The sequence below is a fragment of the Boleophthalmus pectinirostris genome, unplaced genomic scaffold, assembly GCF_026225935.1.
Source record: "Boleophthalmus pectinirostris isolate CB_2022bp ecotype Guang Dong unplaced genomic scaffold, ASM2622593v1 HiC_scaffold_9, whole genome shotgun sequence".
NCBI classification, from domain to species: domain Eukaryota; kingdom Metazoa; phylum Chordata; class Actinopteri; order Gobiiformes; family Gobiidae; genus Boleophthalmus; species Boleophthalmus pectinirostris.
Genome location: NW_026571541.1, coordinates 21,364,321 through 21,436,409, shown reverse-complemented (window position 1 = coordinate 21,436,409; position 72,089 = coordinate 21,364,321). Strand labels below are relative to the sequence as shown.

Genomic DNA, 72,089 nt, shown 5'->3' with positions numbered 1-72,089 from the left:
GTAGGACAGATCTCACAGTGACCCCACAGTATTTCTTTATCTTTCAGCAGTAAAGAAATGTTGAATTCTAGAGTACTAGATAAATACGCTTAATGCCATGCCAAAGTGTAGAAACCTCTAGAAAATGGCGTTGGATATCTGTAGTAGAAATGCTCATACATGAAAAAGCTTGAGAGTCCTATGGCTTTATTTACTTTGAGTTATTTACTTTGACTCAGACCCACAGAGATTTGAAAGAATGTTGTACTGGTTACCAACCTGTCACACCCAGCCAATATGTAGATAGTGATTATGTGGGAATTGATGATAATGTGGGTGACACAATGACAATAAATACTTGAACTACTAAAACCTCTATTTCCTTGTGGTGAAACCTGTGAAAACCTTGAAGTGGGATCGATTCTGTACGGCGTGATCTATAGCTGAGTGTGGACATGAGAACTCTTTGCAGGATGAGGCATGTGCTTTAGATTTGCCATGAAAGTAAGTTTTGAGGTAGATCTGGAGTCTCCACTTTCACTGCTGATCCACTACACATTTCCACAGGTGTTGGTAGGCCTGTCACGATAACAAATTTTGAAGTGTGATATATTGCTGAACTAAATAGAAATGGTAAACTTTAATATTGAAACAAAACCAGTAAAGTAGAATTATCCACCAAAATTAGTTTACATGTACAATATTGTTAGCAATTGTTGAGCTGCAATAAATAAACAGCAGATTGGATTTTTTGTTTATATTCAAGCTTCATCATCTCAAATCTTACCACATTGCAGAAAAAAAAATCTAAACTCTCCCACAATAGGGAAAAGAAAAGGTACACACGACAAATAGCCCACAAAAGTATTGTTCCATCTATCATGTTTTGAACAATAAATCGATTTTATATTTATCGTGACAAGAAAAGATGTTGGGTTTGAAGTACAATATATTGCTGAAGTAAATATAAAACTCATTTATGCCAAGAGCAGATTTACTACAAACCACAAAATTGCAAAACTATTCGAAACCTACAATATTGTTAAAAAAACATGAGCTACAATAAATAAATAGTAGAATGAGACACTTTAGTACTTCTGTAATGTATGTGCATCTATAATGAGTCATAGAAGTTCAACCTTTTATGGCTCAAATCTTATCATATAACCAAAAAATAACCTAAAATTCCTCAGTAGTGCAAAGAAAATGAGGACATGATTAATATTGACCCCAAGATATTGTTTCACCTTTCAAATCATTCTTCATAGAATGGTAAGTTAATATAGTAACTATGGTGACAGGCCTAATCACGATTATACAAAATACATTAGGGCTGGGTATCATTAAGAAGTTGCAGATATGATGCATACCTCGATACATAGGCCACGATACGATGCGTTTTTTGATACAGTGCATTTTCAGTTCAATACAATTTGATACTATATATCTCAAATCAATTCGATACTGTTCAGTAAAAAGCAAAGGCTAAATCAAGTTTGTGTAATATGAAAAACGCCCCTTTTACTCATCAAAACAATGATGTCAAAGGTAATTTCCTTTGTCCAAACAAGCAACACAATTGCTCACTCACAAAATCCATCCATCCATGCATCCATTTTCGTCCGCTTATCCGGGGCCGGGTCACGGGGGCAGCAGCCTAAGCAGGGACTCCCAGACTTCCTTCACCCCAGACACCTCCTCCAGCTCCTCCGGGGGGACCCCGAGGCGTTCCCAGGCCAGCCGAGAGACATAGTCCCTCCAGTGTGTCCTGGGTCTTCCCCGGGGCCTCCTCCCGGTGGGACATGCCCGGAACACCTCCCGAGGGAGGCGCCCAGGAGGCATCCGAAACAGATGCCCGAGCCACTTCAACTGGCTCCTCTCGACGTGGAGGAGCAGCGGCTCTACTCCGAGCTCCTGCCGTGTGACTGAGCTCCTCACCCTATCTCTAAGGGAGCGCCCAGCCACCCTGCGGAGGAAACCCATTTCAAGCGCTTGTATCCGCGATCTCGTCCTTTCGGTCACTACCCAGAGTTCATGACCATAGGTGAGAGTAGGAATGAAGACTGACCGGTAAATCGAGAGCTTCGCCTTTCGGCTCAGCTCCCTCTTCATCACAACGGTCCGATACAGCGACCGCATCACTGCCGAAGCTGCACTGATCCGCCTGTCAATCTCACGTTCCGTCCTCCCCTCACTCGTGAACAAGACCCCGAGATACTTGAACTCCTCCACTTGAGGCAAAGACTCCCCACCCACCCGGAGAGGGCAAGCCACCTTTTTTTCCGGTCGAGAACCATGGCCTCAGACTTAGAAGAGCTGATCTCCATCCCAGCCGCTTCACACTCGGCTGCAAACCGCCCCAGTGCACATTGCAGGTCCTGGTTCGATGAAGCCAACAGGACAACATCATCCGCAAACAGCAGAGATGAGATCCTGTGGTCCCCAAACCGGACCCCCTCCGGCCCCTGACTGCGCCTAGAAATTCTGTCCATAAATACAATGAACAGAACCGGTGACAAAGGGCAGCCCTGGCGGAGTCCAACATGCACCGGGAACAGGTTTGACTTACTGCCGGCAATGCAAACACAGCTCCTGCTCCGGTCATACAGGGACCGGACAGCCCTTAGCAAAGGGCCCCGGACCCCATACTCCCAGAGCACCCCCCACAGGACACCACGAGGGACACGGTCAAATGCCTTCTCCAAGTCCACAAAGCACATGTGGACTGGTTGGGCAAACTCCCATGAACCCTCGAGCACCCGATGGAGAGTGTAGAGCTGGTCCAGTGTTCCACTGCTCCTCCTGGATCCGAGGTTCGACTATCGGCCGGATTCTCCTCTCCAGTACCCTGGCATAGACCTTACCGGGAAGGCTGAGGAGTGTGATCCCCCTATAGTTGGAACACACCCTCCGGTCCCCCTTCTTATACAGAGGGACCACCACCCCGGTTTGCCAGTCCAGAGGTACTGTTCCCGACCGCCACGCGATGTTGAAGAGGCGTGTCAGCCAAGACAGCCCCACAACATCCAAAGACTTAAGGTACTCAGGACGGATCTCATCCAACCCCGGAGCCTTGCCACCAAGGAGCTTTCCAACCACCTCAGTGACTTCAGCCAGGGTGATGGGTGATGGATGAGTCCGCCTCTGAGTCCCCAGCCTCGGCCTCCTCCTCGGAAGACGTGACGGTGGGATTGAGGAGATCCTCAAAGTATTCCTTCCACCGCCGGACAACGTCCCCAGTCGAGGTCAGCAGCTCTCCCCCCGCACTGTAAACAGTGTTGGCGAAGAACAGAGCTAGTCTCCATGTCCGGAGATCCGGTCGTCGAGGCCCCCGCCGTCGACTGCCCCCCAGATCTCTCTGCACCGGCCCCATATGGCTCCTCCCGCGGGTGGTGGGCCCATGTGAGGACGGTCCCACGTCGCTCCTTCGGGCTAAGCCCGGCCGGGCCCCGTGGGGGAAGGCCCGGCCATCAGGCGCTCGCTGACGAGCACCCACCCCAGGCCTGGCTCCAGGGTGAGGCCAATCCGGGCGACGTAACTGGCCTCTGTGTGTTGCTCATCATGTGGGGCTTCTGAACCGTTCTTCGTCTGACCCGTCCCCCCGGACCTGTTTGCCTTGGGTGACCCTACCAGGGGCATGAAGCCCCCGACAACATAGCTCCCGGGATCATTCGGGCACTCAAACCCCTCCACCACGATAAGGTGACGGTTCAAGGAGGGGTCGCTCACAAAATAATTTAGAAAAATATACCAAAAAGATACTCTTGGTGATATATCAATACAGCAGTCCACAATATCAATACTGTATCATCAGATTAAACAATATGATATATTGATATTTCAATATTTTTGCACACCCCTAAAATGCACAAATGACTATTGCCTATCTCTTTATAGCCATCAACAATATTGTTTTTTGTCCCATCTCTAAGACCTAGAGTATCCCTAGATATGATGCTGCCTGGAACTGGGTGTAAAGATAATTGATCGGTGACAGTGGCTGCGCAGGAATGCAACAATGAGCTCATCCATTGACTGCCTGTAAGAGTGACTACTGAAGTGGGAAGTCTTTTTCTGAGTCTGTGAATTATGTGCTCCTTCTCCTCCTGTCAAAGGTCAGAGGTCAGGGGGACGCACAGTGCCGTCTCTGTCTGTTCGCTGCATGGTAAAGATGTGAGAAAACACACTCTGTGCTTTGTGGAGGGCCTCTTCAGTCTGCTCCTCGGTGCCAGAGAGTTGACCCGGTGGGCACCCCAAAGACCCTGGTAATTACAGCGCAGGGTGAAAGTCAGTAATAGCCCATCCATCGCCTTTGGGTGACAGTACAAATTGGACTTAACTGCTTTAGGCTGGACATGACTGAGAACATTTAGCTATACCCTGGTAAATTATTAAAAGTCTTACAATTTGCTGGTGATTATTGATTAGCTATATTTTTATGTTGGCATAGAGCTTTAAAGAGCAAGGGGAGGTAATTTGTGTGTGTTATTTGCATGTTATTGTGCATCTTCACAAGTGTAAGTGCTTTGAAATGTGCAGTAGTAACAGTGTGTAATTTAAAGATGACATCAAACTCATGCCATCTTAAAAACACAGACAAAAAATCACTAGCACTGTAGCAATGAAACCAGGAATCAAACTTACCCATGGTGATACATTTGGTTAATACGTCTCACTATCAGTGTAAATGTGTCTACAACTGTTGCTTAATTTAGCTTTAAATGATAACTAATATGTCCTTTAAATACTGCAGTAGTAATGTAACCTTGTAGATACTGTTGGTTAAGGAGGTCTTCCCACCGCAGCCCTGTAATGCAGATAGTAGGTCCTGATGTGACAGAGCAGAGCAGGTACTTGTCAGTGTCTTTGGCTGTACTTCATGCTGTTTAATAATGGATGTTGTTTTCCTCAAATAAAGCTGTGTGCTGATCTAATGCACCACACAAACCTTTTAACCTAATGCAGCCTGTGGACACTGGTCACCGTGCCCCTGACTCCACTTCTGTGTTGTGGCCTAGCACTGTTTCATCTCTCTCTGTAGTTAATCTTAATTGGTTACGCCTTTTGTGCCAAGTCTCATCAAGGTTATGTACACTACCTGACCCCTTAAGCCAATAATATTTTAACGTTATGTTCTTGAGGTCTCTCATCCATCACCATACAAAACAGTTCCTGTTTGTTATAAGCAGTGCTGGGTAAGTTACTTTTAAGTGTTTGCTCATTACTTGTTACTCCATCTAAGACTAAATACTGACATGAGACTGATAGTCAACAAGTACTGTGAGGGAAAGTTGAAAAGAACTTTGAAGAGAGAGTTCAAGAGGATGTGAAACCATTAAGAGGTAAACGGGTGGGGTCCCTGCAGTCTGCCCAGAGGATTCAACTCGGAAGGCAAGGAAGGGCCTCTTGATGCGGGAGGATCCCCACGAGGGACCTCTCCCTAGGTGTTGCTGGCCCCGTCCGAGCACACTTCTTCTGAGGTGATGCACTATGACCAGCTCTGAGTCGACCAGCAAAGGCTCGATATGAAGGTGGCATGACACTCTGCGTGCTTTACAGCTCCTCCCACCCGGACCTCGCCGCTTTCCGGGGCCATGGGATCAGTCGGCTGCACACACAGAAAAGTAATGTTGTGCCAGATTGAAAAAGGAACACTATTTTGTTACCAAATTTTTAATAGTAGCGTGTTTTACCTGAAAAAAGTAGTTATGTTACTGTAACACGCTACACCCAACACTGGTTATAAGGTTTACCTCTATCCTGCAATGAATCATGATCTAAATCATCATAACACCAATGGCAAAAACAATGCTGATGAAACATAGATGATTCAAAATTGTACTCACAGTTAAAATTGCACGGATTTCATTGATTCAACTGCCCGATATCCCTCAACTCTTATATATCTGTAGCCTGTTCCCATTTCCAGTCACATTCACCGAAAATGGACTTCCATAATTTCATTAGGTTCTATTGATCATATTTTACTGAGTTTCTCCCAAACAGAAATAGCTTATACAGCCTAAGGCATTTGTTGTTTCTTTTATCATTTGCTCCCTCGATGCACAACATGTGAGATATTTTAAACTAACTTTTTTGTGCTGCTGAGCTTTTGGCAAGGAAGCCATGTGATGCAACTTGAGATGAGAACATCAGAACACTTTGAAGTTTTATTTAAAGAAGTTACAAATTGTTACAAAATGAAGTTGTCTCATGTAATGCTTATAACTGTGTGCTGACTGAATCAACGTTAGTGTCTATTTGGTCTATATTTAGTCATGATATGCCAGTCATCTCATAGTTACCAGGTCACGTCATGGGATCTCTCTCGGGTACAAATCAGAGCTGTATAAAAATATGGTCCCTGCTGGCCTTTCCCATACTTCCAATTGGCCTGTGTTATTTTATTGGTGGTTCCTTGGTTAGGCTGTTGTAAAGGGGCTGAGTGGCTGTGCAGGGACGTGGGAAAGGGGACAGAGAGGGGGCGAGCAGAGCAGGCATGAGGAAGTGGCCTGCAGTGGTTCACACAGTCACACTGCAGGCTCAAGCAGAAGGAAGTCAAATTTGATTTTTGAAAAAAAAAAAAAAAAGAAAATAATAACAATTTTGTATTATGTCATGAGGTTGAACATGGGAAAAAGTCAAATGTCATTATGTCTAAATTTATATGTGTTTAAAATACATGTGACGTTACAAAGTGTGGAAAGTTTGAGCAAGACTAGCTGCCAAGTTTTTTATCAGGGAGTCTATGGGCTCAATAAAGACCAAAGAGCAGCTTATCAGACAGGGATTAGATGTAGGCCTGTGGATCTGTTAGGACTCAGCAGCAGTTGTCATGCAAGATATGCCCTTTTGATTATTACAGTCTACATCGTTTTTGGGAATATTGTTAAATATTGTCAGAAAGGGCATTTAGCATCACCTTTAGCTTTAAAGCTGCTTATGGCTGCTGCCCTGTCGGACTTTGTCAAAAAAGGCTGATTTTACAATATTGTCAATGGGGGAAAAAGAAAATGTGCAAATTTAAAAGAATAAAGTTGGGTACACTAGCTATAAAAGGCCAGCTAAGAAGCTAATGATGATTACATTATTTTTCTCTGTAGAAGAAAGCAGTGATTTAGGTCTTTTTAATAGTGTAGTAGACGGCTCAGAGGTGTAAAGTACGTGTCTATGGTGACAAATGGAATCAAAACAGACATTTGATATTCATACCATTAATAATAACAATAACAAATACATAGTAGTTCACAGCACTGGACATCTATTTGGATGTTACCTTATCCACGGCTCAACATTTAACCTTTATATAAGGAGCTCTATTAATGGCACCATTAGGGATAAAGATGGGGTCATGTGAGGAGGTATTTCTGTTCATTCTTTTTCTCTATCACAAGAATGTTAATATTACAGTATCTACATTAATTTAACAGTGAAGATATCTAACGTGATTTTGAAATCTATCATTTTAGTACCACAATTCTGTGTACATTGATAAATGGACCATTGTCTACCTCATTAACTATATGCCTTAGATTTGTTGTGAGCTCAGAACATGGGATGTGTCATCAGAGTGAAACACTCAGTAGCTCTGAGGAATAATTTTCAGCATTTATTTCATGAGAGTGCAGTTACCCCCAAGGTCTTTCTTAATAGACCTCTTTGTTGTATCACTCTCACAACCCCTTTTATTCTCTCTTTTATCAATTATGAAATGGGGTCTATGCATCTTTTTTATTGATTAAATGCCTATCCAAACTTTTACCTATCTCTGAAAATCAAATCTTGGCAGACACTTATTCTTCGTATCGACTTGCAAAGTATCCAGATTTCAACAATAAAACTTTTTTGCTTAATCTCTGCCAGCCTCCACCATTAGGTCCTGACACTTTGCCAACATTTTGATTGTCCCTCTGTTTTCCCTGTAGTGAGTCAGCAGCCCCAGTAAAGCCTGGAGGGGAGTGTGGCGTGATGAGAACCAAGCCAGCTCCATCCCAGCCTGATCTCTCCAACAGGTGGTCCGCTGAAAGAGAATCTAGCCTCATATCATGGCCCCTCCCTCTCCTGTCTACTCCCTGTTGTGTGGTCTATTCTCCATTATCCTGTATTTACATTCTTGTTGACTACGGCTGCCTCGTCTGCCTTTTGTAAAACGCTCATTCTTGTGGTATGTTGAGTGGATGATGCTGAAGATCATTGCGTGTTCATGTGTTTGCTTATAGGAAAGTGTGGGACAGTGCTATGTGACAAGTTGACCCTGTTTTTTCCTCAGGCATCATGGGAATGTGCAGTTGACTATGGTGGCTGCAGCTGCCACTGCCTGTCTTATTGTCTCCATAGAGCAATTAAACATCACCAAAGCCCTCATACTGAAAGTGGATCTCCTCTGTGCATTTTATTTATTTAGAAATCTTAGCCTGCTCATAAAAGCTGACCATCATTCAGCTCACATAAAATGAAGTGTCATTTATGAGGCTGTACTCGTTTGTGTTACTCTGTTCACACTATAAACTGAAATTCCTCCGCTTGTACTATTTCTGAATGGTGCTGCAGAGACTGTTCTCTTAACACAGTGGGAGGCAAGCTGCAAGGTCGAGCAAAGAGATACAGAAACCTTTGAACTATAATGAGATTAAATTGTGAAATAAATGAAAGTAGCAGATGTAATTATCCCTTTTTCAATCTCAAAAGCTTTCGGCCAGAAGAGTTCTCTGTGTCTAAGAATGTGTAATATTGATTGTTTCAGTAATCCCAATAGTCTTAGGATTTGAATGCATGTTTGAATTAATCACAGAAACATAACAGGGTATTTTCTCATTCTTTGCTGAGAAAACTTAAAGACTACAATGTTTACAGATGACTGTTGTTCAAATCATACAGGACACTGCACCACTTGACATTTGACCCCTCCTCTGGCCTTTATGATGTAATTTCTCAGGATCAGATATCATTAGAAATTCATTCAATTCAGTAATTTATATTATATGTTGTGCTTTAGGTAGAAATGAGTTAAGTAATTACATACAATTGCAAAACATGATTTTTAAAATTAGGTATTAATATTTGTGTTGGTCAAATCAACACAGCATGAGGCAGATATGGCAGTTTCAGAAGGGAAAACTTACTCCATAATATAGGTTTTTGTAAAGCATGTAATATTATTTCACTGCCCTAATACTGAATTGTGTGATTTTGTCCTTGTAAATGTTTTTCTTCTGTTCTTTCCTGATTTTTCTGTTAATTTTCCAAAACATTTCATAGATAAGCAGAAATTAAATGACAATAGTTGTTTTAGAATGACCGCTGTTATCTAGTGCACGATAACCTCCCGTCTCCTTATGGACCACTGAAGTGTGCCATTGAGGGATTAGTGCGATAAAGGTCAAAGTTCACTACACCTCTTGCTGTGCTAAGTATTTCCTTGTCCATATCTCTCTGTCTGTCTGCTCCTTCCCTTCCACTCCATATTCTCTTAAGTTAACTCCACACTGATGACTCTGCTTAGCACCTATTAAAATTCGCTTCCCATGATCCTCCTTTTCTTCCCTTGAGCGTGCGCCTCGTCAAGTATTACCACTATGTCTGGTGCCAGTTGGGTCAGTGAATTGTAATTGTGTAGTATCATGTAAGCAAACAAGAATGATGAACCAGTGTTATTGTTAGATGTGACAGGCTTGGGAACATGTCAACTCATTTGACCTTTAGCTCATTTAATTTCATTTGTTGCAACATTTTTTAGATCGTTATCAAGACTAATGAGTTAAATTATTAGTTCTAATAATAATTTTAAGTGATTATACTAAATAGACTTTTAGGAGCTTTTAATCCTGTTCCAGTGGAGTTTTCTAGTCAATAGTTGACTCAAAGTTGTATTTTGATATTTTATTACGTGAAAAGACAAAAATAAATTAAGCATTTTAGAAGACGTGGTTATCTTGTATTTTTTACAACTAAGAGAAGAAGTTATCTACCTTTGAACTAACAAAGACCGGATTTCAGTTTATGACTTTCCTATTTCAACATCTTTCTACATTAACCTATTTAACATGAATTGAGGTTTTCTTGAGTGTATTAGATCATGAGCAGTTCAAAGTAGCTTTGTTACCAAAGCCTTACAAGGGGCTATTTCCCATTTATTTATTTAATACACTATACATACTTCTAATAACACATTCAATCGAAGGTGGTCTTGAGATGACAAAGCTGGAGTCCATCAAACAAGTGTTGAAGTAAGCTGGAAAGTCTGTTGGTATGTAAATATTAATAGAGTACTTTAAGATTCAAACTGCTATAGAAGAAACACATTAAGTAAGGAAGTGTTGTATTACAAACAGGAAAATGTCGATTCCAAATGCATTTGTAAAGTCCTTTGCACAAATGTCTATAGGTAAATGAATGATAGCTGGGGAGGATGTCTGTATCACATGCTACTTGTGTTTCTGGACATTTGCAAAGCATGCGATAATCTGTTTAGGGCAGGAGTCAAGTCTCAAGTTCAGGTCAGCCTCCCTGGTATGAGTGAGACAGTGCACTGGTCTGAGCTAGGCTGTGGATCTAGTTGCGTGTCTGATAGTTTCCCAGCCGCTCATCGTCATGTCGACAGGATCCAGGTTTGTGAAAAGTCTGGGTTTGATTTGACCCGAGCGATCATCCGTCACTATCTGCTTTGATCTGACTCCAGTGAGAGAAATGGCGGTGTCTTCCCAGGGTTAGCTTCTGTCTGTGTGTCTTGAGGTGTTTCAACAATCGGCGCCACTTTGGTTAATGTGTAGTAATGCATAGTACGTAATGTATAGTTCTTTTTCATTGTTTTCTTTACTGACATGTATGAATTTGGTAGGTTATGGGTAAACCTTTAAATCATCAAAATTAAGATAAATGCAAGTGAATGTAACTGGGATTTAATACATTTGAAGCTCAAGTAGCCAACTTTTTTTCAGAAATTGTGTTGTAAAAGCAGAACTTTGCTATACACTGTTTTCATCTAATTAGAAAACATTTTATCTCTTCCAAACATAAGAGCCATGTGAGTCACCATTGGGATAAGAGCTGATAAGCTGATAAGAGTGGTCCACCCTTCACTTTTCTGAGTGACAAAGCTGTTCTAAAGCTGCACTAGTGGTTTACCTCAAATACAAAAATCTGTATGATAATTATAATTACATAGCTGCGTGTTACAATCCTTCCCTGCACTCCTTAATACTAATATAATAGGTCTGTTCCAGCTGCACAAACAGACTTCCAGTGACCTCATAAAGTCGTCACCTGAATTTGTGCCACTAATGTCATTGTAGTTGTCTTAATTGAATTGCCTATACATAACCATACAATGGATTTATTGAGAACTGACATCGCTGCACCTGTGCTAAGCATTTTACTAAAACATGCCAGAGTTGTAAATTGTGACAGCACCCATCAGCTTATTTACTCAGGTGTTCCTTTTTTTTTTTTGAAGAAGAAGAAGAAACAATGAATCTCCACCAGCAGAAAGTCATTTTGAACTCCCAATCTTCAGTTTTGTTATCTTTGAGGTTTGTCTGTCTGTACCAAGTGCAATTAGGTCATAGCAACATAGCACAGATAACAGTGGCATTTGAAGGCCCCGTAGCAATCTTGTTGATTTGTACTTTTACTGGCCACACTTGTAAAGCTGATTTTTAAAATCTAGCTCTTAAAGCATTTTTGGGCTAAAAATGTTTAATATTTAATAAATGTAATTCTAGACTGATGCCAAAAGGAAAAATAAACATAAGGAATGGTGTCAATTGAAAATTTTGATTACGACAATATGCTGGCATGAATGGCATTAAAATGTGTTTGTTCATACAGTGATCAATGCACCAGTTGTTTCTGGATAAATATTAGATGGTGTTAGACTATTGTGTCACAGTCCAACAATTATTCAGTAAACATACCCCACCTTCTATTTAACCTGGCTATATGTAGCCCTCTGAATAGAGTTCTACACATCAATCTGGGATGCTCTCACTGAAAGTGTTCGGAACCAAGTTGAAAAATCAAACCTTAGATAAATCCAGTTGAGAGAAAAGCACATGCGTAACTGTTACTCGTCTTCAAATGCACAAAGAGCTTCCCTCTGTAGGTTTTTCAAAAGCAAAATAGTAGTATAATAGTATTATTATTATATATCTCTACTAAATAGGGTGAAGTATGTCTGTCAGGGTCGCCGTGTTTGTTTTGGTTTGTTTCGTGCTGGCTTCCGCAGAGACCACAGTGCTGCCCTGAGCCCCGTGACTGGTCAGTTTTGGACCTCTCGCATGTAAATGATTCAGCCGGAGCTGTTCACATTGGATTCTCAAGTGTTTGTGCACTCATAAAAATTCCAGAGAATTTGTCTTGCTGGCAAGGCTACCTTCTAACAGGATAAGCTCTTGAAAATGAAAACATAAGTGCGATGATCTGCTCTAAATTCAGGAGTCCTTCACAGATAGCCACCTGTGGTCTGGGCCTGCTGCCAAAACATATGGAACGCGCCCTCCCATTTATGTTCATGTCCACAAAGTCCAAACGGATTCCGGCCTTTGAACAGCGGCATGCCACCCCCAATCCGTCTGCACGGCTGTCAGAGAGAAGCCTGCCGTGTGGGGTCAACGTGTGCTGTGGCCGTAAAATAAATAAACACATGATTTAAGATGTAAACCAATGTGGGCTTCTTCTCTGCTAATCATTTCTTTTTGTTTATAAATGGAAATGGGAGATTGTGAGGGTAGCCAAATTACTTATTACTTATACTTAGAAGAAAAATGATTTGGGAAAACAGCTAATCAAGTAAGAGTAACTGCAAGAGTAACTGTTAAAATATAACATCTGATTTGTAATTTGAAGTAGGGCTTGGCAAAATGGCCAAAAAATAATCTCACTGGGAGACAGGGAAAGCTCTTTACTTCTTTTTCCTTTTTTTTAATATGTTGTTTTTTATGTTTTTATTTTTTATTGTTTAAGACATTATGCCTTCAGTTACATTTGTAAAGATATGTTATCTAATTTTAAAAGGTGAATTTAGAAATGGTGTCAATTGTTACATTACACCATAACTGCAAGTAAAAAAGTCAGGAGTAAACTTATTTCATAATAATTGCTGATTTCACGATATTGCAGTTTTTCAAAATCTTGAAAATTACTTACTACTCAAGTAAAAGTACTGTTACAATGTTAAATATATTACTAAATAGGAGTAAAGTTGTCAAAAACAACTACAAGAATTACAGTTTTATTTATTTACCCATTATTAAACCAGATTAAAACTCATTGAGATTCCAGAAACCCAGCAAACTGTTCAAAAGCTACTCAAATAAATAAAGAGCATATTTAGAACTGTTTATTAATACTTACAGGGAGCTTTGTGATATCTATAGTCTTAGTAGGGGATTGTTATGTCTGCTGTGAAATCCAACCCGTTTTTCATAATACACAATGTGTTTGATAGGACTTCCTCTTGTGATAACACTATCTGGGTTGCTTGCCTTTGTTATCTTAAGAGGGCCTCATTTTAGTTGCGCTGTCTGAATACTGTCCGCTCTTATCGTGGGATGAGCCGAGATTTAGAGGGATGGAAATGTTTATTTCTGCCTTTGAGATGAGCTAGTGCTGCTGTCAGAAACTCTTTGAATCTTTATTATCTAATTGAAAAGTGTGTTTGCATGTGACCTACATTCAGATTATGTTCATACATCAGAAGCAAATATTCTTTTTAACTCTCTGATTTATTTTGCTATTAAAGACAATATTAACAGGGATGTTTTGTAGCCTTTTTGGCAGTTATGTTAGTAATCATGCATGCTGTGTGTTACTTGGTATGTTACAATAATAATATGCAGTGAAAAGAAGTTTGTTCAAGGGGCCATATAATCATATTTTCTGATCTATGTTATAATGTTTCCTCATCAGAAACATACTTTGTGTTTTGTTTCATTTACACATGTTTAACACACAAACCCTTTTCTGGGTGTTGGAAACACTCTGTTCCACCTTGTGATGTCACATGGTCATACAGGTAGTGCTCCACTGTGTTTTTAAACTCCATACAAGGTAAAAGGTAGCCGTTAAATTCAAAACTACAGCTTTGTGACATCACAAGGTGGAAGGGTTACGCAAACATGAATGAAACAAAATGCAACTCTGGGTATGTTTTTGAGAAGGTAACACTGTTTTCACATGGCTGAAAGCTCACTACAATCCATTTTGTGTTATATACGACCTTTAAAGGTTATTGAATTTGATGGTCGTTTCTCAACATCACTGTATTAGGTCTATTTGCCAGTAACAGGTACACAAATAGCAGATGCAATATTGAATTGTACTATTTTGGTTAAAGGTGCACTATGTATTTTTCCTGGGTGGAAGGTCCAACACCTGCTCATCTTATGGAGATGTTATTGCCTCGCCTAAAATGTTCCACAGTATGGCATAAATACATCTATCATTATGGGTATTTTATTGCTCAAAACATGCATTCTGACTGTGCCGCTCCACAGATCTGACCTGTTACTTTGCTGGGTTGCTTGCCTCCATGAAGATAGATTAAGTTTAAAGACATACTGTGGGCATTCTAGGCATAGCTATAAAATCTCTAAGGAGAAAACAGGTGGCAGACGCTCTACCAGAAACGTTGCATATTGTGCTTTTCTTTTTGGTCAATGTTCCTTCACAAATACATAATAATTTTGTCATGTTTTGGTGGTGGCATATAATGAGTTGCAACCTTTTATACCTCAATTAGTATTGTCTTTCTATACCATATTTGTCATAACATTTTGATTGAATACAATTTAAATAGAATAATCATTGTCAAAATAGATCCAACACAGTTATTTTTACTTTTGTATTTTTACTTCTCCAATATTGCTTGGTCATTCTATTTCATTTGCTATTTCCTGCACTAACTTTCAGCTCTGTCTTGCATCATTGCCAAGGGGAATGCTCTGTCAACTCTGATTTAGTGCGGTTATCTAATATGCATAGACTATGTGCTGTCTCATAATCAGCTGTGATCGATGTAGGCCTTGTAATAGGAGCTTCTCATATTGATACACTCCACGCACCAATCAGTGTTCAGATTACAAATGCTATCTGACTGTGATCCTCCTGTGGGCCTGTGTGTCCAGTTCAATATAGCTCCAACAAACCCAAACTCATAACTACTTTTTAATTTAGTTGTCCTGTAGGTGAGCTGTCAGGTGGGGGAGGGGTGGGCGAGTCAGCATTGTCCTTCATTGTTGCTAATGGCCCGGAAATGTGAATGTTAGAGAGACTAATTGGATTTCTTTAACAGGAAAGCATCTGTCCTGTTCCATTATGCGGGGGGTAAACAGCAGCAGAAGCCAGGCAAAGTGGAGGAGATGGACCCAGAGTAAAAACAGGAGATTTTGTTGAGATGAGCAAATCCAGTGCCAGGTTCAATGTTAAAATCGGGTTAGATTAAGGGTTGAAAGGACTTTTGAATTATAAGTGGGATACCTTTTGTCTAGATAATAGTTGCTATGCAAAATTCTGTCATCAAATATCATCCATAATGGGAAATAAAACAAAAAGCTGCAAAAAATCTGATAAAAAATATAAGTAAGTCTTTATTTATAACGTTTTTCACAGACATATGTCACAAAGACGCTTTTACAGAGCATTAGTCAGCATTATTCATTCACTCCATACCCGGTGGTGGTAAACTACAATTGTAGCCACAGCTGCCCTGGGCCAGACTGACAGAAGCGCGGCTGCGATGCCAACTGACGCCATCGGTCCCTCCGACCACCACCATCACTCACGCACACACCACTTTCATACTAGGCAATGTGGGTGAAGTGTCTTGGCTGAGGACACAACAACAGTTTCTGAGGACACAACGACTCTTTAAAAAGATGTTGCAATCACCCAAAAACGTTTTTTAGGAATATTTCTGCCCTAATTTGTTTACTTATTTTACAGTCCCCCCAAAAATCAACATGGTCATTTTTTAATCAAGCCTGAGCTCTCCACACTGAATTTGTAGAAGAATATTTAAGAATAGTTAATCCAGCATATTTCAAATTCAGACTTTAAAACAGAGTTCTCTAAGATGGCGGTTGTTTAACTTTTCACACCAAGTAAGCTACTACATAAGATAGAATGTGGCTTTCTGAGTACCACCAGATTGAAACCCGGAGTTTATCAGACCTAAATTAGATTGTAACATAGTCCAAAATATAAACTAAAATTATGCTAAAAAAAGTTCTATATAATAATTAACCGAAAGGTGATTTATTTAATTTGAACGATCAACAACTAAAGTCTGTTGCAGAGCCCTGATGCATATTCATTCGCTGTCATTGAAGAAAAGGTCAGTGCAGGACACGCATCAAATTAGCATTTTGATCTATATTAAGTCTTGGCTCTAATTTCCACAGTAATTTCCCAGAGTAAATTAATCATCTCGAGTGATTCCCTGTGCGGCTAAAGGTCTTAATCAAACATGGCATTCCCACAAAGTCAGGAAACGGTTTGTATTGTCCGTCTACACCACACGGATGTAAAGAGTAACCGGGATTGTCGGAGACTACTTTGAGGATGCGTCATAAATTAGAGCGCTGTGGGGAGAGAGTTAGTGCTCCTCAGACATGCATAGAGCGGAACAGTGGGCTTTCTATACTCCTGTAAATTGAGCCTTTCTTCCTGTGTGAGGGTGCCATAGAGGAATGCATGTGGACATGGGTGGGCTACTCATTCCTGTCATTGCAGATCGTCTTCCCTGTGAAGCTCAATTTATGCTATATTGTTTGTCTTTACCAATATGAGTCATTTGACAATATAACTGACCAAAGTAAGTTTTCACAAATTCAAACACTCTCTGTCTTAAATTGTATCTCATCAAAGAGGGAATAATATATGTATTTCAGATTTGTATTTTTATTTCAAGAAAATACTAGTGTTGTTAGTTTGGTAGCTCATATTTACCTCAACTTAATATAAGGTGAAGCAGACAATTCTGAGTTGTGAAAAGAAATGACTGTTTTTTTGTGTGTGATTTTTTTTTTTTTTTTATTTGTGTTTGTGAGTTTATGAGCAATATTATGAATAGTAAATGAGGAGACAATGTGTATGACTGACTAAATAATAATAATAGTACAACTACATGGAATAAACTGTATGACATGATTATTCTCTTTCTTAACATCGTAGAAGTTGTCACGTAATCTGTATAAAGGATGTAGAGCTGTAATAGTATTCATAGTATAAATATTGTTTTCCATGTTTACTGAATAAATATATTTGTGTGTGTTACAGCATGGGCCATTACAGAAGTCAACATGGAGGACAGGGTGGATGTGAGGCTGGGAGATACTGCACAGATCACCTGCATATTCTTGACAGAGGATGGGCCCGGGGGAAACATTATTCAGTGGTTTTATGTAAGTACCACCACACTATACATCAATGGTGGATGAAGTACTCAATTTTGTTACTTAAATAAAAATACAGATACCAGGACAAAAAATTAAAAGTATCACATGAAAATATCTACTTAAGTAAAAGTATTAAAGTACCTCTTTAAAAATGTACTTAAAGAGTAAAAAGTAAAAGTATTTTGCAGAGAGATTTAGATTTTAGTAATGTTGATAATGAGCTAGCGGATTTTAAGTGATTCAATTGATTTGTAAATTTTTTGCTGTTTTGTGTTTTTGTGTGTTTGGTTTGCTCAAAATTTGGAATCTAACTCAAATTAAATGTGCTAAAAATAAGTCTCAACCATGTCAGCTCAAACCATAAAGAAAAGTACTTTTACTTTTCGGTCAAGATCTAAAATGTAATGAAGAAAGTAAAGATACATGTGCTCAAATGTAATGCAGTAAAAGTAAAAAGTATCCACTGTAATATGTACTTAAGTAAATACCTAAACCACATATGTACTATTTAACTACTTAATTAACAGTAACATGCATTTGTGAAGCTGACCGCTGCTGTCTTGTTGCCAAGGTGACACGAACAGGAGAGAAGCAGCGGATCTACTACCTTGAGAGCGGCATGAGTTACCCAGAGAAAGGAACGCCTTTCTCAGACAGGATCAGTGTGAATGGGACCGGGGCCACTGGAGAGGTGGTGCTAACTATCGACGATGTCCAACTAAAGGACGAAGTAGAATTCATTTGTATCGTCAAAAGTCTCACTGATGGCACCGCGGAGGGGAGGACCAAGCTCAGAGTGTTTCGTAGGTTTCTCTTCAATTTAGATATCGGTTGTATTTCACATTACTGATGATCAAGTATTGATTCTTCACACAGAAGCCCCAGCCCCACCCACCATTGTAGGAGCACAAAAAGGGATCTCCATCAATGAAGACACTCTGTCAAAAGTAAGTATTGTTGCAACCTGCAGTAATGAAAATGTTAAAAACCTTGTTCCTGTCTTTAAAACTGTTGTTATAAATGCGCTGTTATTTTATGTTTTATGTTCATGACCCTACATGATTGGATAAAGGTTTGGGGGGGTCTATAGGACTGTGTTAAAAACTGTGTCAAAGTAAGGCAAGGTAACGGACAAGACAGAAAAATATCGAATTGACATAAAATCTGCTGAATGTTTCATAATTTAAAAATTAACAAATACATGGAATATTTCACATTTGCATCATGTGTGTATGTATATATGTATGAGAACATTGTATTAAATGATGTATACTGAATTATAAATTTTTTTTGTTTTTTTAGATTGGGACCTGCGAAGTCAAAAATGGCTATCCTAAGCCAAATATCACATGGTACAAAGACAAAACACCAATACGCAGCAGTCTTGAGGGTAATGCACTTGAATAAAGCCATTCCTTACAATGCAGATGTTCTCATTCTTAAAAGTGCATTATTTTTTACAGAAGTGCGCGTTTCGCCTAGCATCACAACTGAATCCAGTGGGCTATACTCAGTGAAAAGTGAATTGTCCATGAAAGTTATAAAAGAGGATGCAGATGCTCTCTTCTCTTGTGAGATTACCTACTTTGCTCCTGGGGGGGAGACTCTAATGGTTGAGACAAGTCCTATCAATATCACTGTGTACTGTAAGTTTAATACCAAGTCAGCTGTAATGCCTTGATTCAAACTGTTTGTGTGAAAAAATATTATGTTATGCATCTTTTAGATCCACACACTGCTCTAAAAATGTGGGTAGAGTCACCAAAAGGTCAAATCAAGGAGGGTGACAACGTGGTGATCCACTGCTCTGGTGATGGCAATAATCCATACACTTCCTTCTCTATAAACAGCAAACAGGTAATAAAAGAACAATAAAAATTTAATTTTCAAATATTCTATGTTGATGAAATGATTAATACATATGTGCATGTATGTAGACGTTATCATCAGACAGCAGTGAATTAGTGCTTGAAAATGTCACCCGTCTGAACTCTGGAGAGTACGTCTGTACTGCTTTGGACATGGAAAGCTTTAATGAAATCACTGAAAACATTACAGTATTTGTCAACTGTAAGTCTTTGTGGATGAATAATGTGTAGGGAGTGACTGCATAACAGTAATATTTCCATGTATACTTCCTGTTGTGTGCAGATCTAGAAGATGTTGTGATTAAGCCTGAGAAAATCATTGAAGTGCCTCAAGGAGAAGAAGGGCAGGCAACATGCAATGCCATGTCCTCTCTGCCAACGCAAACATCCTGGTTTAAGGTTTGACTCTCAACAGCTTAGTCTTATTAGTACTTTTAATCATATCATTAGTACAGGACATACTGACAGGGCATACTGTAATATACCAAAGCATAGATAGCATTTTTCTATAATTTGTACATTGGAAAAAAAGTGTTCCAATTAAAAATCTATTTAAACATTTTTCATTATTGTTGAATGTATTTAAGTTGTTACAGTGTTGCAGTACACCAGCATGGAGTGTTCATATGAATAAAACAGAGACTACACTAAAACTAAACAAGAGAGAACTGCATGAATGATGTAGAAAGTGGAATACACATCATCAATTACAACTCATTGTTTATATGATTAGTAATGTGGCTATGAATTATTCTTTTTCTTTTACTGGATTTGTAGAATGGAGAGGAGGTTGCCAAAGGCCATACTTTGATCCTAAATGATGCTACATTCGACACAGCTGGGACTTACGTGTGCGTGGTGACGGCACAGGAAGTGGAAGGACTGGAGAGGATTGGGACACTCCGAGTTTACATTCAGGGTGTGGTATCACTTTATGATGTTGAATTTACTGTAGGGAAACATTTCTAAATGGTCATCTCTGTGTTTAGGCAAACCTGAGATCCTGCCTCCAGTCAGTACTGAGATAGAAGAGAGCATGGACACGACAGTGGACCTCAACTGCTATGTCCGAGGATACCCTTATCCCACTGTCACCTGGTCCACATCTGAGGGAGAGGTATCTTCTGGGGGAGAACGTCATAGTTTAATTTTGTGAAAGTAAATAGTAAAAAGTAAATCTGATTTCAGTAGCTCTGACTTGTCAAGGAAACCAAAATCAATGTTTTTGATATTTGTTTTACTTTATATGCCAAAGTTCCTGAAAATAAGATCATCGTGGCCACCCTTCCTTGTCAGTGGCTGATCAGGTCAGATCTCAGAAGCTAAGCATGACCTTGTTTAGCTTCCACTTGGATGCTTATGTCTGTGAGAGACCTCTGGGAATACCAGGTGCCCACTATGAGGGCAGCAGTGACTCTAATGGAAATGACAATGTGGGGTTACTCAAGACACTTCACCCACATTGCTTAGTGTTTGTGTGTGAGCGATAGGGGTGGTCAGAGGAGCAAATAGATTAGCTGCTACAATACAGTACAATACAATACAATATCTACAATAGTAACTTACCACCCTTACCTAAGTGTGGAATGAATAATGCAGTTTAAATACTTTGGTTGTCTAGAAAGTACTTTTTTCAGATAGTTTTTATGTGATAGTTGTAATTTGTAAACATCTATGCATCTCTTTTTCTATTTTTTCATCATCATTCATTTTTTTTCTGAAATTTAGTATTAGATGGAAGAGGAGCAAGTATGAAATAGAAGAAAAATAGTAGAAAAAACAAACAATAAGCCCTCCATTACTTATTCTCAATAGATTCTGGCCCTACATTGTCCAAACCATTGTGTTCACTCCACAGAGCCTACCTGCAGCTCCAGAAACAGAAACAGACGATGGAGTCCTTAGTACGGTCAGTGTCAAGGTAACGGGCGACGTCATTGTCTTCTGCAACGCCACCAGCTCTTTAGGAGAGGACTCTATGGCCTTCAACATCAAAGCTAGTGAGTTCTTTCCTCCTCCTCTGCTTCAGTCTAGTGTGTGTATTTGTGTGCATTGTGTCAGTTGTGTACAGTGTTTGTCTTGGTCCTTATCTGTCAGTTTTGGTACAGCTCTGTGAAGCCTGTTGTGGCAGACTGTTGTGGCAAAATATGTTTATGTGATCGTAATTTTTGTCAGTGGGCCCACTTTGCCCAGCAGGTTTGACATAGTCCAAATTCATAGCACAACCCATAGATTAATGTTTCTATTATAATTCAAAATGTTACAAAATCACATAACTGAGTAAGAAACATAGTTTTATGAGAATTCTGTATTCAATTCAATAAAAGACTCAAGTATAATAATACACTCCTCTACTATTTAACTGACATTGTCCATACAGACTGATCTTTTGAATTGCATATTTTAAAAGTACTGTAAAATCCTTTGTTTTACTTTCCACAGAATGTATTAGACTGAACCTGCTTCTTGAAATGTGCTCATAATGTTACTGTTGTGTATTGTTATTGTTGTGAGTTTCTTGCTGTACTGTTGTGTGGCTGTCCTCTGTGCTCCCCTGTCCTTCAGTGTTTAACAGTGAGGCTGGTCCCGTCTGTGTCTTTGCCTGTTTTCAGTCACACACACTACACCAGAAACCACTAGCCCCACCATAAGCCCCTCCACCACCGTCACTACTCATTCTCCAGGTAAGATTATCATTAGCCCTAATATCCTTAATGCAGACCACAAAAAAATCTGTAAAATTCTATTTGCAAACTCGGTTACTTGGCTTAAAGGTGCACTATGTAACTTTTCTGCTTGTTTCCATGGAGGCGATAATGCTTTAGGATATATTGGAATTAAACGTATAGATCTTGCATTTAAGCATTACATTCAGTACTTTCTTGGTAAAAATGCCTTGGATAACATGCAGTACGGGCTTACTTTTCCATGGATCTGATCTGTACTTTAGCTTTAGTGGTGTCAATTGCTTGTATGGAGACATAAGTTACTCCAACAAGAAAGTTACATACTGCACCTTTAAGTTAAAAATAATACAGCTAAATGTATTTACACTACAGTAGTAATGTTAAAAGTATTATTTAGTATATTTCACAGATATTACATTTTATGATATTATTTTATAAATGGGACAGCCAGATCAACATAATTAAGTACTTGACAGAACCTTTGATATGTAGCTGCACCAGCTCTACAAAGAGGGGACAGCTTCAATAATGCTTTAAAACACCACCCAGAAATAAGAGAAACACAACTGTATAACTCATGCCATACAGTAACTGCTCTTCGTATGGAAATACATAGGTCAGCCCCCCACATAAATCTTTTAACAATGGTCATTTGTTGTTGGCCGTAATGACTGATACCTGTATGTTTTAAACATAAATTATTTAGTGCCTCTAAGCATCACAGCCCACAGTTACACATAAACACACAGTGTCAGTGTGGAGGCAGCTGATTCTCAGTAATGCACTTGTAGTCGGTCTGCTGACTTCTATTATACAGCTGCCATGTTTGTACACTGTCTGTCTCATGTCTTTTTGTACTTCAGAAACATCTGAAAAAGTCACGTTTTAAGCGTTGCAATGAGTTCCAAACACATAAATATCATTATATATACATTATTACCACAGTTTTTTGACCATTAATACTTAATTAATACTATTAATACTTAATAGTACTCACTGCTCACTGTTGTCATTTGGTTTTTCTCAGTCAAACCTCAAACAGATAACCCTTCAGAGACTCTCAAGAAAGGTTTGTAAGACTGCAGAAATGGCCCTGCTCCTTTCTCTTCACAGTCCCTCCTCTCTCGCCCCTAGTGTCACACATTCACAAGTCCACTTCACCTTTCTGTGCATGTTGGTGTAGAAGCATCTACATCTGCTTCCTCACTTGTGTAGGACGCGCCGGTCACATGAATGCTGCTACCACTGCTCTGTACAAAGCTCTGTTTCTTCACTCCAATGATGAATGCTGCACAGCCTGCTTGATTCTCCCACTTATCTTATCCCTCATCAACTTCTGGTAACAGATTTGTATTTGAATAACGCTGGGGTTCTATGTGTGCTGTTTCTCCACCAGAGGGCAGTGGTGTTATCATTGCAGTCATCATCATATGCATCCTGCTGCTGGCCATTTTGGGCAGTGTACTCTATTTTCTTTACAAAAAGGGCAAGATCTGTGGTCGATCAGGCAAGCAAGATCTGTAAGTACATTTTTAAAATGAAGAACTCCTGCAGAATTCTGTTAATATCAAATCAAAATTATTAATGAGCTGTTTTAACCAGCTCACTGTCACTTGTGTAGTGTACAGCACTTTGGGTCTGCACAAATACTTCCATCTGTTTGGTCAGTTAGCTTTTGGATAGAGAAAGATCTCACTAAGAAGTACAGTACAATACATATGTAGTAACATACTCTCTCACCTTGTCGGTATTATCCTTTCACAAATCTAACTTTTGTCTTTGGTCAAATTGGGAAAGAGAGTGGAGAGAAGAGTACTAACCAGACTGTCATAGCTATTAAATAATATATTTGATATATTTGCTGTTTTAGAAGTAAAGGAAAGGCTGGTAAAGACAACATTGTTGTGGAGATGAAGAGTGACAACACAGAGGAAGCGGTGCTCCTTGGTGTCAATGGAGAGAAGCAACTTCAGGTAAGTTTTCTGTTTTCTGCCAGTGACATTTTAGAGCATCACTGTAATGTCATGTATATCTAATATTGTTCTTTGTTTGTATAGTGAAAATTGTCCTGCATTGTGGGGGGACAGTAGGTGACAGCTGCTACCTCCTCTCCTTCTCCTCTCAGGCTCAGATGAGATAACTCTGCCTTCTGCTTCTACCGGACCTCCTTATACTCTGAGTGAAGTGATCAAAAAAAAGCCTTAGCTGTTCACTGGAGCTCCTTGGACTTGCTGCCCTTTACAGCCTGGCATTTTTGTTCAAATAGCACAATTGTATATGATGCCCTGGACTGCCTGCGGACTGATTGTCTATAGATCTGCTATTATAGCACGGATATTTTTTTCTACCCCTATGGCATCACCTCAGGCAAAGCAATCACCAAAGAGCAGCTAAAAAGCTCTTATTGTGTATATATGAAACCTTTATGTATATATTTCTTTATTTAAACATATAAATAAAAATACAAAAAAGACAAGAACAGTTTAGGATGATTTGGTGCCATTTGTGGAGCCTAAAGAGTTTTCAGTTTGGATCCTTTTTAACTGTTTGTTGTGCCCAAGTCTGAACACTGAAAGCTCAAGAGGATAACCAGCTCCAGCCTTTTCAGCCAACACCAAAGACTTAGGACTGTTAAACTGTAGCTTATGTAGAGTTTGTTTTTCACTGTAGTTTGGTTCATTTGATTTGCATTGTATTGCAAAGGTGAAGCTTAAGGCACATTTTTAACTCTTTTATTTAATGTTGGAGCACTGATGTCTTTTGTGTTAATGTGAATACTTAGTTGATCTTAAATGACTCTTTTGGAATATTGATTCACGGAATGACACCTCCGTCCTCATAGTTTTCATTCTGCTACAACATGGATTTGAATTTAACTTGAATTTGTTTGAGATTCCCCTCAAACTTGATGACTTATAGTGACAGCTCTTCCTCATTTATTATTACTGTTACACTGAGATACAATGGAGAACTACTGAGGAGGGGAATGACTGACTCCATGCAATTCAAGTTAGACGACAATCAAAGACACATCACATGTATTTAAACTAGCGCTGTACATCATTTTTAAATTGACATTTACAGTTTTGATCATGTAAATTGTTAAGTTATGATTTTAAAAAAACAAAGAACCAACAAAAGTATTTGTAATTTACAAAATAAACTATTTGAATGTAATAAGCCTATTCTTATTTGCATGAAATGTCAATAAAAGTAAAAAAAAAAGGACAAAAAAAAAAAGTAAAAACAAAAAACAAACCAACAACAAAAACATAACTCACAACATTTTCTTAACATTTTATTAACAGCACTGTGCATACTTCCAAAGTGATATGGGCTTTAAAAACATCAAAAAGTTAATGAATGCCTTTACTGATGCAAAGCAACGCGACTATGTGGAATAAGCACTCCCTCTAGTGGCAGAGAGGTATATGACCCAGTGCAGGGTCTTGCTACACACAACGTGATGTACTTGAGAACTCACTGATTTGAGTCCGCCTCATCCTCGGGTCAGAGGGAGCAGAAATCTTTCACACACCTTCACTTGTCCTCAAACAGACTGAACATGGTTCATCACTGACAAGACAGGATTTACAAGCAATACTGCACAACCCCCACCCATCAACACTACCTGATGTGATGAGGATCTCCAAAAATATGGCACTGCTCGCAGAGATTTTCACAAGAGTAAACAAAACCTTTGGAACAAATTACCTTTACAGGAATGCAAATGAAATAAAACAGCAATTTTAACCACTAACTGTACAACTGAGCTCCTTTAGAGTGACAGTATCAAAGTACACGGCTGGATTATGTGCGAAATAAGTAAATAATACAAAACATTGGTACAGTATGACGACCACACATATCCCAGCCATTACCCATCATTCATAAAGTTCTCAAGGCAACTCGGACAGAAAAAGATAGCTTTCAGTCATCAGACAAAGCTACTCAAATAAATTAGGTAAATGTTGTGATTTTCCTCCCAAAAACATTCTTCATATGCTGGGAGAAGTCGGCGTACCTCTGCACCTTACTTTACTACACTTTGTGTTCATAGTACCTGAAATGAAAGTTGCGGTCTCTCCTCCTGCAATGTTAAAATATGTGCAAATAAAATACAGGCTACTTGTGTGACTTCATAAGAGGAGCTTTTTGGCTACATGTCCCCTGAATGGGCATGAGTTTTTCTTGGGTTTAAACAGCTGGGGTGAACGCCACTTTGACTACATAAATATTATTCCTGAGATAGGTTCTTACAGTGGGCCCAAATACTGATTTAAATGTAGACCTGGGGGTGGGCCAGCAAAGCCACAAGCCTACTTCTCTCTGAGAAAAAAGAAAAAGCTTGAAATGGTAAAAGAACATAATATTTTCATAGCTGATGTATTAAATTCTTCACTATTCTTCTATACACATTTTATTTTTTAACTTAAAATGGTAAAATACTGAAGAACAGCTTGAGATGCAGACTCATGAGCTGCGTAGACTTTCAAGTATGCTACATCACAGACAAAAAACAAAGAAAAAAAAAAATCATCCATGATACTGTCACTTTAAAGAACATGACGATTAAACTGAATATTCACAAATGTACATTTAAGGCTTAATTGTTTAGCACTAATAATAGTAGCAGCAGTGAAGCACTTCTGAATTATTTTGTAATAACAATATCATATTCAATCATATTACAATAATATATTAAAGTAAATAAATGAACTATTTATTTCATATTAGACCAAGTCTGAGACAAAGTCAAACCAAGTCACCCCTAACACCTCGAATGAACTGTGAGTCCAAGAATCTCACTGTCAGGGCAGTTCTACACTGACCACACTCCACATTCACAGGAGTCCTTTAAGAAGAGGTCAGGGGTCAAACAGACAACCGCCTAGGGACAGTTGAGACTACAACCACCATCATGCTACTTTTAATTTACCATATGACAAAACAATCCAAGAAAACATCGTACCCAAGCGTCATTTTTCAAAGCCAAAACTGACTTCATAAAAACGCCCTGCAGAGAAGAGCCATATGACCTCCAGAGAGGACCTCTTGTGACAGTAACCTGTCAGACAAGTGCCTTCTACAATCGCCTGTACCAACCGCAACAATTTTCACACAATGTTGAAGTACAGACAGAATATATTACATACATTTAATATATACTTACTCATATATTAAATTTTCATATAGACAAACATTTTAGTTTTATTTTGTGAGGTGTTGGTTACATTTTCAGCAAGAAGCTTCATGACATAAGGGTTCCTCTTCTGAGAGTTACTGCATTGTGTCCCAACAGTGTTCCACATTCACTCACTTTGTCCAGGTAGGAGAGAGAGACGGCCTGTCTGAGCCTGTGACAAAGGCCAAATGGTTTCAAAAAGCGCATGGAGTGCAGGGCACATATCCCAGAGATGCTGCAATAGCCAACAAAAAATCCACAGGGAGAAGATGGCCGTCTGTACCGAGGCCAGTGCTGTGGCTGGACTTACCAACCTACACCCAACAAGCCAAATGAGGCTGAGCTAACAAGGCATGAGAGGCACAGCGCTATGTGAGGACATGCGCAGTTGTGGGAATGGACACAAACTCACGGAGGATGTTCTTGGCCATTTCTACATTGTTCTGTGCAATCATCAGTGCTTTCTGGATGTCCTGGTAGGAGTAGCCCTGACTCATGAGCAGCTCAATCTCACTGCTGATCTGAGGGTTGGCCTCTCCACCCGTAGCACTGCTGCTGGATGGGCCAGGGACCAGGGACACAGGGGGCACAGAGGGCACAGGGCTCGGCCGACGCTCTGAGTTGATTCGCCTTGGTAAGGGCTTGGGGGGTCTCTCTGGTGCTTCCACTGCTTCTGTGAAGGCTGAACATAAAAAGGGAACTTTTGAGTTTTATTCTAAAACCATATCAACTATTGTTGTGGTTCAGAAATAAATATAAAATTGCCTCAATGTGTTTAAAGTAAAGTAGACAACAACTCTTATACAGTAAAATGGAGTCTCACATATGATACATTATGTTCAGTAAAGTGGATGACCTTTTCACTGCTTTACAACATTAATGAAGCACTCAGACCTGCTGACAGGCCGAGCAACTAACTGCGCCGACAGACTCTTAATTGGCTCTTATATACACAAGTGTATGTCTTAAAGGCAATACCCAGACACTGGGTAATTATAATAGGTGGAAAATATTCATCCACAGATAGAAAGTCAATGAAAGGTAGAACTCTTCAAGTTGACTGACTGCCAGTTGACTGAATGTGTTTTTCTCTAGTATTGGTAACTGGATACATTTGATAAGACTGTCCACTATATGGTCACAATGTAGGAAGTTTCATTCAATAAAAGTAAAAGTTAAATCTTACATCCAACACCAGCATCTGAGTCCAGAGACAAGCGACTAAAAGCAGTTACAGAAGAGGAGCAAGAAGATGAAGAAGATGATGATGAAGATCCTCCCAACTCTGACAAGGTGCGACGTGTTGGGGGCAGTGGTACTTTGGGTTTGGGATAGTCATAACCATTCTCATCTTCTTCCCTTTCCTCAGATGACAGGTCTCTGGGCCCATTGGTCAACACCAGGGGAGGCAACTCAGAGTAGTCTTGAAAAAGAACAAAGAATTTTATGAGTGAAATTATATGTAGATTGTATGTTAATCCTGAGCTGAGAACAGGGAAGCAACAGTAGACTGAAGAAATTAATGCTGCAAATACCTGAATCTGTAGCTTGCTGAGACTTGGCTTGAATGTTGTACATAGCCTCATACATTTGAGGTCCATCCTCCAAATCTGCCAGTGCAATCCTACAGCAATTGATCAAATACAGTCAACTGGGGTGTGAGAGGACAACACATTTAAAGTCAATAAAGAGGCAGCTTACTGTACCGTGAATTGAGTGTAGCTGCTTGGGTCTGTGGAACAGGTTGTGGAAGTCGTGAGGCAGGTGAAGTTTCTGCAGTAGAGGGGGTAGTGATGGGAGGGAGAACGGGCCGGGATGAGGGGATCATGTACTCGGACTCTTCTCCGTTGTCCCGTGTCTCATCAGCACTTAAAGGCCTGAGCACTGGAGAGGGCCTGAAGAAAAATGATCAAAGCATAAACACACACAAAATCAATATTCTACATACGTACAGCAGCAGTAGAACAGGCCTAAGTACCTGCTGGCCAGAGAGTAAATGGCATTGGCTGAAGCTGAGGGCTTGACTTTGGGGTTGTCGTAATCTTGACCAACAATGGCAGCTAAATTCTGCAAGTGAAGAAATTTCAGTAAAAAAAAAAAAAAAGTACATATTTACAACTGTTCTACAGAAAATTACACCATCACCTGGTTGACACTAGATAAAACTATGTAATTTGTTTATAGTACGTGCTGTGGCTCTCACCAGCTGGTGGTCTAAACAGGGTGAGCTGTTGTTTTTGGGCGAGTCGGAGCGTGTATCCAGAGAGGAGGGCAGTGCCAGTGGTAGGGAGTGTCTGTTAGAGAGCTCCCGGACACCTGCTCGTAAGTCTCCCCCAAGACTAGAGCCTGGAGTGGACGAAGAGGAGGGGGACGCGGAGGAGGTGGGAGCTTTGGGAACCGGCCGTGTGTTCCACTCCGCCAGCGGTCGGTTCGGAGGAGTGGGAGGGAGCTTATCTCGAGGAGCTTCCCCTGGAGTGCAAGGTAAGGGCCGCCTCTGTAAGCGCACATCAGCAGCTGTCCCACTGGTGTGTGGGCGGTCTGGGGGAGGGGGCGGAGGCAGATCTCTGAGGGCTGGAGGCAGTGGGAGGGGTTTGTCTTTGTGGAGAGATGCTGCCTAAAGAATGAAAACAGTTTTTAGGCATATGAGCACAATGTGATACACACGTTAACACAGCAATGGAATTGACCATGAGAGTGTACAGTACCTTGCTGGTCACCCCTGGACTAGAGGTTCCAGAAGAATTGGATGGTCGAGGTGGTAGTAAGTCTAGTCTGGGTGGTACTGGGGGTAGAGATGACTGTGGGGCTACAGACATGGGTGAAGGGGGACGCTCTACCTGAATGATAAAACATCACCATATGCAGTTCAGAATGTATGACAGCACCAGATACTTCTGTGTTAAAACAAAGGCATATGTCAAACTGTGAAAAACAGAATGGTGGGCCTTGATATTACAGTTTGTGTTTAAAGCTGACTAAAAGTGAAAAGAGCTATGAAGTCAATCAAGGTTTATATGTGCATCAAACGTAATTAACTATTTTTTGTCATCAACCTTAGCTGTGTGTTCAAATGTAGTCATCTCCTCACCTTGCTACAAGCGAGTTTACTCATCATGAGATGTGGATCTTCAAGTCTGTCGTCATCGTCATCATCATAACTTGGAGAGGGAGCGCCTTCTGCACCATACGTTCCTCTTCCACAAACCCCGCTGTTGTCTTTGGGGTCGAACGGGTCCACCACAATAGGCTCAGTACCTTTAATCTCACAGCGACAGAATGGACAGCCCGTTCCCTGACCTTCTGATTCCTGCCACACAGACAATCAGGCACAATGATTTCAAATACCAGCAGCATTTCAGTGGATAGGTTTTCCACTTTCAAATGTTCTCAAACAGACTTTGAGCAACCAACCCACACAAGCCCCAGAGTCCTCCCACGTACCTGCCAGGCAGTGAGACATGATGTGCACATGAGATGACCGCAGGGCTCGATCTTCACGTCCTTGTCATTCTCTGCACAAATCTTACACAGCTGAAATGTAGAGCCCATCTCACAGTACAGCTCATACTGCTCCTGAGGGGAAAACATGAGACAACCGTGAGCTTTCTGCAGCAAACACTGGCACAAATTTTGAGATTAATCAGTATTTAAGAAGAATCTGCTCATACCTGAGTGACTTTTATGTGATCTTGAGGAGAAGGTTCACACAGTCCAGTCAGGTCAGGGTTTTGTGTGCGTCCATCAGGATATAAATAACTGTAAATGCAAATTAATGAGTTTAAAAAAAGAGCCTCTCCTGTATTACACAGAGACATCATCATCACAACAACTTCAAACACACAATTCAATCAGTGTAGACAAAGTTTTTGGGGTAAATAAAAAAGGCCTATCTGCACATAATACAGGCTGAACCTGACAAATTATCGCACACATGCAGAATATGGTATCATCAAGTGAGCAACAATGAATCACACTTACAATCCTTCACGAAAGCCATCAATGAGAGCCTGGAAAAGGGGTTTGTTATGGGGTATGGTTTGGAGGATGTTTCCATCTGCAGTCACATAACCAATGGCCCATTGGCCCAACCGTGTACAGCTCAGGCGAAAAATGTAACTGCACAGAAACAACACATGAAATTTAAAAAAATTACACAACTACGATATTGCAGTAGAAGCTCTGCATTTGTACAAACTATATTATTTTGACATCTTAAAAACATTACAATTTATTCTAGCCAACTGCTCTTGAACCATAGGAAGAAAAAAGTGGACCTTAAAAGCATTTCCCTTTAGTGACATAAATTAGGCTGTTTCCAATAGCAACACATGACACATGTTTAACCTATACGCTTAGGTTAGGACTTATCAGACAGAAAAAGAGATGCTTTGTGCATAAGAGCATACTCCTATACATGATGCTCTGATGCAACTAATCTGAAAAGACTCAGGTCTAAAGTTAAGTTATTCCTGAAATCTCACCTGCCAGGTTTGTGAATGAATTTCTGTAAACGTGCTTTGACCTCATCGTACGTAAGAAAGGCCATGTATCCAGGATGAGTAACTGCCAAGCTGTTCCAGTTCCGCAGCAGCGATGACCAGGGCTTCAGAGAAAAAAGAAAAAGTGTGAGTCACTCAGTGATCATCACAGCTCATGTAACAGAACACGGGTACCCACCCCATCTGGACATTCTACAATGTCACTGTTAACTTTCTATTTATTCTGCCCTACTTTGAGAGCACCTGCACTACACGTAAATAATGGCTCATAGCTAATAGGACATTATTAACTGCCTTGTGGTATTGCAAATTGGATCAAACACCACACTCTAGCACCAACTACTAGAAGGCTTTGTATTGACTCCCCTCACTATACACAGTTGCATATTTATAAGCTTAGGGCATTACTTTAGGAGCATTGAAAATTGTTCTATGTGTCCCCTACCTGGAATAGCCTGGTGAAAATATCAAACTCAAACACTGAAATGTAGTCGTTACAGGTGAGGTCTATGGTGGACTTGAGAGCCATGGCTTCCAACCCCGAACTGATGGGATGAAACTCGTGCAGAGATTGACGAAACACCTTCCAAGGCACAATGGTCCTGTACAAACAATAAAATAGGACAACAGAAGAAGCACTCAAAATGAGAACTAATATATATGCCACTTCCACAACTACAGGAAAATACAAATATTGCTGACTTTTAGTGTGTTTTAAGTAGCTTTGCAAAGAAGATGTTACACTTCATTGTGACATTTTTCTTCTGCATTTGCCACTAAGCCAACCTGTCAGGAAGTAGGAATCGCAGATCTTGTTCAGATCTTAAGCTAGACTTGGTCAGGACAACCTTTACTGACTGGACTTTACCTTTATCAGTGGTGCATGTCTTGGAAAGAAATTTGAAGCAAGCATACATTTGTATTTAGTTTCATTCTCTAATGAGAAAAAATTTTACCTGGACGATGTGCGTTAACTTCAACAGCATTCAGCAAGAGGCTGGATATAAATTTGTTTTTTTTATGATCCAATTTTTAATTAAGACTGTATTTGTAATGTGTATGGTCATTGATACACAAGTTATACATAGCAGGTAATATGAAAAGGAAAGTAACAGTAAAATAATCCCTACTTGCAGTTAATATAATAACACCTCTATATTAAAATAACATTAATAATTAAACTCATTCTCCTGCCAGATACTTGGAACGGGTCCCTGTGGATGCCCACTGCAGGAGTCTGGAGCAACAGCACTTACTTGTCCCCAAAGGCACGCCTCCAAAACTCTGCAGCATCGGCCTTGGTGATGCGGAAGTTATCTCCCTGAAACAGGCCGTTGGGGAAGATGGCCTTCAACTCGGCCAGCATATGGCTGAAGATCAGGGACAGCTTCGTCAGGTTACGCCTATAGAGGGGGACAGTTACACTTTAAATGTATATATACACACATACACATATACACACATATATACACACACACACACACACACACACGTCCTGGGAGACAGTAGTTCTAACTGGTGTAAATATGTAAACAGTATCAGGAGACGTGGTGACTAAAATATGTATTGTGCCCGATGGGTGATAGGTGACAGCGGAACAGAGTGGAACGTTGAAGTGACACAGGCTGTCATACTGGTGCCTTTTCATAACAGTAAAATCGTAATGGCTTGGCAAGGCTATGAGGACTGTAAAACATATGAACAGACACAAATGGAAGAGGAAGTAGTTCAATGTGACTGTAATCCTGCCGCCCATCTCTGCAGCATCAGAAGTGAAGTGCTGAGAAAGCCATGATTTATGAGGCAGCACACAGGGAGATTGTGCGGTGCTTTGGGCCCGGGTGAATTGACATGCACAAGAGGGGCTGCTAAGAAAGCGTGGCTCCACTGCAGCTGTCCTGCACGACACTAGCAGCCCTATGAGAGCAATGAAGAGGGGACAGTGACTGAGGAAGAATGAATACCATTAGTGTATGCTGCCAGAATGCCAAAACAAGTGTTTGTTAGGATGACCATTCATTCAGAAAACAAATACATTGCCAAAATATATTAAATTGTGTCATTTTCTTTCCTTTTTGAACTGCTCTGCCAACTTAAAATCAAAACAGTACCACTCACTCACACATACTGAAATCTCCCCAGGCATTTCGTCAAAGAGATCACACAGGTGTAGTCTTGTGACATCTCACAAAAATGCAGGTTTGTGACACTGCATTTTTGCTTTGTTTTTAACAGGTTTTCATCTCAGCAGGGCATCTGTCCTCTGCAGTGGCTTTGCTTCCTGGCCCTTCTGGCCTCTTTAGTCTTAAAGGTACATGAACACTTTGAACAGATTGAGCATTTCCAAAGCATTTTTATCTGTCCCATAATCACATGAAGAACTGCTTATTTCAAAGTATGTGGAGATTAAATTCCTCAGTCAAAAGCTTTAATTTTCACATCTAGGTCCACTTAGCATCTTGTGAATCCACTTATTCACAACAGTCCTCTCTCTGAACTTTAAACATTCATGCCGAGCAGGCAACTTGCCTCCTTTAAAAACACCATTACATTTCAGTTGTGTTCAAGAAGACGCTCACTAACTAAGCAAAGATAACTGATCCATACCACAGTGGCTGCTGGGACCTTTTCAACAAAGAGGTAAAATAAGACCATTAAATAAAGAGTGGTGACCCTATCAGGTCAGGAAATGGTTGATAAATCTACACAAATCATTAAATCATTAAAATGAGCATATATAAGAAGTAGCTGATCTACAGACTCTTTTATAACACCATCAGTGTTTGTGGAAGCCAAGCTGATTTGTGTCTTCTGTTTACCTTCACACACCGCTGGAAAAGGATATAATATATGACCATTAGAGAATGATTCAGAGCATGTTTTAAAAGATGAACATGTTTGACATGTGAAGCTGACACCAAGGTGGTTGTTATAATTATTGAAAAGGCAGACATAGGACAACTACATTAAAGTTGTGTCTTTTTGAGGACTTTTTTTTGTTCAGCCTCCCCCTCATGTTATAGACTGACCTCTGACCCTGCAGCTGGCTGCTCCCTTCCTGTTTCCTGCTAGCTATGATAAGGTAGCACAACTAGCCAGCCAACTTTGCACAGCGCTAATACACCACAGCAGCAGGGCTCACTGTTACACCAAGAGTGTGCCTGAACTGGCACCAGGCAGCACAAGGCACTGGAAAAGCATCACACAGCTGTATTATCTTACGTTAGGACTAAAATGGGAAATGCTGATCAAACATATACAGGCTTCATTTTTATAAGAAATTTAGACCCACTTCCTTGTTTTTCCAAAAGGTCAGTGGTACAGTCCTCTGTGCTTCTACTGAGGGAGAAATACAGACGCCACTTGAATGCTGGGATACCTTTTGGAGATGTGAGCCCAGCCAAATACTTACCTTTATCAGATTTGGCTTTATCAGATATGAGGTTTTAGTGACATGTTTTTCTTGCAAATGCAACATCCGATTAGTAAAGATAAGCAGTAAAAACTTTGTCTAATCTCTTTTTATACAGCTGACGGGCTTCATCATCGCTGCCTCTGTTATCCTAGTGGAAAAACAGCAAGTGCCTGTTGGACCCCACAGGGCAAAGACGCTAACAGCTTGCATCATGCTAATCACCATAACCCAATAGTGTGAGTGTGACTACATGAGGTGCTGGTGGAGGCTGCAGGGACATAAATAACCATGATGATGCGCTGTTATTTGTGTGATGAGCAGAGCAACGCATAGGGCTTCAACAGAAACGCGAGGAGGCAAAGTAACTGCAGCTCAACAACTTGAAGCCTCTGAAGTGTTAGCTAAGCTTTTCATTTCCAACACTGGCAGACGCTTAGCTGCTAGGCTCACCATGAAAGCTTCTCTCCTCTGCTCCATCACAGTTGCCCTGCACCCTGCACTAATATCACTATAAACACTGAGACTCAATTAATGATGTGTCTTCATAAATAAACTATTATTTAAAAATACTAAAATATCCTTTCTCTCAAGTCATTCATCTTTTCTTAAACAAAGAATCACACAGCTACAAACACTGTAGAGCCATTATATGGATAAAAAGCCAGTTCCATCTTATCTCATGGATGCAAACATATGAACCAATGATGTGTCAATAAAATAATATTATAAATAGTTATAGAATGTTGTTTCTTTTTGTGCCATGGTCCAAGAGCAGCATTGCTGCAACTGACCTTATAAGAAGAGGAACTGTCAAAGATGAGCCGTTGTGGTACATGTGAAAAGGAAGTCAAATCTATAAAAATGTGGGTGAAAATGACATGCAAAAAACAAAATTGTATTATACCCAGTGTTGTGCAAGTTCACACTTTTCATGAACTAGTTCAGTTCAGTTCACACTTGTTCAAAGTGAATAGTTCACGTTCATAGTTCACAATTTTAATTTTGAACTAGTTCAAAGTTCAGTTCATTTTATATTTAGATGAGATCTGTAAATGAAAGGCTGCATTTATTTTTCAAACTGACTTCTAGTTTACAACAACTTTACAAGATACACTGTTGGACAAGTGACTTTAAAACTGTAATGTGTTATTTATGACTTGTTACTGTCATTTCAAAGTAATTTGTTACATTACAATATTACTGTATTTAAAATGTAAAACATTATATGACTATTGCCGCACTTTTAATTTACTCTCACCAAAAGAACTGTTAAGATGCTGAACTTTTGCGCCGTATATGGACTGAACCAGGACTAAACCAGGACTAAACCAGGACTAAACCAGGTCTAAACCATAACTGAACCAGGTCCAAACCAGGAATAAACCAGGTCTAAACCAGGACTAAACCAGGTCTATACCAGAACTGAACCAGGACTAAACCAGGTCTAAACCAGGAATAAACCAGGACTAAACCAGAACTGAACCAGGACTGAACCAGGTCTAAACCAGGAATAAACCAAGACTAAACCAGGACTGAACCAGGACTGAACCAGGTCTAAACCAGGAATAAACCAAGACTAAACCAGAATTGAACCAGGTCTAAACCAGAACTGAACCAGGACTAAACCAGGACTAATCCTGGACTAGAACTTGGAATCTAGGACCGCCCCTGAGAGAACCCCGAGTGCGATCGGGCGTCAGCTGCGTTTAGCTCGGTGGAGCGCGGACTTCTGCGTCGGTCCTTTCGCTCAGGATCACGGCGCACCTCCGGCGTTTCACCGCTGCTGATATCGCGGTGATTTTAGCAAATTTGTATGAAGAAAAACGAAAAACCCACAATTTCAATCCAGGTTAAAAAAGCATTGTGACGCGCGTTACTGACATTTGTACCAAGTAAAATAATACGCGCGCGGAGCAGCACGTCCTGTGCGTGTAGATTTCAGAAAATAGGATCCATCCTATTTTTTGACGCTCTACACGAGCGTAGGCGCGTATCTCCGTCAAAATACACAGAGAGCATGTATCTGTTGTTGTATTTGTGCATTTACCATCAGCACATTGTGCTCCCTGGGCAGTTCTGTATCATGTGAAAGAGCCCAGATCCACATACACTTTTAATTAGTGCTTTGAAATTTACTTTTGAAATCCTTGCGTTTGCCGTGGTCAGACTGCACAGAAACGCGCCCAGTCAAGTTTGATTGACTTTCCCATTGAGAGACACAAGAGCCCGTACGTTCCGCTAAAGCTGCCGGTGGAGTCGCCTTCGCGTTGACACGCGGCTGTGGTTTCGCGAGGTGAAGTGCGAGCAGATCGTCACTCGTCAGGTGAAAACAAATTCTGACGTTTAACTGAACCCCAACAGTGACGTACGTCGTTCATCACACATAATTTGAATAAATTCACGTTCAAGTTCTTGATTTACAAAAGTGTTGCGTTCAGTTCAAAGTTCACTGAAAAATGAACGCGTTCATGCACAACACTGATTATACCATATGTAAAATGTAAAAATGTCATTACATATTCACCAGTTTTAGAAATATCCATGTTAATCTGTAAAGATCAGATAGTACATCTGCTGTGAAGGAGGAAGTTGTTTGCACTGACTTTTGTAGTTAATACCAGTGAAGCACGTCTGGAATCTACATTTTCTACTGTGTGTTTTCAGCCAAAAATAATCAAAAGTTTTACATATAATATTAACCATTTTGTGCCATGTGGTGCTTCAAATGTGCAACCTTCACCCTGTTAAAGTGACTGTAATTTTACAGTGATTTGAATAGGCTATTCACACTTGCGTCAAAAAACTGGGAGATGTTTGGAAACATGTGGATGACGACTTCCTTTCCTTTTCTCTGTTGGCAATGGTAACAGATAGAAAACTGAGAAAATGACCCGGTTTTCTTCATCTAGATTGTCTATTAATTTGTGTATTACAATTTGTCTAATTAAAAAAATAAAAATAAATTTAAAAAGATGTCACTGTGGCTTTCCGTTATGTTCGGCAGATCAACAGTTACAACCAACTGGCTATAAGTGAAGATGAGATTAAAGGCATGTCCCCCATGGAAAGTTTTGGCAGGTTGTGAAGAGCGCTGCTGCTGAATCCACAGTTTTATCACATGCCCAGTGTCGGTAACTACACCGGAAGTCATCATCCGCATGTTTCCAAACGTCTTCTGGTAAGCGTGAATAAAGCCTACTGACCTCCCCTCAGTGTTATTCAGTTCAGACAACTAACCCATGTCATAGTGCGACTGTTACATTTGTAATTTTTTTTATGTTTTAGCAGATCGTTTATAGTCACACAATCCGAGCTGAAAAAACAAAAAGTAGAAAAGTAGAAAATAATTGTTTCAAAGACCTGCCAAACAATTCTCTGTCAATGTATGTTCAAATTGCCATTTGACCTTTATCCCTAAGAATAATTGTAAAAAAGAATATACCTGCCATAAACAACTTCTTAAACCAATGCCTCAATGAGGCCTAGATACTAGGACAGGACACTCGCACACAGACTAAAAATCTTTGGGTCTCATTAATGAAGCGTTCTTACAAATTTGTACTTAATACCCTCTTAGGACCATTTTTAGTGTTCACAAAATGTTTTCTTAACTGAAAATGTTCCTCTGAAAGAACAAATCTTATAAACAGTCAAGAGCACTTGTAAGGACCTAAATTCTACAGTTTTAGAATATTATTAATTTGATAATGCAATCAAAAATTCTAATTCCTCTAAGACTGTAAGTTATACATTTTCTTAAATTATTTCCTATAAAAATATTACTATGTGATAATATTTATGAGGAGTTTTATAGAGCATGTAGTCTATTTGGTCTAACAAGCTTTACAGGCTGCAGTGACAGCTGTAAAATAGCGGTAGTCTGTAGACATGCTACATCTGACTTCCTTGTTCACTCTCTCTCACCCTCGCACTTTCACATGTAATAATGCTAAGCCCGTATTAGCCGAATGGATGTTTAAAGGGAGTTTGTTACTAAATACATATTCATTTTGAATGTAAGTGAGTGCCGTGGAGATCATAACTGGTTGTTGGTGAATCAAGTGCAACTGTTATTTAAGAAGAACCTTGTGACAGTTACAAAGTTCAAGTGGAAGTTACAAACATTTTTAAAGAAAAGTATGAGGCCTCTTGTTATTTACATATTATTACATTATTGAGAAAATTATATCTAGGAACTCAAGAATGTAAGAAGTAACATAAATTAGCTCAGTCAATATTGTCGGAACCTCTTAATTGCTCTTTTGATACTGGGCCGGTTAATTCTGCAGTAATACCATTTGCCAGCGGACCCCCTAAATATAAGCAACACTGGCTTCATGCAAGTAGCTTCTGTGTTGGATTTTCAGACAAGACTAGGCTTGTCTGTCTGGAGTTTGCATGTTCTCCCTGTGTCTGCATAGACTTCCTCCTGTACCTCCCACTGGGGTGGGAAGTATAGTCACAGAGGACAAGCCTATGTCTGATCTATAGAATTTCATGTACAGCTTGTATGTTGAGACCAGAGTGCACTTTACATCACGGTGGAGGCACTCAAACCCATGTGAACACAATATATCTCTTAGATCAGAAATTACCCTTTTTCACTTGGACGGCAGGCAAAATGCATTTGTGATACAATAACAATACAACAAAGATGACATGCAGTTTATTCTAAGCACTGAACTTGAATGACAGCAGTTCAGTGACTTCTGGTTGGAGCCACACACAAGGCTGTTTATTGGTGCAACGGCATTGGTCAGAGGTGCAGTATTCTCAAGTGGGCTGATCCCCATTGGTTAGTGTCACTGCTACTGCCTTCTCCACTCTGACAATAGTGGTCTTTGTGCGCAACTCTTAGCTCTCTGTGTGTACAAGCATTTCCTCTGCCTCCAGCAGGAATTTCTTTCTGAACAGCTTCTTGGTGCAATAAAGTTCTGATGAAATTTAATTTCAGAGAGTGGTCAAAATGCTTCACACAGTGTGTTATCAGCAAGCTCACAGGGGTGGTTACATGGTGGCTTCCTCTTCTGTTTTGTCTTAGTAAATCAGCAAGAATACAAACAGCTCAAATAAAAATGCACAGAGGAACTAAGAAGCAAGATGAGGATGTGTACAGTTCTGAGTTATGAACAATGCAAGATATGGGGCATAAATTGTAGAACTACAAAATGCTCCATAATCAAGGTCAGAATTTTAAGACAAAAGATAACATAAAGTTGAGTCTTTATAAATTATAGTTTGTTTTGTCTATCAATCAATAATTTATAACTGTTAAAACAACCATCCATATATTCTACATTCCCTACCAGCCTACTCCAGTGCCAGAAACAATGACCTGAATATGCATAAAAAAGTCAAGATAAAGTGAGACACAGACTGAAAGCTTTAACAGAACAGCCCCAAAGACATTGTCATTCACCCTTGCCCTTGTTAAGCTTGTCATTTTGAACCACTCTATTTACATCGAAGCTGTACTACTTGCACATATTGTCAGATTAGAATTTGTAGATGTGTACTACATCTAGTACATGCGCAAATGTGCTGTCAAACATAACTGAGTCAGAATAAAGCAACCACAATGTCAAGGAGTCATACAGGATGAAGGTGTGCAAAAACAAAGCAACAAGTAGGCAGCTATAAGAGTGGCATCCTGACCACAAACGTTCAAATAGCATACTGCAAAACTTTGCACTTAGGCTTGTAAGTTATAATTACTATATTGACTCAAAGTTCAGCATGGAAGTTAAAACGATATACTTTGGGAGTCAGTATATTTTCTATTGCAGTACATCGCCATGTTACTGTTATAGGAGATGATAGGTGATTCTGAGCAGTATGCACTTACCTGGGCTGGGAATTCTCTTCATACATGCGCTCTTTGCCCTCCTTGAACAGGCTGATGGTCTGTTTGGTCTTCTTGGTGAGGTTCTCCATAAAAACACGGAAGTACTCATTGTCCCCCAAAGTCTCCATTTTGCCCTCATAGCGTGACAAGATGGTGCGCAGGTGCTGGTAGGTATCTGGGAGCAGGTCTAAGATGTAGGGAGGGCTGTTCTTCAGAGCCAGCTTGGGGTTTTGGCAAAGACGTACCACCTGCACAAAGAGAGGTTGTGAGCGTAGATAAGACAGGTGTAGCAACTTCAAAAGTCAGTGCTGAATTGAATAAGAAAAAGGGATTGCAAAAAAAAACCCCCAAAAAAACCTAGGTTATGAAACTGAAATGTGCTGACTTAAAAGTATTAAAATTAATTTTATAGTTTGTCCTCAAATGGGTAAACCAAAAATAACTAGATATTTCTGAGTTAGCACAAGTAGCTGATTTGAACTAATATATGATGAAAGTAATTCTTTGTGTGTGTTAAAGATGTTTCAATGATTACTATTTCATTGTTAAGACTGTGGAAAATTACAATAGTTTCTTAAGAGCTTCTTACATAGTCTTGGGTGAATTGCTTTATCAACTTCCCGCTAGCCTGCTGCTTCCTTAATGTCCTTTGTTTATGATTGTGATAATGTTGAAATGTATAGTTAGGGAGTCTTCTGGTTTACCATTACAAAGATGCTGGACGACAGCCGAGAACATGTAGTCATTACAGTGTGGACATTTTTTAACCACAGCATTCACCCACCAGTCACAATGGGACAAGGCGCAGATCAAGCATTTTTGTATCCTGATCTGAATGTTAGTTAGAGTTATTATATAAGAATTTCAATATTAAAAATCAAATTGATTATGTTTGATGACTGTAAAATATAGGTGGAAAAGGCCATAATTTAAATGAGACAACAGCAGTACAGCAAACTACCTTTTCTGTTCTGGGGTATTAGAGATATTTACATCTCGATTCCAAGGTATATCTACCAACTGTTTAAATGTTTTTCATTTTGTTTAAGTTGTAAAATCTTTAGCCATCTTTCTTAGAGTTACTCCCACCTCTTCTGCAATTTAGAAAACTGTTCAAATGATTCACAATTTCATGATCCACTTAACATCTTGATTACATTTTTGTTGTTGCATAACACAAAAAATTAATTAGTAATGTTTTGAGGAATTGTTGTATCGGCCTAAAACAAAAACTATAATATATATGCTTTGACAACACACCATCAACCAGGAAAAGGAAATTAATTTCAGTAATCAAGCAATTCATTCTGTCAGCAAACTGCAGTCTCTTTTATTGTCCAAGTAATTATTTAACAATATTCCATGGAGCCTCGTGATTCTTTGACAGATACTGTCAATCATCTTCATACAGTACAGGTGTCACTCTGATTTGGGGTAAGCCATTCAGTATTAACTTTCATTACCCAATCTACAGGCCATGGAGCAGAGTGAAACTCTGTCTACAGTTCACCTGGACAAAACAGGAGATTAGTGGGTTTATTTGGTCTGACAGTCTGCCACAGATGCTAACAGACTATATATCCAGTCTGTGTAATGAAACCAATCTACCAGAATGAGAGTTCTTATTAGAGTCTTTTTGTTTTTCTCTTAACTTGAGTGCAGTAAACCATGGCCTCAAAAGAGGAAGAAGATACAAAAGGGTCTCTTGTCTTCCTTATTCACTCCAACATTGAAGGGTAAATCTCACAGGAAACTCTGGGTCAAACTACTTTAGACATTTTCCGTGAAGTAAAGCTGTGAAACCTCCCTTGTGAAAAATGAATAGATAAATGTGCTATATATATATGTAGTGTTACACTTAGGTCTTGTTGGTATTTTTGTTGTCACGGTAGTTTCAGAAAAAGAACAGTTGTAAAAATAATGCAGTCTGTATCAATCTATGGTTTATAATTATGTTTTGCTGTAAATTATAGTGTTAAAACAGTAAATATTTAGAACAACATAAATCATGGATCTACTTACAAATTGAAATTTGAATATAATGTGAACCCAGAGGGGCAAGCTCAAAAGGTGCAATTTGCTATTTTTTCTTTTCTTCTTCTTTTTTTTTTTTTTTTGAGGGTCTGCCACCTGCTTGTTTCCATGGAGATGTTATTACTTCATCTGAACTGTTCCACATTATGGCATAAATCTTATCCATCTCCATGGACACAAAGCAGGTGATGCCAACAGACTGATACAGGTCAGATCTGTGAAGAGATGAGCTTGCTCAGTTAGAATGCATGTAATTCAAGCTATATTTGCTTAATAATGCAAGATAAATGGGTTTAATGCCACACCATTTAACATTTCAGGCAAAGCAATAACATCTCCACAATGAAAAGCAGGTGAATGACCCTCCACCAGAAAAGTTTCTTAGTGCACCTTTAAGAGTTTAGCTTGCAAGGTCCTGGTTAGCAAATTAGCTCAAGTTAGCATTCTTATTGCTAGCTTCACCAAACCTGAAGATTAGCTGCTTATCGCTAGTTAGCTGCAGTTAGCACAATGCACACAGTACCGTGAACGACAGCTAGCAAGATCAAGATATGAAAACATGCTAGAGTTAGTCATCCTCACGAACCTTGTCCATCAGTTTCCAGCATTTTTCCACCGTCTTTTTGTCCACGGCCCCCGGCTGGTGATGGGAGTGGAGATGGTGGTGGTGTGGCTGGAAGGCATCTTTCATCATACCGATGATCCCTCCGCCTTTCTTCAGGTTCCCTGCCATGATCACGTCCAGGGCGACCCGAGGCGAGGCAGAGCGGGGTCAGAGCCGCTTTAGCTGGACCCCCCGGTCAGGACAGCGCCCGAGGGCCAGGGTCCAGCGGGGGGTACAGGGAGGGACGGATGACTATCCACAAAAGGCTCCCATGCGTATCCGTGACATGTGTTCGCTAGATAGCTGTCCCAGATGAAGCTAAACCAGGTCCCTTAGCGTGGCACACACCCTGTAAAGCCACTGCTGGTGGTGCTAGCCGGGCTGCTGCCTGCACGGGCAACACGGAGGCTAATTAGCACAACCCCAAAGGGTTTCTTTGCTTTCCCCAGCTCACCAACGCGGCTGACCGCCTGCAGTCTGGACCGGAGTGAGCCCTCTGCTCTTGTCAAGCCCCGATGTCGTTCCCCTTTTTGTCAGCAGCTCGTTTCTGTGTCTGTGCCTTGACGGGAAGTTCAGGCTGTGACAGTGTCAGTGCTCTACAGGCTGCAGGGCTGGCGGACTACGGAACAGTCGCTTATCGAGAAGAGGAAGTTGCACTCAGAATGCGAATAAGCGTGAAAAAAACTGAAACAAGAGGGAATAAATAGAAGCAGGTATTAAAGATTGGCTAGCATTTTCTGTTTCCCCTGTGACGTGTATGTGTGGCCCTTTCCTGTCCGTCCCCTTCCGTTCGCCCCCCCTCCTATGTGCGCGTGCACATGCATGAGTGTAGCCGGGGACGCGCGTCTTCCTTCACAGACTTCAGAAAACCTCCAAGAGATGCTGCTCAGTGCAGCCTATGCAGCCTGGATTCTTGCAGCGCCGGCCGTGGTCACCCCTAACAACAAAGGACGCTTTGACAAGCCCTAAAAAGTATGGCTACAGGATCCAATGCCTCATGGGTCTGAGTATAATAAGCAGCAGGGCCCTACCCAGGACTTCATTGGCTATTCCAGTAAATGACTTATTAATCAGACCGAGAGGTACCATACTCCCATAGCAACCTGGTCAACAACCAGTGCTCTGAAGAAAAAAAAAACAACAAACTTACCCAGTGCTACACTTTCTGCTCCATTTTGAGGACTTTTTCCCTTTCAGAATTCAGAAGGTATGACATTTTGTTTTAAAAGACTATAGCAAAATCAAAGGCTTAGTCAAACTGGCCCTTGCTGTCATACACATAGACATATGTACCTATGTGTATGACAGCACATTCTAAAATCTGAAAACTGCCAACGCACCACCAAAAGTGAATAACTATTACTATTAGGCCTACTCAAAATGTCAGTACATGTAGGCTATTTAAAATTTCAGTACATCTAGGCTATTTAAGATGTCAGTGCATGTAGGCTCTTTAGTTGCTTTCCAACACTGACCAAACATGCATAAAATATTTCATAGTGTGCTCTGATTTCAGGCATTCCACACTGAAAAAAAAGGTCGCTGGATTTGCGTAAAAAAGTTATGGAAAGCAGTTGCATGCAATAAAATTATGTTTAGGCTTTGAAACTTTTTTCGATCCTCTCTACACATATTTTTCTCAGAACATGAACGTCGCTTTTTCATGTTGATGAAATTTGATCAAATCATGCTGAATATGCATATTTATCTTATGTTACCATATTGTGAAATGTATAAGTATGTATAATGTAATTTAATTGATCTAATTCTATAAAATAATACAAAGACGGTCTTTAGTTTTCCACAGTTCTGTATTGTCTTAACAGATTCAAACACACAGAGAGCACAAGTACAGAGACACACAGTTTGGAGCTGGACAGTGTGAAGATTTATTCCAGTGAAGACGCTCTGGTCTCTGCCTGTGGACACAGGAATAACACAGTTACATTATGATGATCTACTCTGTTGTACATGTTTAAATACATTTAAAGTACCTATAATGGACCAGAACAGAATCACAAGAACATTAGAACTGTATCTGCAGAAACAAAACTCACCATGTGCTGCTTTTCTTCCTCTAAACGCAGTAACAGGAAGGGCAACTGGTATAAAGTCCTCCTAGTGCCACATCACCCTGTAGAAACACGATAACTGTTTCAATAGGAAGTATATTTAGAAAAAAACATTTAAAACCATTTTAGTTGAGTTGCTTACTTTGTTCATCTGTGGTCTGTGTTTTGTTGGTTCTCAAACATCTTCCTTTTTTCTGAAACATCAGCTATAACATTCACGAACTTCCCTACAGCTAACAATGATGACATCCTAGTCCAGAGAAGCACATAAAATCTTTGAAAAGTCTTACCTCCAGATCAGCTCTCATAATCCTGCTCCACACTGCATGTCCTCTGCTCCTGTATCTGTCCTGTGTCCTGCTACATTTGAATTTTCCCTCCAAATGTTTTGGGGAGGAGAATTCCAGAGGGAGGAGCCTCACCAGAGATTATAATAAAGTCATGTTTCCTCAACCTGATTAAAACATGCAGATCTAACATCGGCCACAATCAAGTGACCTTTGTAAGATTTAAGCATGCTGGACAGAGAAATGTAAAAAAAGTCATGTTATTGTTGTCAAATTAGTTTTTGCAATTTGAGCAACCCCTCTCAGACCATTTTTTCAGTGCACAAACATATTATTTATACACAAGTTAGTATGTTTTCCTCAATAAGCTATTTGAATGTATGCACCTTCTAGTCCAAACCATAGACATATAGTAGCCTATATAGACCAGAATGTTCATTAATGCGGCTGTGATATAGTCAACACTGAGGGCACTTAAAATCACAGTTGATTGAGGAAAGGCAGTATTAATTGAGCACTTTCTAAATCTGAATGTCCTCTGCTTTACACCAGGTCTGCAATCTGAGGACTGGTCTTAATGTGTCATTATATCACCTGTTCTCAGGGTGCCAAATGGAATCTAATTATGCCTCTCTCCATTAACCCCCAATTGCTATTCATGATTTAAAAAGACTGTGGCCTGTTTCTTAAAATATGGCAACACACGTCACATTTTTTCATTTGAACAACTTGACTCTGACAGCTTTCTGTTGCTTAGTGTGGATGGACAACAAGGGACAATGTTGCACCAGCAAATACTTGCTTTTGGCTCTGAGTCTGAGAGTACAGCACAAACCTGAATGATGAATAGCACACTCTCTTTGTGGATCTAGTCAGGGTTTATGAATACACATATCTTAGTTGTAATTTGGCCACAATCTTTTTAGAGTTTAATACTCATACTTTAAGTTGAGGCATTGTCATGCAGTAATATTTAAACAGCAATTTTCAATAAAAAGGAAAGGCCTATTCAAAAATCTAAATGCAAAAGGCAGTTCATTTGGCAAAATTATTGATGTAATGTGGTGTTTTTGCCACTAGATGTAGCAATTCACTATTTATGTACTTTTCCCTTTATGCCAGAATGTCAAATAAAATAGATCACTGCATTGTTTTTCTGCATGTATTGTATTTGATTTATTGTGTGCTGTCCATGAATTCTGTCCCTCCTAATAATATAAAAAGGCAGTCTAACAATTGAGATCCAAAAAAGCTTGACCTGAAAGATGCAGACGTTCATGAAGGTAATTTTGTTTGAACTAGTACAGCCTATCCGACAGTTAATGATGCAGGAAATAAGATTTATCCTCCCCAGTCTAAATCCAACCTCATGTTCCATGGAGGTGCCAGATAAGCAGATTTCACTTGAAGGGCTGTCATTTGTGGCTCTTTTGCATGGTCCAGAACATTTTTTAGATACTCATTAGTGAAGTAATGAATCATTTACTGGAGGATTTAGATAATTCTGCGCTCTAACGACCAATTAACAGACGAACTCAAGAGGCTGCTATCTGTAGACCAGTGCTTTCTCCCCAAAGCCCCAGGATTTAATGCCCCCAGAGAGCCAGTGCTTGTGTTTGTTTAGTCTGTTACGGAGTGGATCATACCCACTGCTACAGCAAAACCATTTAGTCAACAATCAATTATGAAAATCTGTGTCCCTGCTTATTTTGAGCATCTAGATATGGTTAATTTTTTAAATAAGTAAATGCTAAACCATATTTAGTTGTGAAACATAATTGTTGGTTTAAGGGATAAGGGATTTACAGACAATTCATTCATTAAAAACACACATTTGTTTGAGGGTTTGTTGTTCAGTAGCATTTTACATACTTGTGTACTCATGTTTTTGTTTTGTATCTTTGTAACTATGCCTTGAGTCTACACACTATTTGAATGGTTAAAGATTTTTCTGCTAATCACTTTCTTCTCATTGACATTTTTTTTATAATGCTCATAAACAATGTCTATTGATTCACAGTACAGCATTCTCGTGTATTAAATGGTTAACTGTGCCGCCCTTGCTCACAGGATTATGGCATATGATTAATGGACTAATTGTTATTTAAAGCATGGAGAGGCTGTTTATGCTGTCAGCTCTGCTCGGAGACAGATGCTGCTGCGTCAAGTGTATGCGTCGAAAGTGATGCATATTTGAGCTAAAATTAGAAATCAATTTCAAGGTCAAAAGAGAAATTTTGTGGCAACATTCAGCACAGTTGAATTATTTTGTTCTCATCTGAAAAGCAGCGAGGTGTATGCGTATGTGGGTGATAAAACCCGTCTCTTATCTGCATCTGATTGATATGCTCCTGCTGCAGAATACCCGAGGAACTGAACATTCACTTGTCTGATTTGTGTCTTAACTGCAACAAGGTGGCCTTCAACAGATGAGTCAGGATGCTTATGCTGTGATTTTCTCCCACAGCCCGATCACATAAAAAATACACCCCCATGCAGACACGAAACTCGCCAATCAATGCCTCCCCATCTGCGAACCATCGACCAAGTCAGTGATGGATAGTAAGGAACAGAACACAAAGTAATGAAGCTCTATTTTATTTCTCTGAAAGACAAACAATGTCAAGATGTTTTGGTCAATATGTTCCAACAGCATCTGTCAACGAACAAAAGGCTCCATAACAGCCTTGACAGAATCTAACCTTAGACAGGATTCTTGTACTCTCACAGCACAGCAAAAAGCCTTTACCTTTAATTGCCAGAAAATCATTGTAAAAATGGACCAGTCAGGCAGTAATTCATGATTTCAGGGATTAAATGTGATGCTTTACGAATGCATCATTGCAAACAGTGTGCTCATTAGAGGAAAGCAAATATACCTGTACACTGCTGTGCAAAGTTTAACGGGTGTGTGGAATATGCTATTAGCATAGAAAGCTTAAATTAAAAGTGTAGCCATTTATTCTTTTAATGAGATGAACACAGCAATCTGTAAATTAGGGTCTCAACTGCAGGCATAAGAGGTGAATAAAGGAGCTGATTAGTATGAGAGGATTAATTACTGTCCTTAGATTTAAGGGTTTTGGAGCTCTTTACCATTGTAAAACAGGACTGTGCCTGTTCTTCCAGCTCACCTACAGTATTTCTGCACAGCTTTAACCCCCTGCAAAAACTTGGCACAGTACTGAAGATACAGAACAAAAACACAGCATAAAACAAAGACAATCAAACAAGAAAATGTCATTTAAAAGTGTATAAAAGCTCCTTTCTTTTTCAGGTGTGGCTGTTTTTTGCAAAACCTAAAGATAACAGAATATTCCCTGGGTGAGCAGTTTAACAATGGATTGTGAATGATAAATTGCAATGTTGAAATAACCATTGACCATCAGTGACATTTTTAAATGCTACAAGTAGTTCCGCTTGGGAAGATGAGTAGACTTTCCCACACTTCTGCAGGCACTCAATGCTCATCATGGGCTCCATAAATCCAGCAGCGAAGTGGAGAGGAGCGGAGTCGAGAGAGGAGCGCTTAATTTATGAACCAGAGCTGCACAGGCAGAAGCAGCAAATAAACCTGACACAGCCATGACATACAGGTGGTCTGTGTGCTATGGGTATGCACAGAGACACACAGGTGGGTGAGCTGATAGCACGCCATGTCTAATGCTGTGGTGGTCTGGGGTATTGTTAGGAGAGCAATGGGAAATCCAGCAGAAAAGCATGAACCATATGCAGGCAATATGAAGTATAGAAAAATCACAGTGATAGATGGAGCACACGAGCAAGAGGTTAAACTCATAAGCCCCACCGCCTACACAAATTCTCCACTGCTCTCGCATGGATTCACAAGTGCACCGATGATTAGCAAGTTACAAGGGAGAAACTGGAGGTAGATGTCTTATCTGCTCAACCATTGTAATGTTTACTCAGCTAGAAAGAAGTACATCCTCAAATGACAGTGTGTCGCAACTAAACAGGTGCAATGTTTCTCCTGTCTGAATATTAAAACAGTACACTGAAAAAGAACACAAGTCTGCAGAACAAGTGGAAAATACAGAAGGACCTCAGCTAATATTTTACAAATTGACTTAAAAAGAACATAACAAAACTAAAAAAAAACAAAAAACATTAATGGACATAAAGACATAAAATAAGACTAACCAGCCTGTGTCTCTGTGAACGGTCCCAGCGAAGGTCACACTTGGTTTCATTGGGATTTGTTTTAATTCTAAGCCGACTGCTCTTCATGCATTCAGGGTAATTGGCAATCTAGTCCCAACTACGCTTGATTTAACACCCCTGTAAATGTTTTTAAGAAGTTGGCTCAGAGTGCAGTGAGAGGTCTCGCTACTCTGAGGATATCGAGTGGCTGGAGATGAACTTTTGTTTTTCTCCCAAAATAATGCAAGTTTGTAAATGTGCATGTGGAATATTAATGGCACACAGTGGAGGCGTGTGCCATTGTAATTTGAGTGCACCTTTTCTGGGACAACAGAAGTTCATTACTGGAATTTAGATGGATTAGATGTACACATATTTCCATATTTCCCATTAGTTTCTTTTTCAGTAGAGATTGAATGCCTTCTCAAATGCACGTTTTTCTTGTGGGAGTTTGAACAATATCCAAACTGTCAAATAAATTCCATGTTGAATTGGAAAAGAAAAGTTGTACAAATCTCGCCCAGGGCATGAGAGATTAACAGAGTGACTTTTTGTAAAGCCTTTGTAAAACATTGTAATTCAGTCCAGTGCAATTGATTCAAGTTACATCAGTGTTGGCATGGAGGCAACAGAAAGTTTCAACTGAATATTTACCTAGTTGGGTGTAAGGTAAAACGAAAAACAGACAGAAAACCTTGAACAACCTGCAGCTGGAAAATGATGATGGAGAAAAAAAAATGAGAAAAAAGAATGAGAGATACAGCACCAGTGCCTCTGAGCTATGCTGCTTTCTGGTGGCCTACTTTCACAGAGTTATTGACAGAACCTGTTGGGCAGACTGAACGTGACTGACGCAGCACAGATAAGAAAATCTGGGTAAATAGGAGGGGAAAACCAGACATTATCGTTAAAGCCATTTTATATGTACTTGTTTTTGTAACTATCCATTTAAAAGGAGAGATACATTTTGAAAGGACAAAGATATATTAGTCACTCTACCTTTAAATAAAAAAAGGGGTATTGTTTTAATCTTTTCTAGCCCTTTACAGAATTCTTCACGCCTTAGATCTTAATTTGAGTTCAAATAAACCCACTGTGAATGTGAAATTGTAAATTAGTGCGTAATAAGAAGTTTTGTACAAAGAAATGAAAGCAGGGGGAAAGAAAATTATAAAAGGAAAAGATAAATAACAGGCATTCTGAGTGCTGATTAAACCCATCAGGAACAACATGGCTGTCTTTCAGAGATTCCACCATAAAACATTTGAATAGAATATCACTACTATAAAAGAAGTCTGTTTGTGAGAGTTCTAGGTTGAGTTGGTGTTGTCACAAGGCTGCGGCACATCTTCAGCCACAAGATGATACTCGTAGGTATTTGGCACTTTCAAAATAAAAACTTTTAAAGGATAACAGAACATTTCTTCATCTCCTCCTCTGAGGATGTAGTTATGTTCACAGAATAAACTGACAAATAAGAAAATACAGTAACAAAACTTCGTACCAATATCCCAACAAATAATTTAAAAAGGAAAGGAAAGAAAGAGCAAAATGATAAATGAGTGAAAATACTGCATAGTACAAATGCCTGGTAGCAGTTTTTGTCCCCCCTCTTTTTCACGGTACAGAGAGCCAACAGGGACAGACCACAATGAGACAGACTCATCAGTTTTTAGGATGACCAAGGAAATTATTCATCCAAGGAGATTCTGAAAAGTGACTGTTGGCTGTAGTCCCAAGGACATTACAGTCCACAGCTCTAGGTCGACCTTTAAGATCAAACTCTGAACAGAGGATGAAATCAAATCCCAAATGATCTCATATCCCTGGAAAGTAACAGAGAGCTGGCCTCTGGGAAAGTCGCGCTGTTATTCAGGTTCACTGCTATTTGTAGTCTTGTCCCACTCTATGCTCTCCTCACTGTGTGTGGGGGAGGGAAGAGTCTCGGCTGCCCCTCCAGGGCGCATCCTTAGCCCCTGGAAACGTCTGCACTCGGGGCATATGCGGATGTGACTGCAGCCTCTGGCCACCAGTGCTGCCTCTGCAGCCAGTCTGTGGGACAGGGGCTCTGGCAGGCCTGTGCCCGCACACAGTTTGCCATTACTGAGGCTGACAGCAGCTGCTCTGGCTCGCCGCTCCTCCAGGGCCAGGGGCCGCGGTCTCAACATGGCCGCTGCCCTCCGTCTCCTCACCTGAAGACTGTCCCGACACAGCACAATCCCCTGGAGCTCTCTCAGCATCTCCTCACACACCGACTGCTGCGGGCATACACACAGAGAGAGACATGGGGAGAGGGGGATAAGAGGAACAGAGACCAGACAGCTGACTGACTCATACAGCGCAATAGCACAGCCCACCAAACAGGTTACACAGGTAACCATGGAAACATGAATATACATATGCATGTACGTCTATCATCACGCACACTATAAACATTATATTACAAAAGAACAATATTTAAACCCAATGTCTGTGTGTGTGTGTGTCAGTACTGGTCTGAGTGACAGACATTAGGTGTGTCTTTTCTTTTGTACTGATTACAATCTGACGAGCCTAGCCTGTGTGGGTGGGGGATTTGTGGCTCATGGGAGAGGGAGACAAAACAGATACACATCACAAAGTCCTCGCTCACCTCGTTTCCTGGAGTCTGCCTCAGCATCCACACAAACTCCAGCACCGCCATGAAGATCGCCACCAACAGGCCACACACCAGCACTACGAATATTCCACCTATGTTCTCCATTCCCAGACCTGGGATCACACAAAGACAGAATGAGGAAAAATGGGGAAAGCAAACAAACTTTAGGTGTGTGTGGATGTAGCGCTCACTGACCTTTGGCGCGGTGGTCTTCCTCTTTGGGACACTTGCCTCCGTCCCACCACTTCCTCTTCAAAATCTCCAGGCGATTGTCCTCCTGCAGCTTAAGGATGGCTAGGTCAAACTCATCGCGGTACACTGACCCTGCACGATGGAGAGGAGAGAAGCTTACAGTTGTCCAGTCTCTATCAGCCCAGTTTCACATATGGGACAGATTAATTCTCAACTGCTTCTTAAGTGCACAATGGCATTCATCTGCTGCAGTTAAAAGAGATTAAGATGCTTTGGATTGTGTTTTACAGGTCACAATATGCTCCAGATTTAATTATTGTTTAACAATCAACAAAATTGAAATTAATTATGTTTTGATTATGTTTTATTTGGTTTGTCACCTGTCTACAGACTACTATAAAGTGAACATTTGGGCTAGTACTTCAGACCAGTGTCACCCTGTGTCAAGTTCCCTTCTCTTGTCCCTGTTTCCCGCATCACAGTTGGCAGTGTTAAGTCTTCCACACTTGACTTACTTTTTGCATCATTTCCTCCCATGGTAGCAGCTAATGGAGGGGCTTTACTTTTCAATTTTATTTTTCAATGTGACATTTGAGGTGTTCCGCTAATACCCCTGCTTCCTATTCCCCCATCTTTACTTCTTTATGAAATATTAAGTGATTTCAGGCTTTTTTCTGCTTTCATTTTACTTTTCAGCCAAACTTTTCTCTTCTTCCATTTTACTGTCTTCTGTGTTTTCCTGAGCCTCTCTTGAATGTTAAGTCCTACTTTTCAAACTTTACTTTTAGTTTGTTCCCAGTCAGTGGAGCTTACCCAATGGCATGCCAATGCCGTAGCCCTTAGTATCCAGCAGGCCTCCGATCTGTGTGAGGTTGCAATTTCTCTGGCGGTAGTATTCATTCATGGTGCTCTCTAGAAGATAAGCGTAGTTGGACTTGAGCACCCTGGCGATGCCCTCCTCAGTGCTCTTCACAAAGACACTGGGCTGTTTAGAGTGCATGAAGTTCCACATGCGCTGGTATGTCTGGTAACGGGAGTTCTGTGAACACAAATGAACCTCATAGATAAATGCATTTACACATCTGTCCTGCAATTGCATTCAAAAGTTCTATCAGAAAGACAAGAAATAGCCTCCTCCTCCTGTGCTATTTTCTTTTAAAAGGACCTGTTAGTTTCAGAGACCATCTTTATTCAACCCCTTATGTCTTTTCTTTTATTTGCCTGTCTGCATTGAATTAGTTCGAGTCCGTATGTAGAGAACAATACACGGGGGCTGACTTCTCTTCTTCCTCAGCTCCATTTTTAATGAGTGTAACACAAATAGACAGTTCCTCTGACAGTTGGTGCTGCCTGTGTGAAGTCAGATCTCCAGAGACTGATGAAGGAGTGTGTGTGAGACGTGAAAAGGCCACCTCTCCCTGAGGAGAGAGATATTGAATGGTTGTGGCAAAGACCGGACAGAAAACGGATAAAACCTGTGGTTAAAGGAAGACTAGAGGAAGGACAGAGAGGTGATGTGCACGATAACATCACTGATGGCCCATTGATCACAGCTCCCTCTGAGGGGAGTGTGTGTGTGTCTGTGCATGTGTGCCTTTAATTTCACAGAATTAACTAGACAATCCATCATATGCAAAAGGCCAGTGGCCTCTGACCTGGAAGAAGGTCATAGTGGATCCTCCATGCATGGTGCCGTACTCAATAGCAGTTTGGTCAGCCAAGTCATCCACGGACTCGATGGGCACCTCCATTCTTTGCACAGTCAGGAATGCTGCCAAGTTGGCCGTATACGATGAGATTATGATTAATGTGAAAGCCCACCTGTGGAGCAAAGGTACATATGTATTCATTGAGAAAATAACATGCAAATGGGACAGTGGACTAATGAAGAATGATGCCACAGGCAAAGGGAGGATGATTTTATGTGTAAGAGGCTGTGCACCTGATCATGAGGATCTCAGTCAAAAGGATGGATGGATGAATGAAGACGATGTGACAATGTCCTGAATGAAACGTAACAAAGGGTCATACTAAGAAAAGTAGCACACATATTTATAATACACATCAAATACAGACCAATAGTCAGTGTTAGATAATGAACTTTGATCCTTAATACAAACAATTAACACTATTCAAAATAAATAAAATAAGAATTTTTATGTCAACTACAGCACTGACTTTTACAAGAAGTCATCACCTTAAACTCATCAGATTTGTATTACTTTTATGTAAATCAAAATTAGAAAAGTTGAATGCATCACAAAATCCTTGGGGTAAAGCACATCTGGCATCTATTTATAGACATGCATAAACAATATACTCGGGTTATTTAAATAGCAAATACTAACCACACTCCACTGACACAGCGTGTGGACAGAGCTCGAGGGGCAATGGTGGACCCCTGCTGCATAAAGCCTCCCACAGGGAACCAGAAGCTGTTGCCCAAAGAGTACTGGTTTATGAGCAAGCTGCAGCGGCCCTTCAGACATGGGTGTGGGTTGTACCATTCATAAGGTGTTAATCTGCAAAGAACACAGATAGATTTACAGACAGGAAGTACGACTGGAAACACAAGCAAAATTCAAGTAGTATTCAGATAGGACCAAACAAAACTCTCCTGGGCTTGTGGTCTAAACCTGCTAAATATAATTTTTTTCTATTTGCAGTTTTGTTTGTCAGCCATAGACACTCTTTATAGAATCAGCTGGCAAGCAGTATATATAGTCTGAATAAGTATACAAGGATTCATATAGTATTTAAAGGTGGACTATGTAACTTTTAGAGGGTCTGTTTCCATGGAGATGTGATTTCTTGACCTAATGTTCCACAGTATGGTATTCAACTTGCAGTCTCCATGAAGACAAGCAGGCCAAGTTACATGTCAGATCTGTGATGAGGCAACCCCGCTTACAGTAAGAATCTGGGTATTTTTGAGGAATAAATACACCTTTAATTTAGTAATTGCAAGATAGGTAAGTCTAATGCCATACTATTGAACATTCTAGGTAAAGAAATAACATCTCAATAGAGTCAAGCAGGTAGTGGACCCCCGAATAGAAAAGTTACACCATAAGCAATTAAGTATATTAATTGACACTGAAAAGAGATTTACATGAACAATATCAAAGTAACTCAACAGCTTCTTCCCATGTCCATTCCGTTACAAAAATAGCAACAGGAGAACACACTGTACACAAGGTAAATGATTATTTTTATATTGTCTGTTGCAATTTCCTATGACGCCAGCAGGTGGCAATGTTATGCTGAGACACACCTCAGGGACTAAACTGTGAAAGGCAAACATGAATGGAGAGTAAGAAGCAACACCTGAATATTCTTTCATGTGGTTTCACTAAAGAACACCATTTTGTTTGTCACTTTTTTGTCCTTTTACCTGAGCACACAAAGCTATGTACCTGGCCACAAGAAAGAGCACGCAGCTGACAGCCAAGTAGGCCAAAAGCATGAAGAGCCAGACACCGGGGGAAAAGGGATCCAAAAAGGAGAAGTATCCTGGCCTTCGCCCCTGGAAAACACAAGAATTGTCAAGATTAAACACTAGATAGGCCACTAGATAGGACCACTTTGATCACATGTTCAAAGCAAAAGAAGAGAACGACTTTTGCCATTGAATTTGAAAGGTGAGGAGGAGTTCATTAGCATTTTTATAACGCTTTATAACATCTGTACAATGAGGATTAATTAAAAAGAAAATGTTGCTGAATCTTTGACTTGATGCCTTTGCCTGCGGCCCTGTTTCAAAAAGTGTTAAGCAACATTTAGTGCTGCCTGTGTAATTTTGGAAAGAGATAAAAAGGTGACTGGGACAGTAAATAAAGGGATTTTGATGTGATTGGAACTGGCTCTGTCCTAAATGATAACACCATAATTATTGGAATCTCATTTGCATGTAAACAGTAAGATCAACATTCTGCTATATGAAAGCCAGTGTTGCGTAAAATGTCAACAGACTGACTACATTTAGATAACCCATCGCAGATAAAAACTATATTTCTCAAAAAATGGCTTCATATTAGGTTTATTATCGCATTATGGCTCTTTGCTTCCACAGCGGGAGGCCAAAACAGTCAGTCCATGCTCTGAGTGAATAGCTCACAACACAAATCATAAGGTCAACTAATCAGCTGAACCATTACTGCAACATTAAACCTAATTTCATTGCTATGACCTATAGTTGACTTACTGTTTCACTAGGAGCACATTGTTTCCTGATCCGGGGGAGAAAAAAGGGGAGAGATTAATAGCTTAGGCTTAGACCAAAAGGCTGGCTGTGGGCTGCTGGTATGTTTGGATCTGTAACCAGTGGTTGGGAAGATAAAGTGGCTGAAATCGAGCGGGCAGCATCACAACCAATGGGAATATAGAGGCTAATTCAGTGTTTCATTATACAGCCACAACAGCTATTGTCCTCCAAATGAAACCAATTACTAGTGAAGCAGTGCCAAATAATAATAATGCAGTGCTTATTGCTATATGTGTTGTATTTATTTTACATATGGACTGAGGCTGCAGCAACAACAGGAGGGCTAGACTAAAGCATGGGAACATCTGGTAATGACCATGAAATAGAAGCGGTTGTCAGGGGCAGAAGGGCACTTAAATTGAAGTGGGGATCAAACAACCAACTTTTTACGTGCAGTAATGAGAGAGTGGATTTCAATAGTGTTGAAATTCTTTATCGCCTATTCTAAGCTCACCTGAACATAGCCAAATCACTTTTATGCAAAACACTCAATTAGAGACTCATAGGGGACTTTGTGCATGCCAAAACACTGTTGTAATACATTTCGGAGGTCCTTGAAATTAAATTTGTTGCGAGAGGGTGAAATTATTTTGGTGGGCAATTGTTATGATAAAGAAGGTCCTTTTACACTCTGAGGTGATGAAATTTCATTAACTTGACACTGGCTTGAAGTGCAGAAGAATAGATTGAGTGTAAGAAATGAATGAGTCCATGTCAATATGTCAATATATATCAAAGTCTATTACCAGTGTATGAAGCTGGTTAGCTGTCTAAATGCCAGTCATCAAGCACTGGTGCACTGAACACCACATGGCCATTATAAAATGCTACATTGTTAAAGTTCCAGGACAAAGCTAAATCTTGTTGCTGTTGGGGTTACTGGGGTAACTGTGATATACGCTGACATATGCCCTATTGTTTGCTTGTCCAGTCTGGTGCATGCTGAACCAGCAATTTGCTAGCAGCTTACCCCAGTTGTCCACATGTTAACTTCCCACAAAGGTGGCATTTTATTAAGATTAAGAGGGCTGCAGCCTTGTGGGACCCCCTTGCTATAGGCGGCGTAAGTGTTAGCACCAATAATGTATAAGAACTAAGACAGAATTAAGTGAAGACATTCAAAGTGGACCCACTGTGAGGTGAGATGCAGTTATACTTTTGCTTTAATATTAAACTTATTTTTGAAGAGTTGGAGCAGAAATTATCTGTGGTGGGTCTGCAGCGAGGAAACTAATGAGCACACTGAGATTCAGAAAGTCTGAATGGAAATGGTGAACACATACGCAAAATGGAGCATGTTTCTTCCTGTTCTTTTTCTATTCAACTAAAGTTTTGCATTAAAAGGGCTGATTTTAATGATGCACAAAAGAAAAACAATATCTATCATTTTCTTTCCGGGCACCCTCCCCTGTTGTACAGAACAGAGCTGCTGGGTCGACAGAGTGTCTCCAATTTACCGCAGGGAGCAGAAGTGAAGAAGGACTGATGAACGCACTCTGGATTCTGCACTGTAATTAAAAGTTCAGTGTCACAGCAGATATTAATTACACCTGAAATAATATGAACAAAAGACACTTATCAATGACAAATAGATGTCTGGGTGTAATTAATTATACTACAGGTGCTGTCAAGTCAAATGTTGTTGAAACAGCCAATTGGAAAGAGCTCACTTGTCTCTGTATTCACCGGGGGTCTGTGCACGGCTGTTTGCGTCGGCAGCTGTCAAGGCTGTCAGTCATTTAAATGGGGGCACAAACAGAACGTGCCCGGGCAAACTGGTGTAACCCACTGTCCCCGAATGGTAAACAGTCAGGGCTTCATTATGTAACAGCACGGGCTCACTGCAGGCATGGCTAATATGCCAATTTAACAGATATTTCCTGAAGACTGCTTTAATGAAGTCAACAAATAAAAAATAAGCATTTGAGAATAGTGTTGGGCTGGAGTTATAGTAGTCAAGGCTATTCTGTGTCTCTAGTGGTCTAGACAAACCTTCTTGTTTTTGTCTCCCATCTGTCAATCCTTTTCTTATAAAATTATAATACCTTGTCTAAATTTGTAAACATGGTCAATTCTTCAAAATTTATCAATGCACAATATAGTCAAGCCAGAAATATTATCCTAGGCACCTTTATTTGGAGCTAGGTATTGAACCTTTAGTATTAATTCCATCTGTAGGTCTTCACTACTATTGGCTGAATATTCAAATACATAAACCATATATGAATAAATCCACCTGGTTAATGTTACACATAAGAGATTCAACCCACCTTGCTATACTGTCCCTCTTCTATTAAAAACAAAAACGAAAACATACTCAGTATCACAGAATATGGTTACAAGTCTTTAGATCTTCAGATGATGCCATTATAATGATCAAGAATCTTTCATTATGGATCATATTGTCACATTATGATGATGAGAAAGCATTTGCAATTGAAAAGACACAAAGACCATAGCCTCAGTACATGACTGAAACATCCTTAATGATCCCATTTACAAGGACATTTCTGAACATAATAGAATGGTGGGCTATTGATGGCCATTACTGCTTGTATATACTTGGCCTCACCCTCTTAGCCTGTGCATAAGCAGCTGCCTGGCTCATTCTACCTTGCATCGTCCTTGTGGTGTCTTGCCTCCTTCATTCTTAAGTCTTAGGGGAGTGCTTGGATTCTGCGGCTATGGCTGGAAGAGCTGGTGAGGTTATCCAGTCAAGGATTTTACCTAGTCATGGCGGTTCTTTGTATTCACAGCACACATCTGCCCCCTGTGGCTGCCTGTCTGTACACTGAACTTACTGAAGGAGACTTCCCATTGTCATTCCCACTCTTCTATTTGCTCCACGGCTCACAGTTCTCAGCCTTTCCTTCACACCGTGGGCCTGCCTCTCTCGTCTTCCATACCTTCCCGAGCCCTGGTTGTTTGATTGTAGAGGTGGCGTAAGTATTTCTAATTGTGCGGAGGCTTTCAGGCACTGCATTTGTTGTGATAACTGCAGGGGCAATCTTCAGAGAGCATTTGATTTGTCTGGGGTCATGAGGTCACATTGACAACACTTCTCTGCTGCTGGGCGGTTAAAGACTTCGTGAAGGTGCATCCATAGACAGGGCTGTGTACTTTAGACGGGGTCATTTGTGGCCGCACAGTCAATAAAGCTCTGTATGCTGCGCTGTACCCCACGGGCAGCTGCTGCATCTGACAAGGCTTACAACCCTAATTAACTCCTGTGTCTAATTAAGCACCTTTCCCTCCATAATAGTGTAGCATACGTTTGACTTACTATCTCACAAAATGAGCAATATGTTTAAATTATGGAAATGGACAAATGTAATCGACCCGAGAGCAAAGGGAAGATGGTTTTACTGCACATTGGGTTATAAAGATAGAGGTAACAGCACTAAAGGCAAGAGCAAACAGAGCTGCTTTGTTGTGCATTGTTTGATTTCAAATCCAATTTATTTATATGACCCCAAACTCCTCTGTGTTCCAGTGGGCTTTACATGCCCTCCTCAAAATACTAGTCCTGCCAAAAATGTGCAAGAAACAAGTTCCTCTACAGTGAAACAGTGAGGCAGGCACACTGCACGACTGACACAGTTAGGGCTGGTCTTTTGCTGACAAGCTGCAAGCTCAATGTGATTTGTTCCCATATTTTTCATTTCAGTCATATGCCCTAGAAAGTCTCAGAAAGAGTAAACAAGGCGGCACTGATTCCTCTAGAGAATAACAACACTTTGTGCAAAAACTGTCACTTGTCTCACAGTATCGATAATGAAGTGCTGGATTTGTTTATCTTTATTATGTTTTGTGTATTAAATGGAAAACATTTCTTTTTCTACTTCTGGACACTATGTTAAATCGTTCAAAGTTGGTTTTGCTCTTGCTGTTAAAAGTGTATTTTTATGGTTGTGTAGCTAAGCAACACACACAAACAGAGGCAGAGTGGAGAAATATAGATAAACAATCAGCTATGCAAGGGTAATTAATACCCACCAGACTCTTTTATTTGATGGCAATCTCCATTCCTATTGATCAGGCTGAAATTTTCATTTAAAGTTTGAAATAAGCAGCAAAGCCCCTTGTAGTGTCGCCAATCAATGATCAGTGGATTAGAACTAAACAAGTGCAGTCACACAAATGTAATATTGAATTGTGGTACCACTTTGACTCATCTTACAAACTGCCAAAGGGTGAACTGAACGTACAGACAAACTGGATGGGAGGGGTTTAGGAGAAAAAAAGTGTCCTTAGCTTCTTTGCTATCGTTCATATCTTATCAAACTCTTCACAGCTTACGTCTTATCTCAATAATAAATGCATTTCTGTCGACCTTGTAGCCTGAGAGTTGGTGTGGAAGCCCTAGACAACGTCAGCCCTGTTACACTTCCCCAAACTGCCAACGTGCTGCCTTCCACTAGAGTCGTGATGGGCCACCCAGTATCCCATTTACCACTGCACCTGCTGCAAATATCGATCCATTCATCCAACTGTGGTGCTTAGTTGAGTGCCTCTCTGCAAGCCCTATTAGCACAGAGCAGCTAATATAGAGATATGATAAAAGGAGGTTTACGACGAATAATGTTTTGTGAAAAAATGCTGTTTTGGGATACTATACTAAAGTTTGGATCTGTGCCAAAACACCTAGCCATAGCCAGTGCTATACTGAGCCCCAATGTCACCTTGGCTTTTGGGGGAGGACTGATGATTAATGGGGCTGCAGCTTTCCAAATAGTTGCTCATTTCTCCTCAACACTGCACTGCGTTACTGCGCTGGAGCACGAGGGTAAAGGGGAAAGTGAACAGGACCAAATCAGAGGGCGAGAGCATCTTCTAAAGTGCTACATTCATCCAGGAGTAAAACACCATCTGCTGCTGACCAAGTGGGGGTCCAAAGAGGAGGGAGGCGGAGACTAGTGAAGTACTTAGACACAGAAAGAGAGAGTGCTGTGCAGAAAAAGAAGGGTGAACATATATAGTATTCTCCAGACATGAAGGGAAAGTGGAAGAGCTCAGAACTAAAGCAGCGATAACGTTCAGGGGACGTGGGGTTTGTGGATGGATTTAGACAGGCTCAAACCAGAGACTACATGAAGCCAAAAGGGAAAGGGGAGTCTTTTCCAGCGATTAGACATGGCCAACCGCGAGTTGTCAAGTGGGTGCTTGTGATGAGTGGGAGGGTGCTGTTAAGGTGGTAAAACTCACCAGGTGGACACGGTACATAATACTGATGCCCAGAGTCATGAAGGGCTTGGAGAAGTCGATGACCTTCTCACGCTCTGCTGTGATGGTCAGCCCTGCTACTGCCAAATCTGCTTTCTGAAATGACAAGTAAACATTACATCAGTCACAGATATACTTCCACTCAATTACTCAAAGAACCAAGAAATAAGATATGCGTGAGACAAGAAAGAGGCCCATTGTCTCCTACTTGGGCAATAATCACCATTGTATCCTACAGCCCTTCTTGTCTGCCAATAGCTCTATCAGTGCCGAGGATAATCCAGCACGGACACTTAGAGCAAGTGTGTAGGGCGTGAGAGGCTATAGCCACTGTAGCCAGCCAAGGGAACAGTGTCATGACAAATCACTTGACAAAGCAGAGGCGGGCAACACACACACTTAGAGACTCACAATGGTCAGTAGATGCTGAATATGGGGTGGATCCACACTAATAATACAGGCCAGTAAAGTGCAACTGCAAGGGATTTTTCCCCTCCCAGAGGAGCATGGAGTTAAAGCAGCTATGCATTGGTTTTTGTCCAGTGCGGGAGGAGTTAAGAGGATTGGGGCAAAGTGAGAGGGAAAAGCAGAGAATGTGTGTGTGTGTGTGTGTGTGTGTGTGTGTGTGTGTGTGTGGTGTGTGTGTGTGTGTGTGTGTGTGTATGTGTGGTGGGAGGATGCTTTCAAAATTCACAAGAGCCCCAAAGGTTTTCGTGTCAAGGAAATGGAGAGGGACATATGACATTCATGAAGGCGCATCTGACTTGCAGAGATGTGAGTCATCATTGATCTTTTGTTTTGACAATTATCTCAACCTTCAGAACACATCCCGTTTTGTCCCGAAAGCCTCATTAAGGCCTGTCCCCTGTTTCAATTAGCAGTCACACTGGTGTGTTTAACCCCGCTCTGGTGCTGTGTGCTTCTGTCCTCGGGCCCTGGCTTTGACTCTTCATCATCAGTCGTCTCCAGCCTCGTGCACATCTTTTATGCTTCTCTCGGTCCTTTGAAAGTCTGATCGCCCGTTCCCGCTGCCCATAGCAAACCGTGCATGGGGAGCGGCTGCTCAGGCGATTCTAACAAAAATGTCAGTGAATCTTTGAAAAATAAACTTTGAGCTGCAGTAGATGATAAAATATTTATGTGACAATAGAATATTAATATTGATTACTGTCTCTCGCTACACTACAGTGCCTTCAGCTACGATTGTACAAACATACTGCACAATGATGGCAGGTCAATGCAGCTTTGAGCCAGTTTCCTTTGGACACAAAACGATTAAATAAAAACTTTAGTTTTATCACTTCAGTAGGAGAGAAGTTTGAAAAGTGGGTGAATGTGGATAATGAAATGTTTGAATTAATTAATAAGCAACAATTTAAAACAAACATGTTTTATTCTTGTTTATTCTTGTTAATTTAACAAAACAACCTTTAGAAGGCAGTTGACAAAAAGAAACACTGTGCCAAATGTCTGGTCTAAAGAACTTCTACCTTTGGCATGGCCCTTCTCACACTAATACGGGCATACAATGAGAGGGTTCAGCCTGAGTGCTCCTGGCAGAGACACAGGTATCTGTTGTCGGAGTATACCTCTGAGTGGATACTTTATACTGCTTCTATGGGATCGTATTTATGTCTGCCTGGCAAGTGTTGAAGGACACTTTCACAGTTTTCCTCCATTGTCAATGTTGAGCTTGTAAAACATGACCTTGATTTTGACAATTTGTGGGCAAACAGCACGAGTATAACTGTCTCCTGATAATACTTATTTTATGACTGGTCACTCACAGTATGTTTCTAGCACACAACCACATGACAACCCAATTAAATCTGATGGACACCTAAGCATGAAGTAAACCAAAAATTTGACTTATATGAATATTAATTTATTGCTGTGGAATTTGAGATTATTTTCACTTCATGTTTAGCAGGAGGTAATTGAAGAAATATTTGTAATTTATTTATTTATAATATTATTTATTTATAAGGTCATGGCTATAGCATCAATTGATTTGACTTTCCAGTGCAGAACACCTGGGATAATCAGCTACACACTGAAATAACAACACTCTCTAGACTTTAGAACTTTATTTGTGAACAATATATAAAGAGTAATAATCTCCTACACTAAAACTTTGACACCTTTACATTATGTTTATGTTTTATTAATTGCAAATGCATTTTAACGTGCCTATTAGCATTCTGTTGATAATCCTCTTTATGTCCTATCCACTCACGTAATCTCTAACCCAAACACTAGCCTAGCCTACCTATCCACCATAGTATATGCTAGCACATGTCTCCCATCCCATGACAAATCTGTTTGAAGCATGTCTTGACTTTTGGTTTGCCCCTTTCCACTTGTCTGCCAGTTTGCCGCTCAAGTAGCTGTCATGAATATGCGTTAGCTCAAGCCTGGGTGCTCTGAAGGTCAGATGGGATGATTTAAATTTGCTACATACTGCATCTCGACTGATTTAAATAATAACATATTGGTTTAGTCCTGTTTTAGCTTTTTTCAGTTTTCACATTTCACCACTGACATCTTGTTGTTGACATATGCACAGTTTTGAAAGAGTGGATTTGAAATTGAACAAGAAAATAGTTCATTTCTGAAGCAAAAGCTGTTAAGGTCATTTTTGAGGGCCTGTGAAACTGTATGAAAAATACAAGATGTAAGCTTACGGCCATCTGCCAGCTGAAACCTGCTTGGCATAAATAAGACCTGCCTGCTGTTACAGTGTGAGGGAAACACCTGCATAGAAGCTTTGCATGGACATAATGGTAAGCAGTGCTGCTCAGACTTTTACAAGCGATAGAAATCCATTCATAAATTATGAGTCACAGGATATACAACGTGCATGGAATCAATAGTTTTATCATTTACAAAGGGATTTTATATGGCATGTTTTGTATACAACTGATTATTCCATTGTATTAAAGTGATCTTTGCCCTACCCTTGAGATGAGCTCTCCGACCATGCCTGTCCAGGTGCCATTGGCCCCAGGGACCCCATACAGTCCGTCTCCAACCAAACGAATGCGATACTTGAACTTGAGGATTTCTGCGAGCTCCTTCAGCATGTCCACACAGAAGCCTTCGTATCGGTCATTTCCCTCCAAATCCTGGTGGTTCTGCCGTAGCATTACATATGGATTCTCCTGTAAAAGACAATATTATTTATACAATACAATTAACAGTGCCATTAAATAGATAATTGAACATTTGTGCCCCCCATTCCTTGTCAGGCAGGAGTTTGAAATAATACACAATACAGATATATATAATAAATATAATATAATTTAAAGTCACTCACTCACACGACATTTACAAATGGAAATGACTTCGGTTTATTTTGACCTAAGATGTAAACCAGGAAGTGAATATTTTCAACTCAGACATGGGCTTTATTTCAGTGGGCAGTGAGTTCTACAGCTCATTGCTCTTGTAAGAAAAGGCTAACTGTCTGAAAGAATAATTTTCAGTTTGATAAGCCCTGCTGCTGTTTGGTCTCTGGATAAATGTACTGAGTGGTGAGTGAGCCAATTGTTACATTTAAATATTCATTTTAGAAAACATAAATTATTGAAATTTTCAAAACTCTAAGGAATACATTAGAATTGCTAAGAATGTGGGAGTGATGGTAGCGTAAATGTTTTCTGTCTATAAGTTGCTCAGTTGTACTGTAGACCAATGTGCTTTGTGGCTAAGGAAGACTGTGTAAAGTGTGTAGGATGGGTTTTTACAATTATCTAATCTTTACTTAAGTTGATGGGATAATACCTGTTGGAAATATAAATTATATTTTTATACCAATCAAGAAGTTGAAAAAGTTATATTCTAGAGAGTTAGAATAGAGAGTAGAATCCTATCCAAGAGTTCAGCACAATTTATTGTATGGAACATTTTTTTTGTCAAATCATAATTTTCTGTGTCCATTAGAGGAGTTTTGGCCCAGTGTACAATGTGGTTGATAGGTAACTGTTCCATAACATGTCATGATTTCCAACCAGGAAGTAAAAATTTTAACCCAAAATATGGCCAAAATAGGAAAAGTTATTTTTTAAGTAACGTCTTAGCTTAAACTATTACATTATTAAGTGTGTTTAGACCCGGTTGTTCACGAGTGAGGGGAGGATGGAGCATGAGATTGACAGGCGGATCGGTGCAGCATCAGCAGTGATGCGGTCGCTGTATCGGACTGTTGTGGTGAAGAGGGAGCTGAGTCAAAAGGGGAAGCTCTCGATTTATCGGTCAATCTACGTTCCTACTCTCACCTATGGTCATGGGCTTTGGGTAATAACTGAAAGGACAAAATCACGGATACAAGCGGTCGAAATTAGTTTCCTCCGCAGGGTGGTTGGGCACTCCCTTAGAGATAGGGTGAGGAGCTCACTCACACGGGAGGAGCTCGGAGTAGAGCCGCTGCTCCTCCACGTTGAGAGGAGCCAACTGAGGTGGCTCGGGCATCTGTTTCGGAAGCCTCCTGGACGCCTCCCTCGGCAGGTGTTCCGGGCACATCCCACCGGGAGGAGGCCCTGGGGAAGGGACTATGTCTCTCGGCTGGCCTGGGAACGTCTCAGGATCCCCCTGGAAGAGCTGGAGGAAGTGTGTGTGGAGAGGGAAGTCTGGGAGGCCCTCCTCAGACTGTTGCCCCCGCGACCCGACCCCGGATAAGCGGAAGAAAATGGATGGGTGGATGGATGGATTAAGTGTGTTTACTCAAGTGAGTAGTCCAACCTGTCATAGGCACTTTAAGTCCCTGCTGTCAAGAAGTATAAACAAGTGAAAAGATTGCACTATGGAGAGATGCAGGCTGGTATCAATGGTAATAATTGTCCAGGTAATGCTCATTCACCTGCTTTAGTCCTGGTTTAGATTTGAGCACTAGTTCAGTCTAAAATTAAACTAATTTGTAAAAAAAGAAATACATTTTTGAGGTGATGAGAAAAATGTGGCAACCCCTGTTTTTGAGGACAAAGTGAGGGGAACCGGCAGCACAATCTTTCAAAGTCATAGTTCATCGCAGGTTTATAGGTTTTAGACAGATGGAGATTTGTGGTAATAAAAACAGAAAAGCGCATCTTGCAAAAAAGTGAATAGAGACAAAAGCCATTTGGCCTCACCATCCCAAACAGACACCCACCTGTTTATCACCTGCTTTTTCACAAACCACTTTCCATTGAATTGTTTTATTTACACCTCGGAGTGTCATTTAGATGTAGTGCAAAGATTTAAAGGGAATGGCTGCATTGTTTTTGGAGACCTTATTTTGGAAATCTTATTGGTACATTTTTCAAATAATGCAACTGTCAGAAGAGACTGTCTGGGCTTCATACATCACATAAAACAGCAATGTGTGAAATGTATCTGTGCAGCTGTTTGCAAATAACTTCCTTGCAGCACAATGTTAACAGTGATTAACCGGTCTCCATGTCTGACAAATATAAAAAATGCAAAGTTTTGTTCATGAAGTTACAAGGTAATGTTATAGTCTTTTTATCAAAGCACTTTTTCTGACTCTGAAAACACAAGTTTGCCATTTTAGAAGCAAACAACTCATGCCACTGTCACCACAATGTAACATCTTAAAATCTGTTTTGTTATTTGCGAGTGTTTTTTTTTTGACTGTTGCAGGCCAATTTAAGAAGTGGAACACAACTTGAAATTGTTTTGTCATTGCCACAGCTGGAAATTTGCTTTCAGCCTGGTTGACTTGGGATTGATTTCCCTTAGAGTCAAGACAGAAATAGTAGTCACACTAAATTTGGAAACTTTCATGAAGTTAGAGCATGTCAAGTTCCACAACTGTGGCAAACTGTTGTCATGGCAACGGTTTAAAGGCCATATAGGAGCACGCACTATACCTGCATCCTGCAGCAGTGGCTTAGTGGCACAAATACAATATTAGAATTTTATTGATCCAAAGATTACATGTTTATTGACAATAGCCTGAGGCACAACACACAGCAGAACAATGCAGTTATTGGAATGGCAGTAAGCAGCCGTATTGCTGTACGTGTTAATGAAGTGTCAGTTGTTGGTGATAGACTTTATGGTGGCTTTAATATGGAACTGTGGAACTGGATATTGTGGAATTTTCACAGTTTATGTTTTAATGGTTGAATTATACATTATATATTATATTCTTGTAAAAACATTCAGTGTTGATTTCTTTATTACTTTAAAACTATGAACTTGCCTTGTCAAACATGTCTTTGTGACAGTACACATATAGATCACTGCTATTAAAAGCCTGTCATGTCAAAAGACTTTCTAAAGGCAACTATGGCACGGAGTCATCTGTTTGTATTGACTGTTTTGCTCTACATCACCTCCTGCTTTACCATGACACCTCCTCAGTCCTCATGTTGCAGTGTACATAAGCCACAATATAAATGCTAATTTCACAACTCACAGGTCCTCTCTAAGTCCAACGCCAGTCAAGCTAAACTGGACCAGACATTTACAATTGCACTCCAATGTCCACTACATCATTACAGTAATTTAGTGGCACATAGATTCTATATGAAATGCTTGTTGACAAGTAACAAATAATTTTGTACCCAAATCTGCTAATGCTCAAAAACCTTTATACCTACGGGAGAAAGGCGAAAACCTAAAGCTGACAGAGGTGGCTTATGTATGGCTAGTAGAGATCTGCGCAAAAATTTTTTTTGGCAAACAGAAGAGCCATGGGACAACTCAGTATGCTACTGGGTCACCTGAATGAATCCCACAAAAAAGTGAATAAATAAGTGTGACAACACAGCTCTATATATCTATACATCAGAAAAGTACAAATCAACAGCAATTAATTACACAGCAGAATCACTTATAAAGTCATTGGTAATTTTCTGTTTTGTCATCTATATTGCTCTATATCTTTCACAGTGTGAGCTTATTTTTCTATGAAATGTCCCACAAAAATGTGTTCAAACTACATCTATGCGGGTGAAATGAAAACACAATTGCTATGGAGGGGCTATAGCTGTAGTTGCTCTTCCGAAATAACAGCAAAATAACAGAAAATGGTCCAAAAGGAGCACTTCTGCCTTCTGTGAAGCTCACAGAATCATATAAACCTAACTATACAAAAGTATGGAAAGTGCTGTGTTTCATAAGGATAAAATCTAGGGAAAATTCTTCCCTTCGTTTGCATAGCACAGCAAAACCATTGTGACTCTAAGTATTAAATCAGTACAGTTGCCTGCACATAAACTGACAAGTTTGGCTCATGCAAAACACTTAAAATATGCCCTGACAAGCACCCATCCAGGTGACAGAACCATAACCACAGAGCACCTTTGGGTGTCTCCACATCCCAGCACAGGATATTGAAAGATCTTTAAATATAAAGTTCATACATGAAGAGAATAAGGTGCACAGGGATTTTTGAAACGTGAAACACTTCCGATACATTTTCACCATTTTGATCCTGCAGAAAAATAGAAATTTAACTGCTAGATCTAACACGACATTTGCCTTAAGGTCCATTGCGGCTCCATGTAGGCTCTTTAAAATTTAACAGGACTGGACGGTGGAGCTGTGCTTCTCAGAGGCTCTGAGCATGTGTAGCTTTTAAGGGCCTAATTAAATAAGTGATATATTAAAACCCAGTGCTATTTAATAATTTGCTTGTGGCCTTATAGAAACACTGAGTTTGCCATTCTCATAATTATTTCACTGTGATTTTAGTTTAATGCTAGAATCTTAAATTGAGGTCCACATTGTGCCTAAATATTTCATTAAGAAATGTTTAGCAGACTAAGGGCTTAGTTGGAGGTTTGAAATAAAGAGCAATTCTTCTTAGTTAGATGGCTGGGAACAAAGAAAATGAAATGTAAAAGAACAGATCAACCCTTTTTACTCCAAAAAAAGAGGCATGCATTTTTAAATAGCCCATAGTATGCTATTTCAATTCTATTTCCATTTCTATTCTGATCTATGTTATAATGTTGTTTCCTCATCACAAACATACCTGGAGTTGTGTTTAGTTTCATTTACATATTCACAACACATAAAGTCTGCATATTTAGGCTTCTCTCACTGGAACACTTTGTTCCACCTTGTGATGTTATATGATAATACAGGAAGTGCTCCACTGTGTTTTTAAACTCCATACACCTTCATTATAATCATTTGGATAATTTCAGCTCTGACAGACTAATAATTAAAATTTACTCAAACATGTGTGAATGAAACAAAACTCCAAGCTCCAGGTATGTTTTTGAGGAGGTAACAACATTCTAACATGGCTTAAAGCTCACAAGAGTCAATTTTGTGTAGTATAGGACCTTTAACAAGGAGGAAGCACAAAATAGACTTTTGCTTTTCCATTAGTATGACTAGTGAGGGTGTAATGATATTATTTCAGTGGGGCCAGGGCACAGCCTGTAACAAACTCAATCAATGATTACAAACACATGGCTCGTGGCCCTGCAGTAAAGTCATAATCAATTCTGCTTTCTTCTTTTTTTCCCAGAGCTGTTTGTGAACCTGGAGGGGACAGCCACATGCACTGTAATGAAACTGCAGCCACACACACAGCTCACACACAGCTCACACACAGCGCACACACATTAGAAGAGATTGTCTATGAACACAAGGGGAGGAAGTACCACTCTCCAGCCCAGTTACAGGTAAGGAATTCTTAGAGCGCTTTTCAGCTGCGTCCCGTCTGCCGCCCACAAGTGAGATAACAGCGACACAGCAATCACACCATGATGAATGAGCTGTGATAGGCACCGAAAATTGCTCCTTGGTGGCGTCTGAAGTTGGGCCTGGGGACTCTATATCTCCAAAGTGAAATCAAAGCTCTGTGTTCAACCAATTCTTTCTTCCACGGCCTCTTTGTGTTGTGAAAACACTGTCTCATTTGTCCCACCCCCTCTCATGCTCTGCCCTCCCTCCTTTAGTGAAATGAACCGTAGCGTCTGAATCCCAATCACTTTCAATGAGGCTGGTCAGTAGCCTAGTGGCAGCGCGTTTGTCCCTGATTCTCTAACAGCTGATAAGCCTGCCTTCTCTGAGTAACACACTGGGCCAATTGCCTGCGCTCAGAGGCCACTTTATGTCTTATCGGATTCATCAGAAGGAGGAGGAGCGCCCGGTGACAGGTTTGTGTGCACACTGCTGCGGTCCATGTGTTTATCATGTGGAGAAGAAAGACATAAAATGCATGTAAGTGCTGTGAAATCTGTTTGTTTCTCTGCTGTTGCCACATACAGACATTTATCCTCTTTGATGTGGTACAGCGGCACATCAGCTTCAAAGCTACTGTAAAAGCGCTAATAAGAGCTCAGCACCAGGTTTACACAAGACCCTGATCAAACACCTCTCTAATTGGATCAGTAGGAAATGATGTGAAAATTCTGTATGCAGTTAGGAAATTAGTAAAATATGTATTGTATTTTTCTTCTTTGTTTTTAATTGAGGCATTTATCTCTATAGTAAACCTGTTTTAATAGAACTCACGAAAGAACATTACAGTTTGTCCCTGTCCTCTGCACCCTCCTCTTGTACACCAGTGTCCCTTTTCATAAAAGATCAATAAATCCTTCCTCTTTCAAATGCTATAATCCCAATCCCTCTGTATGTGCTCAAACTAACACAATCTGGCGTCTATGGCAATGTCAACTGTATTCGGATTTGTGCATAACAACTGGAATGCCCTGTGATGCTAAACTTTTATACTCAGAAATCTTTTCAGAGCTGGAGTTAGAAAATCCAACATGGTGGCC

General features: G+C 40.2%; 3 protein-coding genes across 5 annotated transcripts in view; 1 reads left to right on the top strand and 2 right to left on the bottom strand.

The window, feature by feature from the left end:
- Positions 1-17,257: 17,257 nt before the first annotated feature.
- mcamb (melanoma cell adhesion molecule b) lies at positions 17,258-24,406 on the top strand. 3 transcript variants are annotated; one of them, XM_055166779.1, is made up of 16 exons: positions 17,258-17,378; positions 17,944-18,175; positions 18,249-18,319; positions 18,675-18,762; positions 18,836-19,018; positions 19,099-19,229; positions 19,310-19,442; positions 19,524-19,639; positions 20,018-20,159; positions 20,230-20,357; positions 21,099-21,240; positions 21,853-21,924; positions 22,955-22,996; positions 23,324-23,447; positions 23,798-23,900; positions 23,985-24,406. In XM_055166779.1, the coding sequence occupies exons 1-16, from the start codon at positions 17,277-17,279 to the stop codon at positions 23,985-23,987; spliced, it is 1,812 nt and encodes a 603-aa protein (XP_055022754.1). In that variant the 5' UTR covers positions 17,258-17,276; the 3' UTR covers positions 23,988-24,406. The 3 variants fall into 3 exon arrangements, with proteins under 3 accessions (XP_055022754.1, XP_055022755.1, XP_055022757.1); XM_055166780.1 differs by lacking the exon at positions 21,853-21,924; XM_055166782.1 differs by lacking the exons at positions 21,853-21,924; positions 22,955-22,996.
- An 806-nt stretch (positions 24,407-25,212) lies between these two features.
- cbl (Cbl proto-oncogene, E3 ubiquitin protein ligase) lies at positions 25,213-44,276 on the bottom strand. Its single transcript, XM_020918042.2, has 16 exons — positions 43,492-44,276; positions 40,872-41,119; positions 32,868-33,014; positions 32,057-32,213; positions 31,594-31,715; positions 31,091-31,228; positions 30,781-30,868; positions 30,554-30,685; positions 30,201-30,419; positions 29,818-29,949; positions 29,316-29,726; positions 29,091-29,179; positions 28,819-29,007; positions 28,648-28,736; positions 28,299-28,535; positions 25,213-27,794 (listed from the first exon to the last, which is right to left on the bottom strand). Exons 1-16 carry the CDS (start codon positions 43,636-43,638, stop codon positions 27,481-27,483), a joined length of 2,859 nt encoding a protein of 952 aa, XP_020773701.1. The 5' UTR covers positions 43,639-44,276; the 3' UTR covers positions 25,213-27,480.
- A 7,621-nt stretch (positions 44,277-51,897) lies between these two features.
- grik4 (glutamate receptor, ionotropic, kainate 4) overlaps positions 51,898-72,089 on the bottom strand; it is a 113,385-nt gene continuing 93,193 nt past the window's right edge. Inside the window, exons 11-19 of the mRNA XM_020918083.2 lie at positions 65,304-65,507; positions 62,329-62,442; positions 56,276-56,385; positions 55,208-55,381; positions 54,515-54,680; positions 53,673-53,898; positions 52,863-52,991; positions 52,662-52,780; positions 51,898-52,287 (exon numbers count right to left, since the gene is read on the bottom strand). Of these exons, the coding sequence (XP_020773742.2) occupies positions 51,898-52,287; positions 52,662-52,780; positions 52,863-52,991; positions 53,673-53,898; positions 54,515-54,680; positions 55,208-55,381; positions 56,276-56,385; positions 62,329-62,442; positions 65,304-65,507 (1,632 nt within the window). The remainder of the gene's footprint in view (positions 52,288-52,661; positions 52,781-52,862; positions 52,992-53,672; positions 53,899-54,514; positions 54,681-55,207; positions 55,382-56,275; positions 56,386-62,328; positions 62,443-65,303; positions 65,508-72,089) is intronic.

What these genes read in the sequence shown, in the direction of transcription:
- mcamb (XM_055166779.1), top strand. Translation starts at nt 17,277, where the DNA reads ATGGAGGACAGGGTGGATGTGAGGCTGGGAGATACTGCACAGATCACC. An exon ending in TATCAATATCACTGTGTACT is followed by an intron (nt 19,019 to 19,098) that starts GTAAGTTTAATA and finishes TGCATCTTTTAG; the next exon opens with ATCCACACACTGCTCTAAAA. An exon ending in TCTCTATAAACAGCAAACAG is followed by an intron (nt 19,230 to 19,309) that starts GTAATAAAAGAA and finishes GCATGTATGTAG; the next exon opens with ACGTTATCATCAGACAGCAG.
- cbl (XM_020918042.2), bottom strand. Translation starts at nt 43,638, where the DNA reads ATGGCAGGGAACCTGAAGAAAGGCGGAGGGATCATCGGTATGATGAAA. An exon ending in GAAGAGAATTCCCAGCCCAG is followed by an intron (nt 33,015 to 40,871) that starts GTAAGTGCATAC and finishes CCCCCTCTATAG; the next exon opens with GCGTAACCTGACGAAGCTGT. An exon ending in TCAGCAAGCTACAGATTCAG is followed by an intron (nt 28,536 to 28,647) that starts GTATTTGCAGCA and finishes TTCTTTTTCAAG; the next exon opens with ACTACTCTGAGTTGCCTCCC.